Source organism: Chamaea fasciata, unplaced genomic scaffold (genome assembly GCF_029207755.1).
Source record: "Chamaea fasciata isolate MVZ Bird 193981 ecotype frontalis unplaced genomic scaffold, bChaFas1.0.hap1 SCAF_11, whole genome shotgun sequence".
NCBI lineage: Eukaryota > Metazoa > Chordata > Aves > Passeriformes > Sylviidae > Chamaea > Chamaea fasciata.
The window spans coordinates 1,961,531-2,031,919 of NW_027094096.1; the positions used below are offsets into that span (position 1 = coordinate 1,961,531).

At 52.2% G+C, this 70,389-nt stretch overlaps 1 protein-coding gene across 1 annotated transcript; it reads left to right on the plus strand.

The window, feature by feature from the left end:
• The first annotated feature begins 536 nt into the window (after window positions 1–536).
• Window positions 537–24,271, plus strand: ITM2C (integral membrane protein 2C). The gene is made up of 6 exons (XM_066193945.1): window positions 537–690; window positions 14,709–14,846; window positions 16,393–16,581; window positions 16,845–16,955; window positions 20,490–20,640; window positions 22,457–24,271. Exons 1-6 carry the CDS (start codon window positions 577–579, stop codon window positions 22,546–22,548), a joined length of 795 nt encoding a protein of 264 aa, XP_066050042.1. The 5' UTR covers window positions 537–576; the 3' UTR covers window positions 22,549–24,271.
• Window positions 24,272–70,389: the final 46,118 nt, after the last annotated feature.

Sequence of the window (70,389 nt, forward strand, 5' to 3'; positions counted from 1 at the left end):
AAAAGGCCACCCGAGTGCTCTCTGCTCCTGCACGGATTCTGCTCTGTGGCCTCCAAGCCAAGAGCGGCTGGGTTCTCCCAGCTTTCCCCGAAGTAACCCCTGCTCTCTGTGTACACCTGCCGCAGGCTGCTGCATCTTCAGGCTCGGGGGTTGTTCAGCTTTGGTCTGTTCTGTTGTTTCCCCTTTGCTGACCCGATGTCAGCAGTGCCACGGCCAGTACCGACCGTGCCGCGCCCCAACATCCCGGGAGTGCCGCCGCAGCCGCTCCGTGTCCCGCGGCGCAGCCGGCCAGAGCGGGGCCGGACGGTGCTGCGGGCAGCCAGGGCCCCGCGGGCAGCCAGGGCCCCGCGGGCAGCCAGGGCCCCGCGGGCAGCCAGGGCCCGGGCGGTGCCCGCGGGCGGCTCGGAGGGCCGGGGCTGCTCTGACGGCCGGTGCCCGCCCGGGGCCCGCCCGGGGCCCGCCCGGTGCCCGCCCGGTGCCCGCCCGGTGCCCGCGGCGGGCTCGGTGCGCTGAGGGCGGGCGCGGCGCGGCCCCTCCCCGGGGCGGTGCCGGGGCCGGCGGCGGCGGAGCGGGGCCATGGTGAAGATCGGCGTCCAGCAGCCGCCCGCGGCGCTCAAGCCGGACAAGGAGAAGGAGAAGGCGGCGGGGGGCGATGGGGTGGCGGACGCCGTGCTGCTGCCCCCGGGCGCCGTGAGTGGGGCGGGGGCGAGGGGCGGCGGGAGACGGGCGCTGCGGGCGCTGCGGGTTCGGACAGGCGCCGGCAGAAGTGTCCGGCTTCAGCGGCCGCTTCGGGGACTCGGTGGGGACCCGAAGTTTAGAGAAGCGGGGAGGGGATGGGGCAGGGCGGCGACGCCGTCCCTGGGCACGGGAGGGAATGTCCAGCGCGCACGGCGGCAGCGGGACTCATCCCTTCGGGTGGTTTAGCCTGCGGGAATGTAGTTTCGGATTGGTCGTACACGGGCGGATTTCAAATCCGAACGTCTCGGGAGGCGTCGGGTTGGCATGGGGAAGAGGCAAGAGGAGGAAAACAGATGGTGCTGGAGCAAGCAGGGGGCTAAGAGCACACAGCTCTAGACGCTTTGCAGATGGGAGTCGATGTGGAGTTGCTCCGCTGGCTTCGGTTGATGGGTAGGAGAGGGGAACAAGTGCTCAGTGCCTGCAGGGCTTGGGATCCCTCCAGGCACAAGGGGAACGAAGGCACTGGAACCCGCATAGCAGACACGGAGCCGGGGCTGGGGCTGGGCAGAGTTGCGTGGGTCGCCCCCGGACGGTGTGAGCCGTGGCCGGGCGCTGTCGGGCAGGGCTGGGCACGTACCAGGGGTGGCACGGCCAGTGCCCCTCTCCACTGTGGACAGTGAACCAGGCACTGCTGTGTTTGGCAGAAGCTGGGTGCTTCTGAAGTCTCTGGTGCAAGTGGAGAACCCCACTTGCCAGCCCTGCTGGGTGAATTCCACACTGTGTCGTGGGAGGGTGTTGTCCTGAGCTGGGCCTGGCCCACAACATCAACTCTGCATTATTACAGCACTTTCATTTCAGAGAAGTCCTAAATGGCATTTCTGTATTCCTCACAAATCCCTAGGCTGTGAATGTGGTCTGATCATTTACTGAACCCTAGTATCTCTCTGACTCAAAAAACAATATGGGAGCTGTGGTTTTGCTCTGTTCCTGGAGCATTGCAGAGTGTTCCTCCTCGTCTGCCTCACCAAACAAGTGGGAATTGCCCTGGAGAAGTGCTTTGCAGCAGGGGCTTCGGGAGGCTGCTCTGTTCTGCAGAGTTGAGGGAGTCACACCATGATGATCTCTCCCATCACACACGATGCGCTTGCAGCTCTTGGCTGTGCTGCCAGGGTCTGGCTGTGCTCAGTCTGTCATGGTTGCATCTGTTAATCTCACCCCAAGGAGCTCTGCAGAGACCTGGGGGAATGTGGCTGACTGTGACCTCTTGGTGATTTCCCAACTGTATTTCTTAATTACAAACTAAGGTGCTAGTTTTCTTCCTGCCTCTGATGTTCAACCCTGGAAGCTGACTATCACACTGGACTTCCAGCTCATCCTGCTATTAAACCAGCTTTTCACAGCCAGAAACTCAGCTCTTCTTTGATCGTGCATGAGTTCAGGCAGGATCCATCTATTTCTCATGAGCACTGAGAAAAGGAGTTTAAAAAGTAACAAAGTAACAGAAGCTTTTTTTTTTTATCATTACTGCTGCCAGATCCCAGCAATCAAAATTATTCTGATTCAGGTCCTGCCAGATGTATGAAATTGGCTTAGGTAGCAAATAATAAATTTTGTGTTTTTACGTTGCCTTGGGCCTTTCTCTGGCTCCTGGGAGGCATGGTAGTGTTCTTTTAAGACCACCTTTGTGAGCTACAAAGGAACTTAAAATCATGAATTTAGAACAAAGACTCTTCAACAGTCTCTTGATTCCAGCAGACAGACATGTAAGAACATCAGCGTGAGACCCATGAAGTAAGGGCAGGAGTGGGTTACAGTGAGTCTGTGTGGCACAAGGACATCTAGGGAGCAGCACATCCACTGACATCAGGTGGCCTTTTCCTGATGATGTTTTTCAGACTATGACAGTGGATTCTTTGGTGTGCCTGGGCTGAGCTGGACCTTTGCCTTTGTTAAACACCCAACTTGTGGCGTTGGTCTTTCTGTAGCCAGGCTTTCTTGCCATACTCCCGCTTCTGCTGCCAATAATTTCTGTCTGTGTGTGTCTTTCTCTAGCTGCCTCACAGCAAAATGGCATTGGTGACATGCAAACAAGATGCTCTGCATTCCTTTCCTCTTTGATCTCATAACTTCAATCCCAGTGATAGGAGCCAGAGCTGGGAGATGATTCAGCGGCAGCTTCCGCAGCCTGTGAATTTTGGCAGGTGCTCGGTGAATGCAAAGATACGGCAGGCAGGAAGATGTCTGTGATGCTAATGTGGCCTGAAAAGTGGTAGGTGAGGAGTCGTGACAGCAAGCTTGCATGTGCTGAGCCTTGTTTCTCCCCTGCCCAGCTTGGCTTGAATTGGGAAGAACATGCAATTTAAACTCCTGTCAGAAGAATCCACATAATTTTGAGACTGTTGCAAGACTTTAACAGCTCACAGAAGAAACAGTCTTGTCATTAGTAGGAACTGTGGGGATGTAGCAGCCTTGAGCAGGAGGCAGCTTGAGGTTGTGCAGCCAGTAAAATAATCCGTTGCGTTCATTGGAAAATATTTTTTCAGATGCAAAATAGTATTCAGTGAGTTTTAATTGAACTTTATGTTTGCAGTCTGAAATGGAAACAAATACACAGGCTGTGTCTTTAACTGCTCTGGGAAATACACTCCTTGTGATTGTGATGGATGTTGAAATCCACAGGAACCAAATAAAACTGATGGTTGGAGCTCTCTAGCCAAAACGTGGGTTGGGTTTTTGGTTTTTTGGGGTTTTTTAATCTCTTGTGCACCCCACTAATAATTGCTCATTGTTTGGCAGAGACAGCATGAAAGCCAGAGGAGAAGGGGTTTCATTAAAATCTTCTGCCTCACCTGGTGTAGATGAAAAGTCCTGGAGGGCAGAAGCACCTCTCATCCCTCTCTCTGTCCAGAGTGGACTTTGGCTGCCCCTGGCCGAGGGCTGTGCCCAGCACTTGGTGCTGCTGCCTGGGGAATTGTGCCTTACAGCCAACACTGCAGCACAGGCTGGTGTCTGGGGGTTTGCAGGCAGTGGGAACACATCTGTGTGATCCAGGGGCTGCTTTCACAGAAACCTGTTGTCCTGCCTCCGGGAAGGGAAACAGCTCCTGCAGTCCTGTTTGTCTCTGGAAGGAAGAGCAGGGCAGTGTTTGCCCAGGTCTGGCTGATGTGAGAGAAGAGCTTCATGGGCCAGGCAGGACTAGGAGAGCTCTCTCCATGTCCACAGGCCCGGTGAGCCTGCTGGAAACTGCTTGGCAATGGCTCACAGGCCCGGGGGCTGCGAGGGGCTTTCCAGGCTGCACACAATTGTGTCTGCAGGGTGTGACTGATGTTTTGCTCTTGGTTGGTTGCAGTAATACAGGGCTTTGATTTGGTGCCTTTCATCCCATCTGCATTCCCAAAGTCTTGACAAGACTCAGTGGTCTTTGGATCACACCCTTCCTGGTTGTGTGGAGAAGTTTCCCACGAGGAGCTGCTTGCTGCCTGGCACTGGATCCATCCAACCCTGCACTGTCTGTGTGATCTCTTTGTAGCTGCACCTCCGGACCTCTGTCGGGTGGGTGCCTCAGCTCCTGGCTGATGGCTGAGCTGCCCAAGCCTCCTCCCTGTTGCCACAGCTCCCACACCCACCGTGGTTGCCCTGTTTGACAGAAAGAGTGGGGCAAAGCCTGGAAACATGTGAGGAGCACGTTCCCTGAGGGCCCCTCTGCTGCCCAGGAAGCTCTGTTCCCTGTGAGGAGCACATCTCCCCAGTGAGGAGCAAGTCTGCTGTGGATGTGGAGCTCTTAAGTGGGCACATGGTGCCTCCCTGCTGGGGCTGGTGGTGTGGGCCTGCCCTCCTGCCTGTCCTGATGCTCAGCTGGGCATGGTGAGCTGGGAATGCTTTGCATTCGCCCGAGCAAGCCCAAGAGGATCAGCTCTGCATGGTGGCAGCAGGACAGCAGTGCCACTTCTGGCTCTCCCAGGGGTCTCTCCAGAGCTGGGTTCCAGCTGGGGCAGGTGGAGGAGCAGTGGCTCTTTGGGCACTTGGAGCAGAGTCACAGCAGCCTGTGGACTCCGCCGTGCCAGTGCAACGTTGGGTTTTGTGAGTGACTTCTTTGCAGAGTGTTGTGAGGTGGGAGACAGATGGCGAGGGAAGGGGATGTGAGGAAGAGTCTTTTAAAGAGGCTTTTTCACAGAGCAAGCTGTAAATTCAGAGAGAGAGGAAGGGAAAACTTGCTGGCAGCAGTGTGGATTGATTGTGCTCATTGACATGTTTGCAGGCTTGAGTCCAGGCTTGAGGCTCTCGAGCTGCGGGGGCTCTCACCATGTTCAGGCTTAGGGAGCTGAATGTGGTAGATCACAATTTTAAGAAGCAGCCTCCTGTAACACAAGGTTATTCCTGGTCTTTGCCCAACCCTCTTATAACTACGTGGGCTGAAGTGATGACTTCTTTTCGTGGCCTGTATGGAGTTGTCAGCTTAAAGAGAAGCACTGTCATTTGATTTTGGTTCTCTGTGGTTTGAGGACGCCTTGGAAGCAGGTCTGAATTGAAAAAAAAGGTCTCTGGACCCTTGCAGGATCTGCTCTAATGAAATACTAGACTTCAGTGTCTTATTGGACTCCAGACATGAATATTTGATATTCCAGCTGAGCATGACAAAGGATCTGGCTAAAACTGGCAGAGGGATTAGGACAGAGAGTGTCTATTCCATGCAGAAACATTATAAATGCAACCGAATTTTGAAACATGACGCTGTCTTTCACCAAAGAGATGGAAACTGAAGAGCTGGAGACAGAGGAACTGGAAATATCTCTCTAGAGGTGTGTGTTCTCCCAAAGCTGGGGGAGAGCTGGAGCCAGCCCAGCTTTACATGGAGAAGCTTTTCACCTGGGAAGAGCCTGTCGCATTTACCCCCGTTGGGCACAGCAGTTCTGGTGAGATGTTTTATTTTTTTTTGCAAAACACAGAAAACCAAGAAATACCTTTAAAATGGAGAGTTTCAAAGGGTGCAAATGAACCAAAGGTAAGTATGGGACAGAAGCCCAGAGGAAGGGAGCTGCATCCAGCAGAGCACTGCAGCCACGTCTGGAGAGATGGAGGATGTGTCCTTTTGTGCCACTCTGCAGTTCCTGATATTGTGCTACCAACTGTTTTTGCTCATTACAAAGTTTACAGGAGATGGAAAAGGCATTTTCACTTGTAGACATGTATTTTCTTCCCAAGTGATGTGTGAGAACCTAGGAATGTTTGGGGTTTTTTTTTAATGCCAGTGTTACCGTTTGAGGGAGGACAGTGTGAGGGTGCTGGGTTTTTTCACTCTTCTCTCTGCACTTGCTTTTCAGAGTTGTCTACCTTGGTGCCATGCCCTACCTTTGAAGTCAGTTTGAACAACAAAGAGAAGGGTAAATTTGCCTCCTCTCTCTTGCTGTTAAACTCGACACCTTTGCTTTGTGGTGAATTTTCAAGTGCAGGATTGACTGTTAGAGTTTTCCTATGCTGTTGCTGGGAGAAGAGATAATAGCTGTCAGCGTTCCAGAAGGGAGCAGTGACTTCATTTTATGGTGTGACACTGTGCAAGTCCTGATTTTCAGGGAAGAAGCAAATGCTGTTACCTGAAGTCTGGCTCCTTGAAGACGATTGAACTTGCCCTCCAGGAGATGCTGGACTCTCCCCCTCTGCTCGGAGTGATCGGTGCAAGTTTCTGGCTGTGACTGCCCCTCTTGTCTGCAGAACCGGCAGAAGGCAGCACCTTGAGTGATCTTGGGCATGGCTGTGTCCTTTCTTCTGGTTTTTTGGGAATCAGTCACATCTAGAGGAAGAGTGGGGAGGGACAGTGCTACCTTCATTGGCCATAGCCAGATCAGCAGTGTGTGGTGAGGGCAACTTGGTGAGGTCCAGAATGGCTGATTTGACCATCTCTGCCTGGCTTTACTGGCAAGCTCCGAGGTGGGTGATGTGATTTTAAACTGTACACAGCCAAAAGCTCTCCAGACATGGAGCTTTCTGGGGGAAGCAGTGTGAGAGCCCACTGGCAGTGTCCAGGTGAGTTCTGGGCCCAGCTCTGCTCTGCTCTGGTGCTTCATTAGCATCCAAAGGCATCACTAGAGGTGAAAAACTTCAGGTGAAATCACGTGAAACCTTTTGATGTGTCTTTTCCCTGTTACATTTTCTGCTTTCAGATGCGTTGCCACAGCACCCAATCCTTCACACCTCTTGCAAAATCAGCCTCTGTCTCTCTTGGCTTGTGCCCAGGGCCCTTGGCTGGGTTGGTGGGTGGGTTTGTTTTACATGGGAGCAGTTGTACAATTGCAGTCTGGGAAAAGGGGTGTGTGTCCTGAGGGACAGCTCAGCACTTTGGTGGGGACCCAGGCTCATGCCTTGCTTCTTCCAGGCCGTGCATGATGGTAGAAGCAAACAGACTGTTTTTGGTAGCAGCTCCTCTTCCCTTCACCCGGGAGAAGGAAGACTCAGCTACACCAAGAGCAAGCTGAGTGTTGTTGGCAGTTCCTTACCTCAGTTTCTCAGTGTCCTTGAATATTTTTGGCATTTGTGAGAGGTCTTTTAAGGAGTCAGGTGTCTGCCCACCTGCATATGTCTTTACCTTTGAGTCAAGGCTGTTTTTAAATTTGCCAACCTCTGAGTTTAAGAGCTTCCCCTATTCCCAGAGCAGCTGCTCTGCCTCGCTCTTGCTTGAGCTGCCTTTTGCCTTTCATTGCTCTAGAGAGGTTTTGAGACCCAGCGCCAAAGCTTAACCTCCCTTCTTCTCCTGGAGAAGATTCCCATTCTTTTAATGCCACCTCCCACTTCAGGGGGTCTTTTGTAAAAAGACCTTAAACAACCCATGGCCTTCGCATGGCTGTGCTGGCTCCTTCCCTCTCCCAGGTGAGGTCTGCCCAGGTGCTCCAGAGCCTTCTAGCTGTGGTGTTGGAGCTGCTCCGTGGCAGGGGCTGGTTTTCCCCATCATTGCAGTGAGTGGCCTGGAAATCAGGCCGTGTTCATCAGAATCAGTATTTTGGCAGTCAGGCTGTTAAATGCCCAGGCTGGGATATTTTTTTGCCACTTTGTCACAGCTGTTTATTTTCTCTCTGCCTGCCTCTCTGTACAACATGATGCTCGGGGCGTCAGCTGTGAGCGTGGTAAGAACAGCCTTGTTTTTTAGCAGGGGCTTTGTTGGCTCTGCTAATGCTCTGAATGGTTGTACTCCTGGGAAAAAAAAGGAGAGGGAGGCTGGAATCATTCCAGCTGGACGTTGTTGTCCCTCTGCCAAAAAAACAAAATTTAAAAAAATGGAAATTAATTCCTCACCCCTGTGCAAAGAGGGAGGAGAAACAGCCCCTCAGTTCCAGAAAGGGATGAAAAAAGGAGAAAAGAGGAGATTTTGTATCTCTCTTGCTGATGAGGGAGAAGGAAAATATGATGACTGAGTGCTTAGAAGCTCCCACATGCCAGGCTGCATTTTTAACATCCTGCTGTCTTTGTCATATAGCAACAAAGCTGGGGGTTTTAATTAGCCAGTGGTTGGTTTTGATATTCTAATTTCCAGCACTGTGAAGTGACTCCTGAGGCAGGTGGCTTTGTTGCTAGTCACGTGCTGTGGTGTCACTCAAAGGTGTGATTAGATTCATTTATTGCAACTTCTTTGCCTTCAGCTGTGATAGTCTCTTAATTAAAGGCTTGCTTTTGTTTGTTGGGGTTTTTTTTTTTGCTTCCAGGCATCTTTGTGTCCGCAAGTCATCAGTTGTGTTCTCTGTGGAAATGCTGTTGGGTGGCCAGTGCAAGCACTGCTCAAGGACTGTGAGCAGGGACTTTGGTTGCCTTGGAAACTGTGTGCCATATATATATATATATTTATATTTATATATTTATATTTATATATTTGTGCGTGTTTTCCCCTCTGTCTGCATGCACATGTTTCCTTTTCTGACCTAGGGCATCAGAAATGCCCTTCAGCCTGGAAGGACTCTCCTTCCATGTGTGGGCTCCTTGAGACACCTCTTTTTGCTAGTGCAGAGCTTTGACCCCTCTCAGCCAGGGCAGTTCCTCAGACAGTTTTCCCCCATGGGCTCACCTGGTATTCTCATTTTGCTTCCTCTCCTCTCTCCAGGCATAACTGCTCTTGAGGACAGGACTCATTTTTTGTTCATCTGGCACAGGAGCCTTCTTTGGAGTGTTGGGGGTGCTTTGATGGGTGCCAGGATGCCTTTGCTGTGATATTTTCTCTCTCTGTTCCTCTCCCTCTTCTTGTCTTCCTTTGTCTGCCTTTTTCCTGTGTGTGGTCTCTCACCTCCCTTCTGCAGAGCTTGGCAGGTGCTCCTGTCTGGAGCCTGCAGCCCACCCAGCTTGCCCTGGCCTTCCCTGAGGGCTCTCCACCACTGAGCTCCCCAGTGCTGGAACTCCTGAGTACAGACATGGTTGTCTTTGGGTGGCAGCTCTGGAATTCTTCACCTTACAGCTTATCCCACAAACTCTCCAGTGCTTTTCCTGGAGCAGGGGAGCAGCAGTGAGTGCCAGCAGTGCCCAGCCCCTGCAGGTGTTGTGGCTGCTGGCAGGGGGGTGGGCGGATGAGGGGGCTTTGCTTCCCGTGCAGAAAGAGCAGGCTCTTGGTACAGCCATGGGGGTCACTTTCGCAAGAGAGGACACTCAAAACTAAACTGTCCCATCAGAGGAGAGGTCAGTCCCTTTCCTTACACCTGTAAGAGGCAGCACTGCCATTTCCCAGCAATCAGCTGGGGGGGTTTTGCACTTGAAGTCAGTGGAGGTGCCACCATTGCAAGGCCTCACGTTTTGGAAAGCAGTAGCTGATTTTGCTGTGAATATGGGAATTTATGTGCTGGAGGTAGCAACCTTGAACTGATTTCTTTCTTTTCCCATACTCCATATTGGCCTTTGGCTACCAGAAATGAGTGAACAGCAGGGTAAGATAGATTGTTCTGATGAGGATTTCTTAAGTTTGGAGCCTGCATCCTTTGAGGAAGCCATGGCAGTGTCTGCAGTTATATCAGTGCATCAAACATTGAAAGCTCAGGCTGCTGCTCCCTTGAACAGCGTCCCAGAGAGCAATAACGTATTTTAGATGACATGCTCTCCAAACTGCATCCCTTTGCATTGCATTTCTCTTCTCACTTGTCAGTCATCAGAATCACATCTACTATTTTTAGTCACCCCACGCTTCTTTTCCTGTTGGGTGTGTATATTTAGACACTTGCCAATCTCTGTCCCCTGTTTGTCAGGCCTTGCCACACCAAAAATGAAAGATTTCAAACCCATGTGCTTCAGAAATGCAGGAAAAAGGGTTTGTGGAAGACTCAGAGCTGTTTCCAGAGTTGAAGAAGCAGAAAAGGGCCATTGAGCTGAGCCCATCTCTGCCGAGGCAATGTGCGACTCAGGAAGGGATCGAGGTGTGACACAGCACCTTTAATTTTCTCACTTCTGTCATCTTCAGCAAGACATGGGTGACGAAGGAGCAATAATGTCACATTTCTATTTTTATGACCTTCTCCTGCATTAATGAGAAATTCCAAAGGCAGCATCTCACCAGGTATGGTTCTTGTGAGCAGTTCCTCCAGTGCTGTGTCCAAAGGCTTGGTGCTGTGAAGTTGGGGAGATCGGCTCAGCCACAGGTGCCCAGGAGGTTTCCCTGCTCTGATCACTGTGGCCTTTGAACTTGCTTTCCAAACCTTGGACCAGACATCGTGCCCAGCCAGCCAGGCTTCTGTCCACCATTCCCTTGTAGGAGAACTGTTCCTTAACCATTCAGTACCAAACAGGGATAACCAGAAATCAACCATTTTCATCGTGTCCTCAGCAAGACCTGAAATTCCAAAGAAAATCCACAGTCTGAATTAGGACTTTTCCCTACCCCTCAGGCTACTTTCAAGCCTCCTCTACCCCATGGTCTGTTTCATGCCTCCATCCTTTCCCGTCTGGGTGTTTGCTGCCTTTGCTCTGTTCCTGTGCTGGCCCCATAAGCTGGCAGGGCACTGAGTCATAGTGAAGAGCCTGTTTTATCTGAGGAAAGAAATTCCTTTTTATATTCCAATATCCTGTCTGCTGCCGGCCGCTGGGTTGAGTGTCTGAAAGCAATCATGCCTGCGCAGTGGAGCAGAGTCAGCATGTCTGGGAGCTCAGGCTTGTGTGTGGAGATGCCTCTGACTCTTCCCAGTGGCATGAAGGATTAGCAGGACGATGCCAGGCAAAACCCCGAGATGTGCAGGTGCTCTTTGTGATGGGTGGGTGCTTTTTCCCCCACTGCCCATGCAGGGGAGGAGCGAGCTGTGGCTTCCCCTTGGGTTTTAGAGTGTAAGGAGCTCTACCCATTGCCTCTTCTGAGATGGTCCGCTGGAAAGGGGGCTGGCCCAGCCCTTTCTGTAGGGTCAGCAAAGTGGCACTGCCAAAGAAAAGGGAGCAAAGAAGAGATCATTGTGTGGGTGGCAGTGGGATGCTCTGCAGAGCTGTGGGTGTGTCTGTGCATCCTCCCCACGTGCACATCTGTAGTGCCTGGACCATGGACATGCTGCCCTTCTGCCACTGCTGTTGCTTTTCCTTCTGTCCTTTCATGGAGGAGCAAATGAATGTTTACCTTCTGCTCAGCCCATGGAGGGGAGGAAGGGCCTTATGTTCATTTTCGTGCAAAGTATGTCCAGCTCTTGGAATATTGTGTTTAAAGCAACGAAAAGAGGAAAGCCCATTTACTCAGCTGAAATACCTGTCCCTGCCTCTGCCCAGGGATGGTTTTGACCCCAACCTTTTCCATTCCTCTTGGCCAAAAAAAACCCAAGCTTGATCAAGGCAGAAAATTATTAGGATGACTTGTTTCAAGCAGTATGTCTGCTTAATGAATTTTCTGGAATATTGTTAAACATCTGGTGAATGTACAGCCTTTTTTTGTGTCAATATTTTCATTTTTTTCTTTTGGAAATGCACACCTTGAAGGCATGAATTGCTCTTCAGGAAAGCCCTGCTGCCAAGTCTGATTCTCCCCTTGCTGGGGAGCCAGGCATTCTTAGGCAAGAAGAGATGGAAATCAGCTGTGATGGATTTTCTGTTTTTTAGAGTACCCTGTTTGCAAACAATTTTACTGGAGGGACTGGGGGTCCTGTGGGAAAGGAGGTGTGTAGTAGCACGAGCAGGGCAGCAGCCTGTGGAACAAGCTTCTTGGATTTTTCCAGGCTGTGGCAGATTGGTTTTCCTGGGTGAAGAGCTGTTAGAGCAGGCTGTGCACTGCTCCATCCTTGGGCTCTCAGCACTGGGGACGCCTCTAGCCCCAAGCTGAGGTGCAGACTGACGTAGCTGCTTTTAAATTGTCATTTATTCACAGTGGTAAAGGCTGGTGGCCTTTCCATCTGCTGGGCTGGGAGATGGAGACACATTTTTAGTCAGTTTTTTCCAGGTGATTTTTATGCATTGTTTTGCAGGACTGTGCTAACTGTTCCCCTTGGCCTGTCTGGGGCATTTTTAACCTCACTGCCTAAATTGCTGCTTCATCAGAATGGTTGCTGTTGATTTTTTTCTTTCCTCCCTCAGAATTTGGGGGTTTGTTTAATAACTTCTTCCAGAGCAAAGCTCTGCTTTGCTTCTCCCACCTTCTCCCACAGCGCAAGGCTCAGGCACTTTTCCTGAAGCCAGAAATGTTTTGTAGGGAGCAGAACTCATCTGTGGCAGCGAGCAGTCTCACAGTGTCTTTGGTCATGCAGAGAAGACAGAGCTGCCCTAGCAAGCAGCAAACCATTGAGGGCTTATTTCCCCTCCCTACCATTCTTCAAACACAGCTTTTCTTCTGGTGGGAGTATTTTTTTTTGTCCTTTGAGTTGCTGTGTCCTCATGAAGCCTCTCCAAGCCCTCCCTGGAGTCAGCACTGGCAGGAGCAGCAGTGCATTAACCGCCACAGCAGCCTGGCACCTTTCTGATATGGTTCACTTGCAGAGCATTAAACATCTTCTCGGCCTTGCTTCAGTGTCAGGAGATCTCCTTCCTCTTCACCCCTACCATCTGCACTCTTTCTGTGATGACAAGTATCTAGGGAAAGCTGTTTTTGTGAAACACTTGACATCCAGCATGACTTTCTTGTCCTAGCAGTTCATGTCAGAGAGCCTTTAAACTTCCTCTGGTAATGTGATTTTTTTATTTCTTTTTTTTTCTGTTCTTTGTGGCTTGTCAGAGTTGCTGCGCATTGTGTGCAGAAGGCGAGGGAAAATGTGATATTTTTCAGCTTGCTCATCCCTTTATTTGCTGGAGGAGCAGCAGCAAACTGATTACAGTGATCCTTCAGTGCAGGGAGCTGGCGGTGAATCGAGGTGCTGTGGGTCTTTCAGCACCTGGGATGAAGGAGAAATAAATGTAGATTAATTTCTCCTGGAGGTGTGCTGGAATTGTAGCTCTCCCAAAGCAATTTGGTCTTGGCAGTTATCAGGCTGAATGTGGCTAGGAATAAAGAAGGCAGTGTCTGTAGGAGTCCTCGTTGGCTGGGGGTGGAGCAGGTAGGAGAGGGGCTGCAGGCTCCTGGCTCTGCCACTGTTCCTGCATCTCAGTGGAGCTCAGGTGAACCCCCACCTGGCTGTGTCCCCACGGGTGCCTCAGTGACACTGGGGTGTCCTAGGCTGGGACAGGAATGATGCCTCCAAGCCTGGCACTGAACTGCTGCTCTGGCAAGGGCTGCTCCAAGGTGGGGAAAGGGGAAAGAGGTGTTCACTGCCAGCTGGGCTGGGCAGAGCTGCTCTGATGCCACCAGAGGGTGGCAGGGGCCCAGGAGTCTCTCCCATTGGGGCTACAGCACTGGCACCACCCTGTGTGTCTTGGCCACATTATCCTGGAGAAGCATCTCTTCCTTTAAGAAGTGAGGAACCTTAGAAATGAGAGGCTGATGTTTGCTTTTCAGTCTGTTCCTCCCATTCGTAGCAGTCTCCAAGTAGCTGTGGGGACAGTGTCTGTGCAGTCAAATACATCAGATCACAAACTGCACTGAGGGAGTTAATCTGCAGGAGCCCTCCCTGGTGCCTCTCTCCCCTGCCTGCCTGCTCAGCTGAGGGCAGCTTTCAGCTCTTCTGTGTGGAAACTGGGGCATCTCTGAACCAGCTTCTTTCATCTGCTTCTGAAAGGCCTTACATCGTCCTGCTTAACATTTTGAAGGGTTATTTTGGTAGTAAAAACAAGAGCATCATAGGTTGGGATGAGCTGTCTCTAGGAGGTAACCCTGCCTTTGCACTGCCCTCTGTTTTCAGGGCTGTGACAAGGTGAGCTGGCTACTGTCTGTACAGATTGGGCAGCACTCTGAAAAGGACAGGTATGTTTTCTCTTGATGCTCTGTCCATTTTCCTGGGAGCTGTGCTGCAATGTGCTTGAAAATGAAGTTGAGATCAGCGCATCTATTTGTGTCAGCTCACCCCGGCAGGGCCAGGGGGTACCTTCTCTGGGACCAGTAATTCCCATCACAAAAATTTCCAGTGAGAAATTCTGCCATTAGTGGCAGCATTTCAACAACAAAAAAATTGACTATAAATACATAAATGCTGTTACATTCAGTAGCCAGAAACTCTTTAGTTCCTGATTCAATTTTTTTATTTTTGGTCAGTTTTTATCGCCCACTGAAAGAAAAGCTTCTCTTTGTTCTGAAGAATTGGTGGGAAGCTGATGATATGTATGTCTGTGTATGTTCACACACATACACGCACACACACACACTTTTTTTTAATACAAATAACTATGTATGTATATAATGTACGTAGTTTATGTGTCTGGGGTAAGGGAGGCAAAATGCACAAGAAGTGTTCTACTGTTGCCAGGTGTGAAATAGCTTTGCAGGGCAGTGCCTGCCCTGTTCATTGCACAGCACAACCTCTTTGGATGGAGGAGCAGGCTGCAGTGCCCCAGAGCACCCTTGGGATGAGGAGCAGGCTGCAGTGTCCCGGAGCAGCCTTGGGATGAGGAGCAGGCTGCAGTGTCCCGGAGCAGCCTTGGGATGAGGAGCAGGCTGCAGTGCCCCAGAGCAGCCTTGGGATGAGGAGCAGGCTGCAGTGCCCCGGGGAGCGCTGACAGTGCCGTGGTGTGTCCCGCAGGAGGAACCGGGCGCCGCGGTGCAGGGCCGCCGCTCGTCGCTCAGCGGGGTGTGCTACGTGACCATGGGCCTCCTCGTGCTGCTGCTGGGGCTGGTCTTTGCCTCGATGTACGTGTACAGATACTTCTTCATCACCCAGGTAGGAGTGACTTGGGAAGCACTTCTGGCTCCATCAGCCTGAGCAGCCAGACCACCTCTGAGAGAGGTGCTGCTGGTTTTTGTTGTCCTGCACTGTGGTAACTCAGGAGCCAGGCTGCTGGGTACTGCAGATGAGGCATTTCTTAAGTGGTATCCTCAGGCTGACCTCCATCTCCAATGCCAGGAAGAGCCTTCCAGAAACCCTCCCCTTCCCTTATGGCTTTGTTTTGCTTTCTTTTTAACTGCATAAAAATATCCTGTCAGTTGTACCTTTTAAACCCCACATCCCTGCTGTCCGGGGTACAGTAGTCTAAAAGCATGGCTTGTGAGGGGAGAACAAACCTGGAGAGAACAGGGGGGTAGAGGCAAGGGAACAGCTTTTTGCAGTAGGTTTTGTAGGCTCTAGAACAGAAAAACTCTGTAGGTGTGACAAAAATAGGTGCTGCTATTAATAAAGCAAGCAGAGATGTAAGAACTAAGTGGGAGATGATGCAGAAAGCGAGCCCTCAAACTCCATTAATTTCAGCACCTTTTCTTCCACATAGTCTTTGCAAAGCCTGGCCTGGCCAAGGCACTGGGCTGGCAGCACTGTGTAGGGTCAGAACACAGGGAATGAGACAGGGCAGAGCTGCTTCTTAAGGAGGAAACTGTGGAGCTCTGGCTTGCTGACTGTTTAGCCAAGAAATCCCCCAGCACTGATTGGCACTAGAGCCTTCATTGTGCTGTGGAGTGGCCATTAGTGAATGAGTTCTCCCAGGACTGCTGCTGCCTTCATCTCTGCAGCCAGCACTTACCCCCTCAGCAGAAGAGTCTTTTTATATACTCTTTTTGTCCATAAATTTCCTTGCTGTCAAATTCATTTGCAGTCTTTGTTTCAAGAATCATTAGTACTTTATTACCTGCTGTCATTTACACCTGACCTGGAAGTGCTGTGACAGCCCCAGGGTTGCTCCCCCCTCACACACAGCCCTGTCCCAGGTGAGGGTACCTGTCACAAGGCTTTTGGTGGAGGCAGTTCCCTAGGAGAAGCAGCCCTGGCCCTGAGGAAGGCCCTGGCAGGGACACCTCCCAGGTTGCTCAGAGGGCAGCAGCTCCTGTTTTGCTGTGAGGTGAATCCACTTTTGCTGCATTTGCCACTCCAAGCTCCAGGGGCATCTAGAAGTGATGCTCTGCTCAGCCCAAGCTTCTGTGCCTCCTGTAGAGAAATGCAATTACTGGAAGCCATAGCTATGGAGGGATGTGAACAGCCTGGTGAGGAAATAGAAGAGCTTGCAGGCAGTCAGTCTGCCTTTCTGAATTACTCCTCATGAGAGCCAGCAGGGAATTCTTTATTCCCTGTGGACCTGGCTAGCATGAAGTGAGATGTGATCATTTCATAAGGATAGTTTGCACTAGGTTCACCAAGAATGTTCTCTGGTAAAAAGATGGATCTTAAAATATCTTCAAGCATCTGATGAATGTTTTACCCAGCAGGGGTACATTCCTGCCCATGTTTGCTGTAGCTGTTGGGGGGTGTGTGTTGTCCCCTGCCTGATCTGTCCCCACAGCTTCCCCGTGAGAGCGTGTTCCACTGCGGCGTCCTGTACGAAGACTCGCTGTACTCGCCCTTCAAAGGGCAGCTGGAGCTGCATGAAGATGTCAAGATCTACATTGAAGAGAACTACGAGCAAATCAATGTCCCGGTGCCCCAGTTTGGAGGGAGCGACCCTGCAGACATCATCCACGATTTCCAGCGAGTAAGGAGCTCCTGGGGCCCCTGGGGGCACAGCATGGGGCTGAGCTGGGTGCACCAGCTCCGTGTTCATGGCCTTGCACTGTCACTGTTGTCACGTGGTCAATTCCTGAGCTGCCCTCCTGCCCCAGGCCCTCTCTGCTTGCTTGGTAGGGAGGTTTGTTTAACGCAGTTTCCTGTCTTCCCTGAATTCCCTCTTCTCACCCATTTCCCAGTCCCAGTTCTCTGAGAGGGTTCAGGTTTGTAATTCCTGTGCTTGGAACGCAGGGTCTGACGGCGTACCATGACATAACACTGGACAAGTGCTACGTCATCGAGCTCAACACCACCATCGTGATGCCTCCTCGCAACCTGTGGGAGCTGCTGGTCAACGTGAAGGTACAGCTGCAGCCCTGCTTGTTCTGCATGCTTTCCTTGAGTTGGCTCTGAGGTGCCAGCTGGCAGCTCCTGGGAAGTCAAAACTGCTGTCTGGGAAAGTAAGACTTGGCCCTGAGTCTTCATGTAGAGTAAAGGCTTCAGCGGGTTTAGCTGAAATATTGTTTGTGCAGACAACACAGTAAGGCTGACATCGTGATCACCCTGACCAGGGAGACACAGAGAAGCAGCAGATTCCTTCCCTATGGTGTTTGCTGATTGTAGGAATCAAGGGAAAAAAGAAAAAATTCCTTTCACCCTCCTGTGGTTTGCACTGTGGTTTGCCAGTTGCAGAGCTCTCAGTGTCCCTTGGGGAGGAAGGAACGGGCCTTCAGCATTCACCTTCTTGGGGGGGAATCTCTGCTGCTCTCCCTGCTGGGCTGCAGCACCAGGCTTGGGCTCATGCAGTTGTGCTCACAGCCAGCATTAATTTGGTTTAGTACCAGCGATTTGTTCAGTTCAGAAGCCTGGGCTGCTGAAAGCAGCCATCTTAAAATAGAATACTATTTAATCTTCTCAGCAGGAAAAAAGCACAGGATTTTTCAGACTGCAAAAAAGTACGCATCTGGCTCAGTCTTCTGCAGGTAAATCAAGGCACTGAGCCTGGGTCTTTTATCACTCCTGTGAGGGTCTGTTTAAAAGAAAGGGGGAAAAAAAGACAATCTACTTCTTACTCTTTCTTAAATTCCCTTTGCTCACTTCCTGCTGTATGCAGTGCGGTGAACTTTGCAGCAGTTAAGCTCAGAAGCAAACAGTTATGCCTGGAGAGATGCCTGATCTCCAGTCCCTGTCAAACTCCTGGTTTGTTTCCTAGCAGTCCTCACAATTCCATGCACTGTGACTGTTTGGCAAATGTGCTGGGAACCCCGCTGGGGTACAACACACATTTACCTACAACTCACTCCAGACCTGTCGCAGCTTCTGACCGTGGCAGGTGACCAGTTCCTGGGGCAGAGGGACATGGAAGGACAGGATTGCACAAGTTGAGAGAAAACAAGTGAGAGACTGGGAGTGCTGGTCACATCCTAAAATAACAGATATAAACTCACGGTCAATGAAAATTGTGCATTGTCATTGAATTTAAAAAAGGGATAACAGTACAATTAAAGTGGTCTTATGTGCTTGAAGAGCCCAAAGCAAGTGTGGGTTGAAATAACCTCCTGATTACTGAGATGGGTGTCCAGTAGTGTCCAGTCTGTCTGTGGAGGCTTTAACCTGTACCTTGGACATACTGTTTTAGAGTGGTTAGCTTGGTTTCGGGCTCAGGAAAAGTTTTTCACCACAAGGACAGTGAAGCAGTGGAACAGGGTGCCCAGGGAGGTTGTGCGGCCTCGAAATTCTTGAAGGTTTTCAAGACCTGATGGGATAAAGTCCTGAGGTCCCTCCCCAGCTGTGATCCTGTGGGCCTGTGATCTTCCTGGCCTCGTGTAGGGGGGGCCTCGCTGGTCAGACTGAAAGCTCAAGTTTCCTCCTGCTGTAGGGAAGATCTTTATGACCTTATGACTTTCCCCACTGCTCAAAAGTGCTGCTTTTTGGATTCTCAGCTTTGTTGGTCCTTGGACTTGGAGACTTTTCCCTTCTCTGCATCTCTGAATGCAGTCAAGTCCCTAATAAATGAGACTAATTCCCAGCAGAAAATTTAGTTTTGGACCTGTTCAGTGACTGCAGTCCTGTCTCTAGAATCAAATCACAGTCAGCAAACACCAGTGGTTTGCTCCAGCAGACTAGGGTAGCACAGGGAGTTGGGGAACCTCCTTTGCTCTTTTCCTCCCAGCCAGCCTGGTGCCAGGGTGCCCCTTTGCAGAGTGGCTGCCACATGCCCTGCGCCTGCTTCTTTCAGTACAGGTGTGACAGTTCAGTGACCAGGCCTGCATCACTGTCTGACATAAAAGGATGGAGGAATGTTCCCCCCATGCAGCAGCAGGAGATTGGAGGTGACCCAGTTAAATGGTGGATGATCCACATCTCTTGCAGAATGCAAGATGCTCAGAGCTTTAGCTTGCTGAAGTTCTTGGCAGAGACTTGAAGGTATTGTCCTTGTTGCACAGTCGAGCGATGGAGGAGTGGTGATTCCCCCTTCACCTGCCTCAGCTATTTCAGTCTGAGACTGAAGAAACTGGCTTGTGTCTCATGTCTGTCTCTCTGAGCCCTCTCCTCCAGGCCAAGGGTACAGCACATCCTGAGCCCCAGCCCTGGCTGTCACCATGACAGCCCCTGCCAGGAACTGCTCGTATCTCATGCCCCCCTGCCTTCTCCCCTGAGAATCAATAATGGAATTTCTTGCAGAACTGTTGTGTTAGTGCAGTACAAACTGGCACTAACTGTCTAATCCTGCAGTGTTAGAGGACAGCCTTATTGATCCACCTGGCTGTGCCAGCCCAGCAACACAGCACTGAGTTAAGGTAGTGTGTTTCCAGGTATGTCTCTGTGGAGATAAGCAGTCCTGGGAGACAGAAGAGGTGATATTTGAAATGGTGCTGCTATTGCTTGCTTTTCACCTTGAGTATGCTTACCTTGTCCCCAGCGTCTGACAGTTCTTTTATTTCTTTGACTCTTCTTAAGGAAAGGGGACCAGAGGTGATGCTTTGCTTCATGACCTAGTTAGCCTCTACTCACAAGCGCCCCCCGACTGAAGCTGCACTTGTTACACAGCTGTTTGTTGCTACAGCAATGTCCAAACATGAAAGATGCCCTGAGCACCTGGGAATGAACTTGCAGAGAGTCTCCTGTGCTGAGCTGAACTCTTTCCCACAGGGAAAGATGTGACCTCCATCTCTGGGGGGGCACACAGAAACCCCATTTTTTCCATCTCCTGGTAGCTTTCTGCCATGACACCTCACTCATCACCCTGGTCTTCATAGTGGCCTCTACCCTAACAGCAGGGATGTCACTGCCCCAGACGCTCCCGGGGCAAGGAAGGCGTGTGGAGAGCTCAGTTCTTCTCTGAATGTGATGCCCACGGCCCATCTCTAGGCCCCATTCCTGTGGGCAGTAAGGGCAGGACATCACTGTGGCTGTGCTGAACGGACCAGAGGGGAGAGGGGAATGTTGGAATCTGGGCTGGTGGTTTAGGGTTTAGCCTTTTGAAGTAAATGTAGAATGCATATTTCAGCGGAGTTCCTGGAATTTTGGGCAAGCTTTTATTTCGCTCCAGATGGGATTGTTGTACTCCCAGAGTTACAGTTTTGGGCATCCTGCTCTAAAATTTGGGTCGGTTTATAACAGGGTTGATCCTACACTGACTTCACCCCTTATGTGCACATTCCATTTTTGGATCTAATGTGGTTTGTGTGCAGTGTGCTAGGAGAAAGGGACAGTTTCCTGCAAGGACAAGGACACATGTTAACTGGCCTCAGTAAGTGGAGCTCGAGCCTTCCAACAGTGACTGAATTTTCTGCACTTTGGTCGTCTGTGGTGCTCTGTGCGAAACAGTTGCATTCAGGGAGGAGATCGTGGCAGTGTTTCTGCCTAATTTTGGTGGAAACTCTGTCGTTTCAGAAGGGGACATACCTGCCTCAGACGTACATAATCCAGGAGGAGATGATCGCCACGGAGCACGTCAGTGACATGGAGCAGCTGGGCTCCTTCATCTACCGCCTGTGCAGCGGCAAGGAGACGTACCGGCTGCGGCGGCGCGGCGCCCGCCGGCGTGAGAGCCCTGCCCCGTCCTCACCCCACATCACAGCCCTGCCCCATCTCTTCACCCCACATCACAGCCCTGCCCCATCTCCTCACCCCACATCACAGCCCTGCCCCATCTCCTCACCCCTCATCACAGCCCTGCCCCATCTCCTCACCCCTCATCACAGCCCTGCCCCATCTCTTCACCCCACATCACAGCCCTGCCCCATCTCCTCACCCCTCATCACAGCCCTGCCCCATCTCCTCACCCCTCATCACAGCCCTGCCCCATCTCCTCACCCCACATCACAGCCTGCCCCATCTCTTCACCCCTCATCACAGCCCTGCCCCATCTCCTCACCCCTCATCACAGCCCTGCCCCATCCTCCTCACCCCTCATCACAGCCCTGCCCCATCTCTTCACCCCTCATGACAGCCCTGCCCCATCTCCTCACCCCACATCACAGCCCTGCCCCATCTCCTCACCCCTCATCACAGCCCTGCCCCATCTCCTCACCCCTCATCACAGCCCTGCCCCATCTCCTCACCCCTCATCACAGCCCTGCCCCATCTCCTCACCCCACATCACAGCCCTGCCCCATCTCCTCACCCCTCATCACAGCCCTGCTGTGGCTGGTGCAGCCGTGCTGGCCTCTTCATGGCCAGAGTGGGGTTTCCCTCTGGGGTTTCCCTTGAGGTATTTCCCATCTAGTTGATGGAAACCCAGCTTCAGGATGCTGCTGCAAACGGGTGCTGGCTGCTGTGTTTGTGTTGTCCATCAGCCTGATAGAAACTTTGCAAAAATGGTTGCAGAAGCCAGCGATTCATTTACACGTTGGCTCCTGGGACTGAACTAACAGCAATGCTGTTGGGAACTGTTTGGAAAATTTCCCTAATGAAGGCACCTGATTCAGTGGCAGCTATTAAGAGCAGATTAGATCTGCAAATTGCCTTTAATTAATTAAGTTCCTAATAGTATGGAAATCGTTGTGAAGAGGGAACATGGGAGTGTGTAAAAATGATTTCATGGAAATCAGCAATGTGTACCTTATATTGAAATGGTAACATTGCTGCAAAATACTCTTTAATACCGGTATTTGTATTAATTTGCTTTTAAGGTATACTTAAAGGCTCACCTTGAACGTGGTCCTACAGTCAGCTGGGTTTGGATCTCTGGGGAAGCTTCAGGGTGCCGAGGTCCCCATGGCTGTAGCTGCTGGTTCTTTCCCAGTGGGAGCTGCACTGCCGTGCAGGAGCTGCTGGCATACTCTGTTTGTTGCTCCCATGGAGCCCTGGCACAGTCCTGCTTGTCATTGGGGCGCCATGGATTTGCTGTAAGGGGGGAGGATCTGCCAACAGAGCTGCCCAGAGCTGAGGACCTGCATTTGAAGGGCATGGGGAAGTGTTACCCAAAGGGAAGCATTACCCAAGGCTGGGGCCACAGCAGGATCAGGCACACAGGGATACAAACAGCCAGAGAGGAAGTGGCTATTTTAAACACTTCTTGGCTGCATCCAGGGCTGAGCTCTGTACCAGCCTGTGGCTTCTGCTGATTTCTTGAGGCTTTCTGGTCCCTGAGATAACACTGAGATGCTGTCAGTTGATACCAGCTCTTTCCAGGTGACACCTTCAGCCCATGGCAGCTCTTACTGCAGGACTATATCCTAGAGAAGATTGTTAATTCTTCCAAAGGCAGATAATGCTGCTTTCCATATGGGCTGTGTTATCCCCATATTTCGGTGTTCAGGAGTTGCATCTCATCTGCTTTACTTCCCCTCCTTGCTTTGGTTCTTACAGATTATCATTTGTTGATTCACCTCTCTCCTCTCTTTCAATCACTTTAGGTATCAGCCGACGTGAGGCTGGAAACTGTCATCGTATTCGTCACTTTGAAAACACTTTTGTGGTCGAAACTGTTATCTGCCAAAAGTCATGAAGCCACTCTCCAGATGTAACCTTCCTTGGCTTTGCTTGCACACACATGCACACACATGCTCTCAGCCCTCTCTTTAGACATGGTAATCTGGCTACTTTTTATACTCCCCCCAGCTTGTGCAGCTCTAACCTCTGGGGTCCTTTGTGGCCTTTTCTTCCCTGCTACCTACCCAAGACATTTGTTGGGCTTAAATTTACACAGTGCTCAAAGATATCTGGGAGTAGATGCAGCTTCTTCCACACCACAGGATGGAAATCTCTTTTGAGAGCAGCTTTGGGTAGAAGGGATGACTGAGAAATAAGAATGCTGGAAATAGATGCTCTTTTCCTGGCTGAGCAGTTTCAGGCTGGGATATTGCTCTGAGGCAGCCTTGGCACTGGGACAGAGGGTAAATGCACAAGAGGAGGATTTCCATTTTGGTGCTGATGTAATGACCTAAACCTGGTGCACTTAGGAAAGGAATAGTTGTGAGGCTACAGACAGGGCAGTTTGAGAGCTCAGTAGAGGGAAGGTTGTGTCAGCAGCACTGGTAGTTACTGATAAGTGAAGAAGCAGGTTTTTCAAATCTTTTAACAGAATGTATTCTTGTGTAGCTCCTCCAGTGAAAGCTGTTTTGATAGTAATCACTGTAATCCAGCTGTGTATCACATTATCTGCAGGCATCAGTGGAGTACAGATACTGATACAAAGCAAGATTCAGCTGATCAATATACTGCAGAGAAATTGTTTGAACAAAACTGCATTTCTATTGATCGTCAGACAGAAGAATTGCAGAGTAATTAAATATTCTTCCCTCTGTTCCATAAATATAGTTAAAACTAATTAGGTTCTTGAAATGCAGGCAGTTTTTTGGCTTGAAAGAATGGGGTGAGTTTCAGCTTGGCACATTCGTGTTAATTGGTTTCCAGCAGATCTGGACTTGTTCACCATCTGTTGAAATGAGCTTCTTGTTTTGGGAAGAGAAAGGATAAAGTAAATGCAAGTACAATCATTAGCAGAACCAAAAAGCAAAGTTAATGTATTTTAAACTTCTGACTGTTAATTCTATGAGTTAATTATGTGAAAACAAAACAGGATCTCAGGATGGTCATGTAATACAATAGGAATTAGTAGGTCCTTAGAGGCTGAGTATTTATTATTTTATATAAACATAGTCAGCTATAAACATTAATTTCTGTCAAGCAGAGGAGGACACTTTGGTTTAATTCTGCTTTAAGCTTGATGTAAAATGAAGAATTATGTGCACTTCCTGCAGGTTGGTGTGGAAAGTTTCCCACTGCCACATGGATATTTACTTTCTAGCATTGTGTTTTCCCAGCAATAACTTGCTGCTAGCCCCAGCCTTTAATTGCCAAGAGGATGACAAGAAGTGGGTCAGAGAATTGGTTCACTTAATGGAAGCAACTGGTAAATTTAAGCCCTGTGTCTCTCTTCATTTCCAGAAGCCTGCGCCTGCACTCAGGTGACCATACAGGCCTCTTGCCCTCCCCTCTGGTTCTGCATGATTTAACTGGTCATTGGATATGCTAACTGTGCAATCCCGCAGCTGTAAGGACAAACCTTGGTTCTTTGGGGTTAACTAATGTGGTCACTGTTCCATAGGATGAGAATGCAGTTGTCTAGAAAGAAAACATAAGATGCTTTGTATATTTTGTCTGGTGGGAATCTTACTTCTTAGGAAAAACCCATGGGATAATAAAGTCTTTTACCTCTGTTCTGTGAAGTGTGTGTTTGTTTGGAATGGGAAGCACATGCTCTCCACAAAGCTGCTGCTGCTGCTGAGAGGCAGCAGCTGGGGGCCCAGCCCAGTGGGATGGAGGAGCTGGGCAGTGGGAGTTTGCAGCAGTGGGGAGGCCTTTCCCAAGGTGATGGGAGAGCTGTGGGGATGTGGCTGACCCAGTGGGGAGCTGCCCATGCCTGCTGGCTCTGGAGGCCCTTCCCCTCCCCTGGCACATCCCTGAGACACCCAAGGGCAGCCTGTGTGGGGAAGTTGCCCAGCTGAGGTCTGTGAAGCAGGCAGGTACCTCTGCTGCTTGGCTGGCTCGTGGGCATTGGATCTCTGTGCTCAGCCTTGCTTCTCCAGCTGCTGGATTTCTACACAGAAATGTGTCCAGTGTGACCTAAGCCTGCAGCTGCCTTCTGGCTGGTCCTGCAGGGCCGCCCTTTGGGGTTTTTCCTTTCCTCACGACACACAGTAAAGGGGGTCCCTTGGCGCCCTCCCCAGCTTTCTCCCCCTGTCTCATCCTTCTGGAAGAGAAGTTTCAGAGTATTTTCCTGGAAGCTGACTGTCCCTCTTTCCACAGTTAGTCTCAGGTCAATCAGGGAGGAAGTTCATGTTTCACTTGTTACAGACATTTTTGCTGCATTTTGCATTTAACTCTTCAGTATATGGGTGCTCTTTCCATCACTCGGGTTCTGAAGGGAGCTGTCCCTTACAGTAACCGTGCTTGCCAAAGCCTCCTCTCCTAGGCTGGCCCAGCCAGCTCTGCCTGACTGCCCTCATCTTCCATCACCTCTGGGCTGAGGAGGCAACTCTGCACCACTCTGTGAGAAAGCTGAACCTTTCAGACATGCCTTTTGAAGGCTGAAATGCTGATATTAAGAATGTGATTGATGCATTTCAGTAAATCCAGTTAGCAGTGAGTCAGCCAACTGAGACTTGTCCACTGCAAAGAAAACCAGCTTGTGAAAATTTCCATTTTCAAAATTTCCCTCTTGGTTGTTTTTCATTTTCTGAGGTTGTATTTGTTGCCTCTTGTTCTCAGGAGAACCTGAAAGAAGTCAGTTCTACTTCCTAATCTTGCTCTCACTGTGGCAGAAGGCTGCTTTATTTGATTGAACAGTGGCACATACAAAAGCTTGGCAATAAAACCTGCTTTAGGAAGACTGGCAGAGATGCAGCTGAAACTCTAAAATATAGGTCACGGTGATAATGGCTAGCATCTAATATAATTTACTTTCTAATACTTGCATATTGCAGCATGGCTCAGGCAGTTGTTTAGCTCTGCCAGACGGTGCACAGTAACTCAAAGTTGGTCTAACTCGAGGAGCATCCACTTCCAAGTTCAAGGTTTGTTGTTTTTTGAGGGTTTTTTTTAAATAAAACTGCTGGAAACCTATTAACTTAGCAGTTAAGGGATGGTACCTCAGCGTCACCTGTAAAACATAAATGACTTTTTTATTTGTTACAAGCTCTCCGCAGTTGCATTTACCGTCCAGTCCCATCCCATGCTGTGCAGCCCTTTGGGATCTCTGCAGCCTTGGGACAAGGAGTATTCGGGCAATGATGGACCATGGAGGTGCTCCAGAAAGGAGCCCAACAGGAACAGCTCTCTGGTGTACTGTGGTTCCAAGCTACTGAAAGCCTGTTCTCTCTCCTACACGAGCTCAGGTATGTGCCTTAGGATGTGCAAGTTGTTCCCAAAGCATTTTGCTGCTCTCGTTCTGAATTCCACCCAGAATGTTACAACAACAAGTATTGTGGATGCTGTCACAGCTTCCCAGAGAGAAAAAGGCATGTTTAGACAGCTATGTGATCAACAAAAATAGCTTCCCAGGTTGCAGGTAAATGCCTGTTTCTTGCTCTTTTGGCAAATGCAATTCCTGATGTCCCAGTGAAATCAGAGGTGCTGCAGCTCCATCGCAGGGAATGTTTTCTGGATTAAATGAACAAAAAGCAGATTGTGAGGGAACAGAGTCTCTAACACATATGGGTTGAGCTTTAGTGAATATTTCCAGCTAGGAAATAAAAAAGTCATAGCATGAAAAGGGGTAGAAGCAGCTAAATTTCCTGATATTAAGATGAAGTCATTGTTTTAACATTTTGGTAATTAAATTATTATTTCTTTTTTCAAAACAATTTTTATCCAAAAATGCTGAATTAAAATTGTGAATAAATGAAACACTCTTCATTTTGTGTTAAAAGAAACATTTAGGTTGACCAAAATGTCTACAAAACGGTGTCCAGCCTTACTTGCCAGCAGGGCCCTATGAGACTGGGAAGTGAACTGGAGCTTGAAGCAACATTTGGACCATCCAACTTGTCATACTTAATTTAGGAGCCTTTGTTTCTGGAGAGTAAGGACATCTCTAGAGGATGCCTTTCACTGCTTAGTTGAGGAATTCCTGCATACCTGAGTCTCTTAAGACAATGTGTTCACTCTTGTGTGTCAGATACTTTTAATGAGTGGCATTTTTAACGCAAGACTGACTTTAGGACAGGGTGAAACTGGCTGTTGCTTTTCCTGGCTGCTGCGTACACGACCCCTTGTTGTGTTTCTCGGCTTCCTCAGGAGCACAACTGGCTCTGACTTGCTGTGTCTGCAGGTAAGAAGGTGAGTGCTGAGCAGAAACGGGCATCCCTGTGTGGCTGCTGCTTTTGGTCTCTATTAAATGAAAGGAAAATCTCTAGATTTAGGTTGGAGTTACCTCCACAGCAGTTTCAGCTGATCACTGTGACCTTCCCCATCATCGCTTTTGGTAGAATGTTCCCTTTTCCAAGGGGTGCTCACAGCTCACAGGTGGGTCTCACACGGCAGAGCTCTCCCCCCAGGCCCCAGTTCAGGGGAAGAACTGGAGCAGACCCGAGTGGTGCAGCTGATGATCACCCTCTATCTCAGCTTCATACTGCTGACCAACACCCTCTACTTTAAAATCACTCTCAGCAGTTTAAAACCACTTCCTCATAGGGCAGAGCTTATTTGCAAAGTTCTGCCTCCCCCAAGCCTCCTGCTTTCTCCAAGCTCATGAGAAATGTCTGGGCCATCATTTATCAGCCCCAGTGAGCATTTCCCCTTCAAATACAGCAGCTCTGGAACACAACACAGGATCTGTTGAATTGTTTGCCTCTTCCACCACTTTTCCTGAAAATACCATTGCAGCACTACACACTGAAGCCACCTCTTTGGAATCATTCTGTGCCCTCCACAAAGAGACTGAGGCTGCTTGGCAGAGACTCTCCAGCACCGGGCACCTCCAGGGCCCTGCTGCTGCTGCCACCACAGCCCTGCTGTGAATGGAATGGAAGAGGCTGTGATAACAGCAGGCCAGGCCAGCACAGTTATCCACCCGCAGCTGGGGAGCCAGTGCTCACAGCTCGGTCTGTCCTCGGGATTTCACCTCTCAGAGTGCTGGCTGTTTGTCCCACCTTTCCTATCACATGGTTGGCATGGACCTAGTGCCAGCTTTTTGTGGCCGTTATGTGCAGGGCTGTTAAACTCTCCTTGGGCTCAAAGCCAAGCTCCCTGCTACATCTCGTTAGCCCCTTCTTTCCAAATTCCCTTGTGCATCCTCCCACTAGCACCCACTGCAGGTGGTGGGGCACTGTCCCATTCCTCAGCTGTGGTGTCCCCATCACTATCTGCTTCCCCATCCCAGTCAGGGCAGCTTTCCATCGCGGCAGCCCTGCAAAGGACCATGTTAATCCTCATGAAATGTCTTCTTAGCTGCCGGGCTCCACTCTCAGCGACACTGCAGGCGCTTCTTCCCACACCTGAGCGGGCACCTTGGCTCGGTGTCGCAGCGGGAGGGTTCGGGGCAGGAGCCCCTTCCCGCAGCCTCCCCAAAGCCGGCCGTGCCCCGTAGCCGGCCGCTGCCCCTCACGCCGCCCCGGGGAGCTCTGCAGGGCCTCGGCGGGGAGAGCGCGTCAAACAGCGGCCGCCGGGGCGCGGGGAGCCCAGAGGGAGGCCCGCGGCCTGGCCTGCCCCGCCCGGCCCGCGGGCCCGGCCGGCCTCCGGGAGCGATCCCGCCGGGAAGGCAGCGCCAGGGGCCCGGGGAGCGCCACTCACGCTTGGACTCGGCCATGAGCCCCTCAGCGCCGTCCCCGCCGTGGCGCGGCCAGAGCGGCCCCGGCTGGGCGGGGCGGAGGGCGGCGCTCTGTCCCGCCGCCGTCTCCCTCTACGGTAGCGCCCGGTCCTCCCGCCGGCACCGCGCCGGGCAGGAACGCGCCGGGAATTCCCCGTGCCGAACGACGGGAAGGCGGCGGCTGCTCCGACGCGGTGCGAGGACACGGGAGAACACGCCAAACGCCCCGCGGAGCGCGGGCGGTGCGGGTTTGTAGCCGGGCACACCGTTGGCATTCCCTGGAGCGGCCCCCACGCGGCCTTTCCTGCCGGGACGGGCCACGGAGAGCGGGAGGCCCAAAGAGTTCCCAGCTGGATCCGCTCTAGGCAACAGCAAAGGGCGGCACGTCAGCCTGGAAATCCGGGAACACACCACGGGATCCGCGGGATAGCCCAGCCCAGCCCACCGCCAGCATGGAAAAGGGAGTCGGGGCCTTTCCAGCCGGATTTTTGCCAGCAGAAGCATAGCTAATGTGAAGAGAAAAGGCTGATGACGATTCCATGGAGCAGCACGACAGCCTGAGTTAAAATTCCCCTGGAACAGGCTTCTCGGAGCCCAAACCACCTCACAAATAACTAAGCCTCAGCAAGGCTGGAGAGTCGGGAAAGCAGTTTACTATTGTTTTGAAGACATCTGAATGTTTCTCCTCACTTACTAGCTCTTCTGCACAGTTCGGTGACATTAAAAGGCATTTTTCCCCAGCCCCCATTTACCAGGATTATCTTTCAAAAAGAAGTATTAAAAAACCTGAGGCCACAGACTTGCAGTACCCACAGAGAAAGAGTCAAAGTTAAGGGAGCAGGGCAAAGGGACAGATGCTGCTCAGCCCTCAGCAAACAGCTGGAATTTCAGTGATGGGATTTTTATAAGTTACACAACAGAAAAACACCGCTAACTCTATCACAGGCATGAAGTTTTTGGACCAGCTGCTCTGCTACCTCCAGTTCTGCAATAGTCCAGGAAGAAAAAAACCCAAATCCCATTGCTGCATTAAAAAGTATCTTTTGGTCCACTTTATCATAATATGAAAAAACACAATGTAAACCTGAGGTATTTCAACCCTCTCCTAAGTGTTGCATTGTGTTCCAGCCCCAGTCAAGGGCGTGATGCTGCGCAAGGGACTGACTGAATTTGTAACACAAGCTAAAAACGTAAAACCTGCATCTCTGTTCCTTCGCTGGGGTGCAGCTTAAAATGAAACTTTTACACTCACACTTGGCATGAAAATTCACTGAACTGTTTAAATAATTAAAACAGAGGGACAAGACCAAGCAGAGCCAGGAGTGAACACTCAGCGTCCCAACACATGGATGAATGCTTAGGCCAGAAGTTTAAAAAAAAAAAAGAAAGAAAAAAGATAATACAAACAATAAAAGGAAAAAAAGGGTAACAACAGACAGACAACACACATAACTTATGCTGAACTTAAAATGGTTAAATTCAGACACAGTTCAATCCCTGCAGATACTCTTTTGACTTGTGCACTCAGAATGTTAAAGACAACAAGCAACTTTGGTAAATATCCTCGGAAGTTTCAAAGAACCCTGTGTGATTGGCATGTGCATTTGTTCCCTAATAAAACAGCAAATCCAAGGACAGACTAGAGAGTGAGGTGTGATGAGGATCCTCAAACTGTTCTCCAGAAGATGCTGTGTCTTAGCAGCCTCCACCTGTCTGCTGCTTGTACACTTCTATCGTGTCTTCGTGTTCCATCTCCAGCAGTGGGAGTAACGCAGTTATTATTTTAACATTTTAAAAATACGGAAATTATAAGTAATACAGAAAACTTGAAAAACACGTGGTGACAGAAGCACTTGGCACTGTGCTCCTAATCAGCAATAGAGCACTGCAGGAATAACTTGAATTAACTAAGACATAAAACACTTTCCATCAGTCACTCCGAACAAATTTTTGGAACACGCTAAACTCACAGCAACTATTCCAGGATCATTTTGATTTCAAGCCCCTTTGATCATCACTCAGACATCCAAATATCTGTGTAGCAGTTTACGGTAAGAGTGTTTTTCATACCTGTCCAGGTGTGTCGTTTTCTTTAATTGGCTGTTGTAGTGGTTTGAAAGCAAAACAAATGAGAGGCTCCAAGTCAGAAATACAATTTAATAGTAAAAAAAAAAAGGAAAGAAAGTAAAATGAAATTGATGCAATAATACAAGAGACCACTGACAGAGTCAGAATACAACCTGAGCGGAGTGATGGAAGCAGTCCAGATGAGGTGGTCTTCCTGAAGCAGTGATCCTGTAGAAAGGTCTGGTAGCTCGGGTCCTCTGGGAATCCAGTGGGTAAGTGCCCCTCTGGTGTTGAGAGTCTCAGCTTATATCCAGGCTGGAATGCTTGGTTCCTCCCTCTGGGCGGAGCATCTCACAGTGGGATGGTGAGGCATGTGATAAGGCCCGATGGGCCCATTAACAGGAGGTAGTCCAGGCGGGGGTTATCTGTGAGCTGTGTAGCAAAGGTGCTGACGGGCCCGTTAACAGAAGATAAGCCAGAGTGGAGGAGGCAGGGAGCACTGCCTCACCTGGTTTCAACAGTTCATGAAGATGGTGATAGAATATACTTCAACCCAGGACAGCTGTCCATCAAACAGGAATGTAGCGTGCCTCATTAACAAGCCCTGCAAGTTGAAAGTTAAATATGAGAAACCGTACTTGTGTTTCTGAATCCAAACTAAGTATTCATGGATTTACTGTCAGAACACATGTTAACAAAATTACAAAAGACAAGGGGGGATTAGAGAAGATAGCTTTAGATTAGGTATTGGGAAGAAATTCTTCCCTGTGAGGGTGGTGAGGCCCTGGCACAGGTGCCCACAGAAGCTGTGGCTGCCCCATCCCTGGATGTGTCCAAGGCCAGGTTGGACAGGGCTTGGAGCAACCTGGGATAGTGGAAGGTGTCCCTACCCATGACAAGGGGTTGGAAGGAGATGGGCTTTAAATTCCCTTCTACCCCCAAACCACCCTGCTGAATCCTGTTCTGACAATGTTTAATCATATGAGGAAGTCTTTAATCCCTGCATCAGGGACTGAGGACCTTGCTCTGCCCTCTAAAGTCCTTCAAACTCCACGTGACTGACACTTCTGTCACACACGGGAATGCTAAAACTCCCTGTAACTCTCCAAAAACCCAGAGAGGTGTCAGGGTGGAGCAGGCACAGAGCAGGGCAGAGTGGAAAGTTTGAATAAGCAAAGAAAGGATCCTGCAAGTAACAGACAAAGGCAAACAAAATCTGACTCAGATTCCAAAGCCATTCGCATGCCCATCCTCTGGTCTGTGTAAAGCAGAGGCATTGGGAGCTCCAGGCTCAGGAACTGAGCTCTGGGGATACATCCTTCTGTCCAGTTCAGGATGGCGTTGAGGAACAGCCTGTGACACAGAGCAGCCAGTGAGCACCTGTGGAACACAGCGGTCACAACTGTGCAATAGGCAGCAGGAGACACAAGAAGGGAGGAGGAAACAACCCATGAGGAAGCTGTGGCATAAATCAACTTATTTTGTGCCGTTTTCCAAGCAGAAAATGCACTCAAAGTTGATTGAGTTTCTGGAGATGACAGGATTGAGCGTTAGTGAATTGTCTCAGAGTCAGGATCGGAACTGGAGGAATTTTTGTAACTCTCTCACGGGACATTAGGGAGCACCTGAGGAGGAAGAGGCATCTTCCATTCACCAGTAAGAAGAAGTCCGCACCGAGGAGTTGCCAACATCCCAGATCCTCATTCTCACACACACCTGGACACCCTCACCCTGCCCACAGGCGTGTCCCACGATCCGGGCGGAGATCCGGGCGGAGAAGCCGCGAGGGTTCCAGCAGCACGGGGATGCTTCCCCGGGGAGCGTGGGGGTGGCCGGGGCGGCTCGTGCTGGGGGCGTGGCCAACGACCAAGGGGCGTGGCGGGGCCATGTGCAGGCGCGTTCCCGCTGAGCCGCACTGGGGCCGCTGTGCTCCAGCACAGAAACCGACCTGAGGGGCGCGCCCGGGACACCCGAAAGAGCCCCTGGACACCCAAGGACAGCCCGAAACAGCCCCTGCTGGGATCTCGGAGTTGGTTTTGGGTTTTTTCTCTCAAGGAGTTTTCCCCAGTACGTGGTGCCAGGAGACAGTAAGGCCTGGATACTCCAGCGAGACCAAAGTTGTCAGCTCAGGGGAGGGGTGCAGCTGGCGACTCTCCCTTTCCCTGAGGTTTCCTGTGCAGGGCAGAGATCCCTGGAGATCTGGGCTGGGAGCACGGCGTTGGGTCCGGCCTTTCTCTTGCGCTCTCGACATTCGGAGCGGAGAGAGGCTGTGGTCGCTGCGGGGAGAATTCGTCCCCACTGCGGGGTCCCGCCTTCTGCCGCTTTTCCTCTGCCTTTAGCGAAGCTCTGCTCGTAAGAGCGGCCGCTGCATTGGGACCTTGTTAACACTTAAAAAGGGACTGTTCACCACGCATTTTATGCATTCGTAGCGGTCACCGTAATCATTTTGTGTACTTGCTTGTATTAACTGTTACAGCTGTTGTAGCACTTTGTGCGGGAAAATGAATTTGAGACTTGTCTAAAAGAGGCAGTCTCAAGAAAAGGGAGGACTTGATAAATACCACATAGAATAGAAATTTTTAGTTCCCCTGAAGTTGCTGAATAGAGCTTTAGGACTAAAAGAAGGACGTAAAGGCATGCACTAAGGAGGATAAACGTAGCTGGAACCAGTGGAGAAACAGATCAAGAGGACTACAAGAGGGGGTCTTTGTAAGTTATGTAACAAATAACAACAGTGCATGCCCAAAGAAAAAGTTCCAGGAAAGGTCACCTGTAGTATCGAAGCATTCAGTGAATATGACCACCAGACACCCCTTTAGATGACCTCCAGGCCCAAGAAAGGACTTCCAGTAGACGGTGAATTCATGCAAATTACTTCTAGGAAAGCGGTGTTGGTGTATTAGCTAGGAGCCTCATTATAATGAATACGTATGATCAAGATGGAATAAATACCCCGTTGTGAAGTTTCACCACACACATCAGATTAAAGGAGATATACTTCCATGTGTCCAGTGCTGATAAAGAATGACTACTTTCTAACGCTTCAAATTGAATTTTAAAAAAAGTTTATTTTCTACCTAACATCAATATCCCACCCTCTCCCCAAGTTTTACAACTCCATGCTTTTCCTCCCACAGCTCCCACTCCTCCAGTCTCACACCAATGTGCGAAGAGGCGGAAAAAACCAGACGAGGCTCTTCTCGGCATCCTGGTTTCGAGTTCACTCGGGCCATGGAATCCACCTGTCCAATCCGATCACAACGGGACGGTGCCGGTTGTCCCCTGCGGCCATCGCTTCGTGTTCCCTCGGCGGCAGCTGCCCCAGCCCGTTCCTCTGCAGGTCGTCCATTTCTCTCCGGGGACGCTGGCGGGGCACGGGGCTCGGTGCCCGATCCCCATCGGCCAGTCTTCGGCGCCGGCCACCTCCAGGAGCTGCATCCTCCCGCGCCTCCCGCTGCTGCCGCTGCCGCCACCGCACCACGAAGGGGTGGAGGCGGCGGCGCCGTGGGGACGGCCCGGCCCCGGTGTCCTGCCCCGGCAGCGGGCGGACGGCCCCGATGGGCCCTTGGCAGAGCGGGCAGGTGGCGGCGGCCTCGGGGGCAGCCTGGGGCTGGATGCAGGCCTGGCAGAAAACGTGTCCGCAGGGCTCCACGGCAGCGGGGCTTCGCAGGAGAGCCACGCAGATGCGGCACACCCTGACGGCCCGCGGCGCTGAAGGCTCTGGCCTGACCTCTGCCATTGCTGCTCCCGGACTCGATTTCTCCCAGCTGCTGGCAGGACTTGAAGGCTGGGCTTCCACTTGGGGCACTCAGAGGCTCCTCGACCTCTCGTGGGACCCAGAGGCTCCTCAGTCCCTGCCGGCACTCAGAAGACGCTCGTGTACACCGCTAGCACACAGCCTCCTCGGACACTGGCAGCGCTCGGAGGCTCCTCGGCTGCTACTGGGTCACAGCCTGAGCGCTGTGGCACTGCCCAGGGCTAGTGTTGATAGTTCCACAAGCGATGTCATAGTGACCGTGAGTGGTGATGTCACAGAGCTCTGAGGGGCACACCCAGGAGCTCCGCCATCCCCAAAGACAGATTCTGTGGCACGAAGCCCACCTGGCAGTGGGCTGCACACCTCAGTGTCGGCCCAGCTCCCTTCCAGAAAGTCCCTGCTGGGGTGGGGCTGTGCCACTGACACTCACCAGGACCTGCTCTGCAGAGCTGCTTCCCTTGGTGTGTGCTGGTGCCTGGGGCTGCACCTCCCCAGGGACGGGACCCTGCATAGCCCTTGGTCTAACGTCAGGACGTTCTGCACTTTCTGTCGGCCCATTTCTCCAGCTTGTTGTGGGTGCAGAGTCACTCTCTGGTGTCTCAGCAGCTCCTCCCACCGTAGGAAATTCAGCAAACTTGCTGAGGGTGCCCTGGGCCCCATTATTCAGGCCCACTATCAAAAAGGAAGAGGACCGGTCCCAGTACTGGTGCCTGGGCTACACTGCTGATGATCACCCTCTATCTCAGCTTCATACTGCTGACCAACACCCTCTACTTTAAAATCACTCTCAGCAGTTTAAAACCACTTCCTCATAGGGCAGAGCTTATTTGCAAAGTTCTGCCTCCCCCAAGCCTCCTGCTTTCTCCAAGCTCATGAGAAATGTCTGGGCCATCATTTATCAGCCCCAGTGAGCATTTCCCCTTCAAATACAGCAGCTCTGGAACACAACACAGGATCTGTTGAATTGTTTGCCTCTTCCACCACTTTTCCTGAAAATACCATTGCAGCACTACACACTGAAGCCACCTCTTTGGAATCATTCTGTGCCCTCCACAAAGAGACTGAGGCTGCTTGGCAGAGACTCTCCAGCACCGGGCACCTCCAGGGCCCTGCTGCTGCTGCCACCACAGCCCTGCTGTGAATGGAATGGAAGAGGCTGTGATAACAGCAGGCCAGGCCAGCACAGTTATCCACCCGCAGCTGGGGAGCCAGTGCTCACAGCTCGGTCTGTCCTCGGGATTTCACCTCTCAGAGTGCTGGCTGTTTGTCCCACCTTTCCTATCACATGGTTGGCATGGACCTAGTGCCAGCTTTTTGTGGCCGTTATGTGCAGGGCTGTTAAACTCTCCTTGGGCTCAAAGCCAAGCTCCCTGCTACATCTCGTTAGCCCCTTCTTTCCAAATTCCCTTGTGCATCCTCCCACTAGCACCCACTGCAGGTGGTGGGGCACTGTCCCATTCCTCAGCTGTGGTGTCCCCATCACTATCTGCTTCCCCATCCCAGTCAGGGCAGCTTTCCATCGCGGCAGCCCTGCAAAGGACCATGTTAATCCTCATGAAATGTCTTCTTAGCTGCCGGGCTCCACTCTCAGCGACACTGCAGGCGCTTCTTCCCACACCTGAGCGGGCACCTTGGCTCGGTGTCGCAGCGGGAGGGTTCGGGGCAGGAGCCCCTTCCCGCAGCCTCCCCAAAGCCGGCCGTGCCCCGTAGCCGGCCGCTGCCCCTCACGCCGCCCCGGGGAGCTCTGCAGGGCCTCGGCGGGGAGAGCGCGTCAAACAGCGGCCGCCGGGGCGCGGGGAGCCCAGAGGGAGGCCCGCGGCCTGGCCTGCCCCGCCCGGCCCGCGGGCCCGGCCGGCCTCCGGGAGCGATCCCGCCGGGAAGGCAGCGCCAGGGGCCCGGGGAGCGCCACTCACGCTTGGACTCGGCCATGAGCCCCTCAGCGCCGTCCCCGCCGTGGCGCGGCCAGAGCGGCCCCGGCTGGGCGGGGCGGAGGGCGGCGCTCTGTCCCGCCGCCGTCTCCCTCTATGGTAGCGCCCGGTCCTCCCGCCGGCACCGCGCCGGGCAGGAACGCGCCGGGAATTCCCCGTGCCGAACGACGGGAAGGCGGCGGCTGCTCCGACGCGGTGCGAGGACACGGGAGAACACGCCAAACGCCCCGCGGAGCGCGGGCGGTGCGGGTTTGTAGCCGGGCACACCGTTGGCATTCCCTGGAGCGGCCCCCACGCGGCCTTTCCTGCCGGGACGGGCCACGGAGAGCGGGAGGCCCAAAGAGTTCCCAGCTGGATCCGCTCTAGGCAACAGCAAAGGGCGGCACGTCAGCCTGGAAATCCGGGAACACACCACGGGATCCGCGGGATAGCCCAGCCCAGCCCACCGCCAGCATGGAAAAGGGAGTCGGGGCCTTTCCAGCCGGATTTTTGCCAGCAGAAGCATAGCTAATGTGAAGAGAAAAGGCTGATGACGATTCCATGGAGCAGCACGACAGCCTGAGTTAAAATTCCCCTGGAACAGGCTTCTCGGAGCCCAAACCACCTCACAAATAACTAAGCCTCAGCAAGGCTGGAGAGTCGGGAAAGCAGTTTACTATTGTTTTGAAGACATCTGAATGTTTCTCCTCACTTACTAGCTCTTCTGCACAGTTCGGTGACATTAAAAGGCATTTTTCCCCAGCCCCCATTTACCAGGATTATCTTTCAAAAAGAAGTATTAAAAAACCTGAGGCCACAGACTTGCAGTACCCACAGAGAAAGAGTCAAAGTTAAGGGAGCAGGGCAAAGGGACAGATGCTGCTCAGCCCTCAGCAAACAGCTGGAATTTCAGTGATGGGATTTTTATAAGTTACACAACAGAAAAACACCGCTAACTCTATCACAGGCATGAAGTTTTTGGACCAGCTGCTCTGCTACCTCCAGTTCTGCAATAGTCCAGGAAGAAAAAAACCCAAATCCCATTGCTGCATTAAAAAGTATCTTTTGGTCCACTTTATCATAATATGAAAAAACACAATGTAAACCTGAGGTATTTCAACCCTCTCCTAAGTGTTGCATTGTGTTCCAGCCCCAGTCAAGGGCGTGATGCTGCGCAAGGGACTGACTGAATTTGTAACACAAGCTAAAAACGTAAAACCTGCATCTCTGTTCCTTCACTGGGGTGCAGCTTAAAATGAAACTTTTACACTCACACTTGGCATGAAAATTCACTGAACTGTTTAAATAATTAAAACAGAGGGACAAGACCAAGCAGAGCCAGGAGTGAACACTCAGCGTCCCAACACATGGATGAATGCTTAGGCCAGAAGTTTTAAAAAAAAAAAAGAAAGAAAAAAGATAATACAAACAATAAAAGGAAAAAAAGGGTAACAACAGACAGACAACACACATAATTTATGCTGAACTTAAAATGGTTAAATTCAGACACAGTTCAATCCCTGCAGATACTCTTTTGACTTGTGCACTCAGAATGTTAAAGACAACAAGCAACTTTGGTAAATATCCTCGGAAGTTTCAAAGAACCCTGTGTGATTGGCATGTGCATTTGTTCCCTAATAAAACAGCAAATCCAAGGACAGACTAGAGAGTGAGGTGTGATGAGGATCCTCAAACTGTTCTGCAGAAGATGTTGTGTCTTAGCAGCCTCCACCTGTCTGCTGCTTGTACACTTCTATCGTGTCTTCGTGTTCCATCTCCAGCAGTGGGAGTAACGCAGTTATTATTTTAACATTTTAAAAATACGGAAATTATAAGTAATACAGAAAACTTGAAAAACACGTGGTGACAGAAGCACTTGGCACTGTGCTCCTAATCAGCAATAGAGCACTGCAGGAATAACTTGAATTAACTAAGACATAAAACACTTTCCATCAGTCACTCCGAACAAATTTTTGGAACACGCTAAACTCACAGCAACTATTCCAGGATCATTTTGATTTCAAGCCCCTTTGATCATCACTCAGACATCCAAATATCTGTGTAGCAATTTACGGTAAGAGTGTTTTTCATACCTGTCCAGGTGTGTCGTTTTCTTTAATTGGCTGTTGTAGTGGTTTGAAAGCAAAACAAATGAGAGGCTCCAAGTCAGAAATACAATTTAATAGTAAAAAAAAAAAGGAAAGAAAGTAAAATGAAATTGATGCAATAATACAAAAGACCACTGACAGAGTCAGAATACAACCTGAGCGGAGTGATGGAAGCAGTCCAGATGAGGTGGTCTTCCTGAAGCAGTGATCCTGTAGAAAGGTCTGGTAGCTCGGGTCCTCTGGGAATCCAGTGGGTAAGTGCCCCTCTGGTGTTGAGAGTCTCAGCTTGTATCCAGGCTGGAATGCTTGGTTCCTCCCTCTGGGCGGAGCATCTCACAGTGGGATGGTGAGGCATGTGATAAGGCCCGATGGGCCCATTAACAGGAGGTAGTCCAGGCGGGGGTTATCTGTGAGCTGTGTAGCAAAGGTGCTGACGGGCCCGTTAACAGAAGATAAGCCAGAGTGGAGGAGGCAGGGAGCACTGCCTCACCTGGTTTCAACAGTTCATGAAGATGGTGATAGAATATACTTCAACCCAGGACAGCTGTCCATCAAACAGGAATGTAGCGTGCCTCATTAACAAGCCCTGCAAGTTGAAAGTTAAATATGAGAAACCGTACTTGTGTTTCTGAATCCAAACTAAGTATTCATGGATTTACTGTCAGAACACATGTTAACAAAATTAACAAAAGACAAGGGGGGATTAGAGAAGATAGCTTTAGATTAGGTATTGGGAAGAAATTCTTCCCTGTGAGGGTGGTGAGGCCCTGGCACAGGTGCCCACAGAAGCTGTGGCTGCCCCATCCCTGGATGTGTCCAAGGCCAGGTTGGACAGGGCTTGGAGCAACCTGGGATAGTGGAAGGTGTCCCTACCCATGACAAGGGCTGGAAGGAGATGGGCTTTAAATTCCCTTCTACCCCCAAACCACCCTGCTGAATCCTGTTCTGACAATGTTTAATCATATGAGGAAGTCTTTAATCCCTGCATCAGGGACTGAGGACCTTGCTCTGCCCTCTAAAGTCCTTCAAACTCCACGTGATTGACACTTCTGTCACACACGGGAATGCTAAAACTCCCTGTAACTCTGCAAAAACCCAGAGAGGTGTCAGGGTGGAGCAGGCACAGAGCAGGGCAGAGTGGAAAGTTTGAATAAGCAAAGAAAGGATCCTGCAAGTAACAGACAAAGGCAAACAAAATCTGACTCAGTTTCCAAAGCCATTCGCATGCCCATCCTCTGGTCTGTGTAAAGCAGAGGCACTGGGAGCTCCAGGCTCAGGAACTGAGCTCTGGGGATACATCCTTCTGTCCAGTTCAGGATGGCGTTGAGGAACAGCCTGTGACACAGAGCAGCCAGTGAGCACCTGTGGAACACAGCGGTCACAACTGTGCAATAGGCAGCAGGAGACACAAGAAGGGAGGAGGAAACAACCCATGAGGAAGCTGTGGCATAAATCAACTTATTTTGTGCCGTTTTCCAAGCAGAAAATGCACTCAAAGTTGATTGAGTTTCTGGAGATGACAGGATTGAGCGTTAGTGAATTGTCTCAGAGTCAGGATCGGAACTGGAGGAATTTTTGTAACTCTCTCACGGGACATTAGGGAGCACCTGAGGAGGAAGAGGCATCTTCCATTCACCAATAAGAAGAAGTCCGCACCGAGGAGTTGCCAACATCCCAGATCCTCATTCTCACACACACCTGGACACCCTCACCCTGCCCACAGGCGTGTCCCACGATCCGGGCGGAGATCCGGGCGGAGAAGCCGCGAGGGTTCCAGCAGCACGGGGATGCTTCCCCGGGGAGCGTGGGGGTGGCCGGGGCGGCTCGTGCTGGGGGCGTGGCCAACGACCAAGGGGCGTGGCGGGGCCATGTGCAGGCGCGTTCCCACTGAGCCGCACTGGGGCCGCTGTGCTCCAGCACAGAAACCGACCTGAGGGGCGTGCCCGGGACACCCGAAAGAGCCCCTGGACACCCAAGGACAGCCCGAAACAGCCCCTGCTGGGATCTCGGAGTTGGTTTTGGGTTTTTTCTCTCAAGGAGTTTTCCCCAGTACGTGGTGCCAGGAGACAGTAAGGCCTGGATACTCCAGCGAGACCAAAGTTGTCAGCTCAGGGGAGGGGTGCAGCTGGCGACTCTCCCTTTCCCTGAGGTTTCCTGTGCAGGGCAGAGATCCCTGGAGATCTGGGCTGGGAGCACGGCGTTGGGTCCGGCCTTTCTCTTGCGCTCTCGACATTCGGAGCGGAGAGAGGCTGTGGTCGCTGCGGGGAGAATTCGTCCCCACTGCGGGGTCCCGCCTTCTGCCGCTTTTCCTCTGCCTTGAGCGGAGCTCTGCTCGTAAGAGCGGCCGCTGCATTGGGACCTTGTTAACACTTAAAAAGGGACTGTTCACCACGCATTTTATGCATTCGTGGCGGTCACCGTAATCATTTTGTGTACTTGCTTGTATTAACTGTTACAGCTGTTGTAGCACTTTGTGCGGGAAAATGAATTTGAGACTTGTCTAAAAGAGGCAGTCTCAAGAAAAGGGAGGACTTGATAAATACCACATAGAATAGAAATTTTTAGTTCCCCTGAAGTTGCTGAATAGAGCTTTAGGACTAAAAGAAGGACGTAAAGGCATGCACTAAGGAGGATAAACGTAGCTGGAACCAGTGGAGAAACAGATCAAGAGGACTACAAGAGGGGGTCTTTGTAAGTTATGTAACAAATAACAACAGTGCATGCCCAAAGAAAAAGTTCCAGGAAAGGTCACCTGTAGTATCGAAGCATTCAGTGAATATGACCACCAGACACCCCTTTAGATGACCTCCAGGCCCAAGAAAGGACTTCCAGTAGACGGTGAATTCATGCAAATTACTTCTAGGAAAGCGGTGTTGGTGTATTAGCTAGGAGCCTCATTATAATGAATACGTATGATCAGGATGGAATAAATACCCCGTTGTGAAGTTTCACCACACACATCAGATTAAAGGAGATATGCTTCCATGTGTCCAGTGCTGATAAAGAATGACTACTTTCTAACGCTTCAAATTGAATTTTAAAAAAAGTTTATTTTCTACCTAACATCAATATCCCACCCTCTCCCCAAGTTTTACAACTCCATGCTTTTCCTCCCACAGCTCCCACTCCTCCAGTCTCGCACCAATGTGCGAAGAGGCCGAAAAAACCAGACGAGGCTCTTCTCGGCATCCTGGTTTCGAGTTCACTCGGGCCATGGAATCCACCTGTCCAATCCGATCACGACGGGACGGTGCCGGTTGTCCCCTGCGGCCATCGCTTCGTGTTCCCTCGGCGGCAGCTGCCCCAGCCCGTTCCTCTGCAGGTCGTCCATTTCTCTCCGGGGACGCTGGCGGGGCACGGGGCTCGGTGCCCGATCCCCATCGGCCAGTCTTCGGCGCCGGCCACCTCCAGGAGCTGCATCCTCCCGCGCCTCCCGCTGCTGCCGCTGCCGCCACCGCACCACGAAGGGGTGGAGGCGGCGGCGCCGCGGGGACGGCCCGGCCCCGGTGTCCTGCCCCGGCAGCGGGCGGACGGCCCCGATGGGCCCTTGGCAGAGCGGGCAGGTGGCGGCGGCCTCGGGGGCAGCCTGGGGCTGGATGCAGGCCTGGCAGAAAACGTGTCCGCAGGGCTCCACGGCAGCGGGGCTTCGCAGGAGAGCCACGCAGATGCGGCACACCCTGACGGCCCGCGGCGCTGAAGGCTCTGGCCTGACCTCTGCCATTGCTGCTCCCGGACTCGATTTCTCCCAGCTGCTGGCAGGACTTGAAGGCTGGGCTTCCACTTGGGGCACTCAGAGGCTCCTCGACCTCTCGTGGGACCCAGAGGCTCCTCAGTCCCTGCCGGCACTCAGAAGACGCTCGCGTACACCGCTAGCACACAGCCTCCTCGGACACTGGCAGCGCTCGGAGGCTCCTCGGCTGCTACTGGGTCACAGCCTGAGCGCTGTGGCACTGCCCAGGGCTAGTGTTGATAGTTCCACAAGCGATGTCATAGTGACCGTGAGTGGTGATGTCACAGAGCTCTGAGGGGCACACCCAGGAGCTCCGCCATCCCCAAAGACAGATTCTGTGGCACGAAGCCCACCTGGCAGTGGGCTGCACACCTCAGTGTCGGCCCAGCTCCCTTCCAGAAAGTCCCTGCTGGGGTGGGGCTGTGCCACTGACACTCACCAGGACCTGCTCTGCAGAGCTGCTTCCCTTGGTGTGTGCTGGTGCCTGGGGCTGCACCTCCCCAGGGACGGGACCCTGCATAGCCCTTGGTCTAACGTCAGGACGTTCTGCACTTTCTGTCGGCCCATTTCTCCAGCTTGTTGTGGGTGCAGAGTCACTCTCTGGTGTCTCAGCAGCTCCTCCCACCGTAGGAAATTCAGCAAACTTGCTGAGGGTGCCCTGGGCCCCATTATTCAGGCCCACTATCAAAAAGGAAGAGGACCGGTCCCAGTACTGGTGCCTGGGCTACACTGCTGATGATCACCCTCTATCTCAGCTTCATACTGCTGACCAACACCCTCTACTTTAAAATCACTCTCAGCAGTTTAAAACCACTTCCTCATAGGGCAGAGCTTATTTGCAAAGTTCTGCCTCCCCCAAGCCTCCTGCTTTCTCCAAGCTCATGAGAAATGTCTGGGCCATCATTTATCAGCCCCAGTGAGCATTTCCCCTTCAAATACAGCAGCTCTGGAACACAACACAGGATCTGTTGAATTGTTTGCCTCTTCCACCACTTTTCCTGAAAATACCATTGCAGCACTACACACTGAAGCCACCTCTTTGGAATCATTCTGTGCCCTCCACAAAGAGACTGAGGCTGCTTGGCAGAGACTCTCCAGCACCGGGCACCTCCAGGGCCCTGCTGCTGCTGCCACCACAGCCCTGCTGTGAATGGAATGGAAGAGGCTGTGATAACAGCAGGCCAGGCCAGCACAGTTATCCACCCGCAGCTGGGGAGCCAGTGCTCACAGCTCGGTCTGTCCTCGGGATTTCACCTCTCAGAGTGCTGGCTGTTTGTCCCACCTTTCCTATCACATGGTTGGCATGGACCTAGTGCCAGCTTTTTGTGGCCGTTATGTGCAGGGCTGTTAAACTCTCCTTGGGCTCAAAGCCAAGCTCCCTGCTACATCTCGTTAGCCCCTTCTTTCCAAATTCCCTTGTGCATCCTCCCACTAGCACCCACTGCAGGTGGTGGGGCACTGTCCCATTCCTCAGCTGTGGTGTCCCCATCACTATCTGCTTCCCCATCCCAGTCAGGGCAGCTTTCCATCGCGGCAGCCCTGCAAAGGACCATGTTAATCCTCATGAAATGTCTTCTTAGCTGCCGGGCTCCACTCTCAGCGACACTGCAGGCGCTTCTTCCCACACCTGAGCGGGCACCTTGGCTCGGTGTCGCAGCGGGAGGGTTCGGGGCAGGAGCCCCTTCCCGCAGCCTCCCCAAAGCCGGCCGTGCCCCGTAGCCGGCCGCTGCCCCTCACGCCGCCCCGGGGAGCTCTGCAGGGCCTCGGCGGGGAGAGCGCGTCAAACAGCGGCCGCCGGGGCGCGGGGAGCCCAGAGGGAGGCCCGCGGCCTGGCCTGCCCCGCCCGGCCCGCGGGCCCGGCCGGCCTCCGGGAGCGATCCCGCCGGGAAGGCAGCGCCAGGGGCCCGGGGAGCGCCACTCACGCTTGGACTCGGCCATGAGCCCCTCAGCGCCGTCCCCGCCGTGGCGCGGCCAGAGCGGCCCCGGCTGGGCGGGGCGGAGGGCGGCGCTCTGTCCCGCCGCCGTCTCCCTCTACGGTAGCGCCCGGTCCTCCCGCCGGCACCGCGCCGGGCAGGAACGCGCCGGGAATTCCCCGTGCCGAACGACGGGAAGGCGGCGGCTGCTCCGACGCGGTGCGAGGACACGGGAGAACACGCCAAACGCCCCGCGGAGCGCGGGCGGTGCGGGTTTGTAGCCGGGCACACCGTTGGCATTCCCTGGAGCGGCCCCCACGCGGCCTTTCCTGCCGGGACGGGCCACGGAGAGCGGGAGGCCCAAAGAGTTCCCAGCTGGATCCGCTCTAGGCAACAGCAAAGGGCGGCACGTCAGCCTGGAAATCCGGGAACACACCACGGGATCCGCGGGATAGCCCAGCCCAGCCCACCGCCAGCATGGAAAAGGGAGTCGGGGCCTTTCCAGCCGGATTTTTGCCAGCAGAAGCATAGCTAATGTGAAGAGAAAAGGCTGATGACGATTCCATGGAGCAGCACGACAGCCTGAGTTAAAATTCCCCTGGAACAGGCTTCTCGGAGCCCAAACCACCTCACAAATAACTAAGCCTCAGCAAGGCTGGAGAGTCGGGAAAGCAGTTTACTATTGTTTTGAAGACATCTGAATGTTTCTCCTCACTTACTAGCTCTTCTGCACAGTTCGGTGACATTAAAAGGCATTTTTCCCCAGCCCCCATTTACCAGGATTATCTTTCAAAAAGAAGTATTAAAAAACCTGAGGCCACAGACTTGCAGTACCCACAGAGAAAGAGTCAAAGTTAAGGGAGCAGGGCAAAGGGACAGATGCTGCTCAGCCCTCAGCAAACAGCTGGAATTTCAGTGATGGGATTTTTATAAGTTACACAACAGAAAAACACCGCTAACTCTATCACAGGCATGAAGTTTTTGGACCAGCTGCTCTGCTACCTCCAGTTCTGCAATAGTCCAGGAAGAAAAAAACCCAAATCCCATTGCTGCATTAAAAAGTATCTTTTGGTCCACTTTATCATAATATGAAAAAACACAATGTAAACCTGAGGTATTTCAACCCTCTCCTAAGTGTTGCATTGTGTTCCAGCCCCAGTCAAGGGCGTGATGCTGCGCAAGGGACTGACTGAATTTGTAACACAAGCTAAAAACGTAAAACCTGCATCTCTGTTCCTTCGCTGGGGTGCAGCTTAAAATGAAACTTTTACACTCACACTTGGCATGAAAATTCACTGAACTGTTTAAATAATTAAAACAGAGGGACAAGACCAAGCAGAGCCAGGAGTGAACACTCAGCGTCCCAACACATGGATGAATGCTTAGGCCAGAAGTTTTAAAAAAAAAAAAGAAAGAAAAAAGATAATACAAACAATAAAAGGAAAAAAAGGGTAACAACAGACAGACAACACACATAATTTATGCTGAACTTAAAATGGTTAAATTCAGACACAGTTCAATCCCTGCAGATACTCTTTTGACTTGTGCACTCAGAATGTTAAAGACAACAAGCAACTTTGGTAAATATCCTCGGAAGTTTCAAAGAACCCTGTGTGATTGGCATGTGCATTTGTTCCCTAATAAAACAGCAAATCCAAGGACAGACTAGAGAGTGAGGTGTGATGAGGATCCTCAAACTGTTCTGCAGAAGATGTTGTGTCTTAGCAGCCTCCACCTGTCTGCTGCTTGTACACTTCTATCGTGTCTTCGTGTTCCATCTCCAGCAGTGGGAGTAACGCAGTTATTATTTTAACATTTTAAAAATACGGAAATTATAAGTAATACAGAAAACTTGAAAAACACGTGGTGACAGAAGCACTTGGCACTGTGCTCCTAATCAGCAATAGAGCACTGCAGGAATAACTTGAATTAACTAAGACATAAAACACTTTCCATCAGTCACTCCGAACAAATTTTTGGAACACGCTAAACTCACAGCAACTATTCCAGGATCATTTTGATTTCAAGCCCCTTTGATCATCACTCAGACATCCAAATATCTGTGTAGCAGTTTACGGTAAGAGTGTTTTTCATACCTGTCCAGGTGTGTCGTTTTCTTTAATTGGCTGTTGTAGTGGTTTGAAAGCAAAACAAATGAGAGGCTCCAAGTCAGAAATACAATTTAATAGTAAAAAAAAAAAGGAAAGAAAGTAAAATGAAATTGATGCAATAATACAAGAGACCACTGACAGAGTCAGAATACAACCTGAGCGGAGTGATGGAAGCAGTCCAGATGAGGTGGTCTTCCTGAAGCAGTGATCCTGTAGAAAGGTCTGGTAGCTCGGGTCCTCTGGGAATCCAGTGGGTAAGTGCCCCTCTGGTGTTGAGAGTCTCAGCTTGTATCCAGGCTGGAATGCTTGGTTCCTCCCTCTGGGCGGAGCATCTCACAGTGGGATGGTGAGGCATGTGATAAGGCCCGATGGGCCCATTAACAGGAGGTAGTCCAGGCGGGGGTTATCTGTGAGCTGTGTAGCAAAGGTGCTGACGGGCCCGTTAACAGAAGATAAGCCAGAGTGGAGGAGGCAGGGAGCACTGCCTCACCTGGTTTCAACAGTTCATGAAGATGGTGATAGAATATACTTCAACCCAGGACAGCTGTCCATCAAACAGGAATGTAGCGTGCCTCATTAACAAGCCCTGCAAGTTGAAAGTTAAATATGAGAAACCGTACTTGTGTTTCTGAATCCAAACTAAGTATTCATGGATTTACTGTCAGAACACATGTTAACAAAATTAACAAAAGACAAGGGGGGATTAGAGAAGATAGCTTTAGATTAGGTATTGGGAAGAAATTCTTCCCTGTGAGGGTGGTGAGGCCCTGGCACAGGTGCCCACAGAAGCTGTGGCTGCCCCATCCCTGGATGTGTCCAAGGCCAGGTTGGACAGGGCTTGGAGCAACCTGGGATAGTGGAAGGTGTCCCTACCCATGACAAGGGCTGGAAGGAGATGGGCTTTAAATTCCCTTCTACCCCCAAACCACCCTGCTGAATCCTGTTCTGACAATGTTTAATCATATGAGGAAGTCTTTAATCCCTGCATCAGGGACTGAGGACCTTGCTCTGCCCTCTAAAGTCCTTCAAACTCCACGTGATTGACACTTCTGTCACACACGGGAATGCTAAAACTCCCTGTAACTCTGCAAAAACCCAGAGAGGTGTCAGGGTGGAGCAGGCACAGAGCAGGGCAGAGTGGAAAGTTTGAATAAGCAAAGAAAGGATCCTGCAAGTAACAGACAAAGGCAAACAAAATCTGACTCAGTTTCCAAAGCCATTCGCATGCCCATCCTCTGGTCTGTGTAAAGCAGAGGCACTGGGAGCTCCAGGCTCAGGAACTGAGCTCTGGGGATACATCCTTCTGTCCAGTTCAGGATGGCGTTGAGGAACAGCCTGTGACACAGAGCAGCCAGTGAGCACCTGTGGAACACAGCGGTCACAACTGTGCAATAGGCAGCAGGAGACACAAGAAGGGAGGAGGAAACAACCCATGAGGAAGCTGTGGCATAAATCAACTTATTTTGTGCCGTTTTCCAAGCAGAAAATGCACTCAAAGTTGATTGAGTTTCTGGAGATGACAGGATTGAGCGTTAGTGAATTGTCTCAGAGTCAGGATCGGAACTGGAGGAATTTTTGTAACTCTCTCACGGGACATTAGGGAGCACCTGAGGAGGAAGAGGCATCTTCCATTCACCAATAAGAAGAAGTCCGCACCGAGGAGTTGCCAACATCCCAGATCCTCATTCTCACACACACCTGGACACCCTCACCCTGCCCACAGGCGTGTCCCACGATCCGGGCGGAGATCCGGGCGGAGAAGCCGCGAGGGTTCCAGCAGCACGGGGATGCTTCCCCGGGGAGCGTGGGGGTGGCCGGGGCGGCTCGTGCTGGGGGCGTGGCCAACGACCAAGGGGCGTGGCGGGGCCATGTGCAGGCGCGTTCCCGCTGAGCCGCACTGGGGCCGCTGTGCTCCAGCACAGAAACCGACCTGAGGGGCGCGCCCGGGACACCCGAAAGAGCCCCTGGACACCCAAGGACAGCCCGAAACAGCCCCTGCTGGGATCTCGGAGTTGGTTTTGGGTTTTTTCTCTCAAGGAGTTTTCCCCAGTACGTGGTGCCAGGAGACAGTAAGGCCTGGATACTCCAGCGAGACCAAAGTTGTCAGCTCAGGGGAGGGGTGCAGCTGGCGACTCTCCCTTTCCCTGAGGTTTCCTGTGCAGGGCAGAGATCCCTGGAGATCTGGGCTGGGAGCACGGCGTTGGGTCCGGCCTTTCTCTTGCGCTCTCGACATTCGGAGCGGAGAGAGGCTGTGGTCGCTGCGGGGAGAATTCGTCCCCACTGCGGGGTCCCGCCTTCTGCCGCTTTTCCTCTGCCTTGAGCGGAGCTCTGCTCGTAAGAGCGGCCGCTGCATTGGGACCTTGTTAACACTTAAAAAGGGACTGTTCACCACGCATTTTATGCATTCGTAGCGGTCACCGTAATCATTTTGTGTACTTGCTTGTATTAACTGTTACAGCTGTTGTAGCACTTTGTGCGGGAAAATGAATTTGAGACTTGTCTAAAAGAGGCAGTCTCAAGAAAAGGGAGGACTTGATAAATACCACATAGAATAGAAATTTTAAGTTCCCCTGAAGTTGCTGAATAGAGCTTTAGGACTAAAAGAAGGACGTAAAGGCATGCACTAAGGAGGATAAACGTAGCTGGAACCAGTGGAGAAACAGATCAAGAGGACTACAAGAGGGGGTCTTTGTAAGTTATGTAACAAATAACAACAGTGCATGCCCAAAGAAAAAGTTCCAGGAAAGGTCACCTGTAGTATCGAAGCATTCAGTGAATATGACCACCAGACACCCCTTTAGATGACCTCCAGGCCCAAGAAAGGACTTCCAGTAGACGGTGAATTCATGCAAATTACTTCTAGGAAAGCGGTGTTGGTGTATTAGCTAGGAGCCTCATTATAATGAATACGTATGATCAAGATGGAATAAATACCCCGTTGTGAAGTTTCACCACACACATCAGATTAAAGGAGATATGCTTCCATGTGTCCAGTGCTGATAAAGAATGACTACTTTCTAACGCTTCAAATTGAATTTTAAAAAAAGTTTATTTTCTACCTAACATCAATATCCCACCCTCTCCCCAAGTTTTACAACTCCATGCTTTTCCTCCCACAGCTCCCACTCCTCCAGTCTCGCACCAATGTGCGAAGAGGCGGAAAAAACCAGACGAGGCTCTTCTCGGCATCCTGGTTTCGAGTTCACTCGGGCCATGGAATCCACCTGTCCAATCCGATCACGACGGGACGGTGCCGGTTGTCCCCTGCGGCCATCGCTTCGTGTTCCCTCGGCGGCAGCTGCCCCAGCCCGTTCCTCTGCAGGTCGTCCATTTCTCTCCGGGGACGCTGGCGGGGCACGGGGCTCGGTGCCCGATCCCCATCGGCCAGTCTTCGGCGCCGGCCACCTCCAGGAGCTGCATCCTCCCGCGCCTCCCGCTGCTGCCGCTGCCGCCACCGCACCACGAAGGGGTGGAGGCGGCGGCGCCGCGGGGACGGCCCGGCCCCGGTGTCCTGCCCCGGCAGCGGGCGGACGGCCCCGATGGGCCCTTGGCAGAGCGGGCAGGTGGCGGCGGCCTCGGGGGCAGCCTGGGGCTGGATGCAGGCCTGGCAGAAAACGTGTCCGCAGGGCTCCACGGCAGCGGGGCTTCGCAGGAGAGCCACGCAGATGCGGCACACCCTGACGGCCCGCGGCGCTGAAGGCTCTGGCCTGACCTCTGCCATTGCTGCTCCCGGACTCGATTTCTCCCAGCTGCTGGCAGGACTTGAAGGCTGGGCTTCCACGTGGGGCACTCAGAGGCTCCTCGACCTCTCGTGGGACCCAGAGGCTCCTCAGTCCCTGCCGGCACTCAGAAGACGCTCGCGTGCACCGCTAGCACACAGCCTCCTCGGACACTGGCAGCGCTCGGAGGCTCCTCGGCTGCTACTGGGTCACAGCCTGAGCGCTGTGGCACTGCCCAGGGCTAGTGTTGATAGTTCCACAAGCGATGTCATAGTGATCGTGAGTGGTGATGTCACAGAGCTCTGAGGGGCACACCCAGGAGCTCCGCCATCCCCAAAGACAGATTCTGTGGCACGAAGCCCACCTGGCAGTGGGCTGCACACCTCAGTGTCGGCCCAGCTCCCTTCCAGAAAGTCCCTGCTGGGGTGGGGCTGTGCCACTGACACTCACCAGGACCTGCTCTGCAGAGCTGCTTCCCTTGGTGTGTGCTGGTGCCTGGGGCTGCACCTCCCCAGGGACGGGACCCTGCATAGCCCTTGGTCTAACGTCAGGACGTTCTGCACTTTCTGTCGGCCCATTTCTCCAGCTTGTTGTGGGTGCAGAGTCACTCTCTGGTGTCTCAGCAGCTCCTCCCACCGTAGGAAATTCAGCAAACTTGCTGAGGGTGCCCTGGGCCCCATTATTCAGGCCCACTATCAAAAAGGAAGAGGACCGGTCCCAGTACTGGTGCCTGGGCTACACTGCTGATGATCACCCTCTATCTCAGCTTCATACTGCTGACCAACACCCTCTACTTTAAAATCACTCTCAGCAGTTTAAAACCACTTCCTCATAGGGCAGAGCTTATTTGCAAAGTTCTGCCTCCCCCAAGCCTCCTGCTTTCTCCAAGCTCATGAGAAATGTCTGGGCCATCATTTATCAGCCCCAGTGAGCATTTCCCCTTCAAATACAGCAGCTCTGGAACACAACACAGGATCTGTTGAATTGTTTGCCTCTTCCACCACTTTTCCTGAAAATACCATTGCAGCACTACACACTGAAGCCACCTCTTTGGAATCATTCTGTGCCCTCCACAAAGAGACTGAGGCTGCTTGGCAGAGACTCTCCAGCACCGGGCACCTCCAGGGCCCTGCTGCTGCTGCCACCACAGCCCTGCTGTGAATGGAATGGAAGAGGCTGTGATAACAGCAGGCCAGGCCAGCACAGTTATCCACCCGCAGCTGGGGAGCCTGTGCTCACAGCTCGGTCTGTCCTCGGGATTTCACCTCTCAGAGTGCTGGCTGTTTGTCCCACCTTTCCTATCACATGGTTGGCATGGACCTAGTGCCAGCTTTTTGTGGCCGTTATGTGCAGGGCTGTTAAACTCTCCTTGGGCTCAAAGCCAAGCTCCCTGCTACATCTCGTTAACCCCTTATTTCCAAATTCCCTTGTGCATCCTCCCACTAGCACCCACTGCAGGTGGTGGGGCACTGTCCCATTCCTCAGCTGTGGTGTCCCCATCACTATCTGCTTCCCCATCCCAGTCAGGGCAGCTTTCCATCGCGGCAGCCCTGCAAAGGACCATGTTAATCCTCATGAAATGTCTTCTTAGCTGCCGGGCTCCACTCTCAGCGACACTGCAGGCGCTTCTTCCCACACCTGAGCGGGCACCTTGGCTCGGTGTCGCAGCGGGAGGGTTCGGGGCAGGAGCCCCTTCCCGCAGCCTCCCCAAAGCCGGCCGTGCCCCGTAGCCGGCCGCTGCCCCTCACGCCGCCCCGGGGAGCTCTGCAGGGCCTCGGCGGGGAGAGCGCGTCAAACAGCGGCCGCCGGGGCGCGGGGAGCCCAGAGGGAGGCCCGCGGCCTGGCCTGCCCCGCCCGGCCCGCGGGCCCGGCCGGCCTCCGGGAGCGATCCCGCCGGGAAGGCAGCGCCAGGGGCCCGGGGAGCGCCACTCACGCTTGGACTCGGCCATGAGCCCCTCAGCGCCGTCCCCGCCGTGGCGCGGCCAGAGCGGCCCCGGCTGGGCGGGGCGGAGGGCGGCGCTCTGTCCCGCCGCCGTCTCCCTCTACGGTAGCGCCCGGTCCTCCCGCCGGCACCGCGCCGGGCAGGAACGCGCCGGGAATTCCCCGTGCCGAACGACGGGAAGGCGGCGGCTGCTCCGACGCGGTGCGAGGACACGGGAGAACACGCCAAACGCCCCGCGGAGCGCGGGCGGTGCGGGTTTGTAGCCGGGCACACCGTTGGCATTCCCTGGAGCGGCCCCCACGCGGCCTTTCCTGCCGGGACGGGCCACGGAGAGCGGGAGGCCCAAAGAGTTCCCAGCTGGATCCGCTCTAGGCAACAGCAAAGGGCGGCACGTCAGCCTGGAAATCCGGGAACACACCACGGGATCCGCGGGATAGCCCAGCCCAGCCCACCGCCAGCATGGAAAAGGGAGTCGGGGCCTTTCCAGCCGGATTTTTGCCAGCAGAAGCATAGCTAATGTGAAGAGAAAAGGCTGATGACGATTCCATGGAGCAGCACGACAGCCTGAGTTAAAATTCCCCTGGAACAGGCTTCTCGGAGCCCAAACCACCTCACAAATAACTAAACCTCAGCAAGGCTGGAGAGTCGGGAAAGCAGTTTACTATTGTTTTGAAGACATCTGAATGTTTCTCCTCACTTACTAGCTCTTCTGCACAGTTCGGTGACATTAAAAGGCATTTTTCCCCAGCCCCCATTTACCAGGATTATCTTCCAAAAAGAAGTATTAAAAAACCTGAGGCCACAGACTTGCAGTACCCACAGAGAAAGAGTCAAAGTTAAGGGAGCAGGGCAAAGGGACAGATGCTGCTCAGCCCTCAGCAAACAGCTGGAATTTCAGTGATGGGATTTTTATAAGTTACACAACAGAAAAACACCGCTAACTCTATCACAGGCATGAAGTTTTTGGACCAGCTGCTCTGCTACCTCCAGTTCTGCAATAGTCCAGGAAGAAAAAAACCCAAATCCCATTGCTGCATTAAAAAGTATCTTTTGGTCCACTTTATCATAATATGAAAAAACACAATGTAAATCTGAGGTATTTCAACCCTCTCCTAAGTGTTGCATTGTGTTCCAGCCCCAGTCAAGGGCGTGATGCTGCGCAAGGGACTGACTGAATTTGTAACACAAGCTAAAAACGTAAAACCTGCATCTCTGTTCCTTCGCTGGGGTGCAGCTTAAAATGAAACTTTTACACTCACACTTGGCATGAAAATTCACTGAACTGTTTAAATAATTAAAACAGAGGGACAAGACCAAGCAGAGCCAGGAGTGAACACTCAGCGTCCCAACACATGGATGAATGCTTAGGCCAGAAGTTTTAAAAAAAAAAAAAGAAAGAAAAAAGATAATACAAACAATAAAAGGAAAAAAAAGGGTAACAACAGACAGACAACACACATAATTTATGCTGAACTTAAAATGGTTAAATTCAGACACAGTTCAATCCCTGCAGATACTCTTTTGACTTGTGCACTCAGAATGTTAAAGACAACAAGCAACTTTGGTAAATATCCTCGGAAGTTTCAAAGAACCCTGTGTGATTGGCATGTGCATTTGTTCCCTAATAAAACAGCAAATCCAAGGACAGACTAGAGAGTGAGGTGTGATGAGGATCCTCAAACTGTTCTCCAGAAGATGCTGTGTCTTAGCAGCCTCCACCTGTCTGCTGCTTGTACACTTCTATCGTGTCTTCGTGTTCCATCTCCAGCAGTGGGAGTAACGCAGTTATTATTTTAACATTTTAAAAATACGGAAATTATAAGTAATACAGAAAACTTGAAAAACACGTGGTGACAGAAGCACTTGGCACTGTGCTCCTAATCAGCAATAGAGCACTGCAGGAATAACTTGAATTAACTGAGACATAAAACACTTTCCATCAGTCACTCCGAACAAATTTTTGGAACACGCTAAACTCACAGCAACTATTCCAGGATCATTTTGATTTCAAGCCCCTTTGATCATCACTCAGACATCCAAATATCTGTGTAGCAGTTTACGGTAAGAGTGTTTTTCATACCTGTCCAGGTGTGTCATTTTCTTTAATTGGCTGTTGTAGTGGTTTGAAAGCAAAACAAATGAGAGGCTCCAAGTCAGACATACAATTTAATAGGAAAAAAAAAGGAAAGAAAGTAAAATAAAATTGATGCAATAATACAAGAGACCACTGACAGAGTCAGAATACAACCTGAGCGGAGTGATGGAAGCAGTCCAGATGAGGTGGTCTTCCTGAAGCAGTGATCCTGTAGAAAGGTCTGGTAGCTCGGGTCCTCTGGGAATCCAGTGGGTAAGTGCCCCTCTGGTGTTGAGAGTCTCAGCTTGTATCCAGGCTGGAATGCTTGGTTCCTCCCTCTGGGCGGAGCATCTCACAGTGGGATGGTGAGGCATGTGATAAGGCCCGATGGGCCCATTAACAGGAGGTAGTCCAGGCGGGGGTTATCTGTGAGCTGTGTAGCAAAGGTGCTGACGGGCCCGTTAACAGAAGATAAGCCAGAGTGGAGGAGGCAGGGAGCACTGCCTCACCTGGTTTCAACAGTTCATGAAGATGGTGATAGAATATACTTCAACCCAGGACAGCTGTCCATCAAACAGGAATGTAGCGTGCCTCATTAACAAGCCCTGCAAGTTGAAAGTTAAATATGAGAAACTGTACTTGTGTTTCTGAATCCAAACTAAGTATTCATGGATTTACTGTCAGAACACATGTTAACAAAATTAACAAAAGACAAGGGGGGATTAGAGAAGATAGCTTTAGATTAGGTATTGGGAAGAAATTCTTCCCTGTGAGGGTGGTGAGGCCCTGGCACAGGTGCCCACAGAAGCTGTGGCTGCCCCATCCCTGGATGTGTCCAAGGCCAGGTTGGACAGGGCTTGGAGCAACCTGGGATAGTGGAAGGTGTCCCTACCCATGACAAGGGCTGGAAGGAGATGGGCTTTAAATTCCCTTCTACCCCCAAACCACCCTGCTGAATCCTGTTCTGACAATGTTTAATCATATGAGGAAGTCTTTAATCCCTGCATCAGGGACTGAGGACCTTGCTCTGCCCTCTAAAGTCCTTCAAACTCCACGTGATTGACACTTCTGTCACACACGGGAATGCTAAAACTCCCTGTAACTCTCCAAAAACCCAGAGAGGTGTCAGGGTGGAGCAGGCACAGAGCAGGGCAGAGTGGAAAGTTTGAATAAGCAAAGAAAGGATCCTGCAAGTAACAGACAAAGGCAAACAAAATCTGACTCAGTTTCCAAAGCCATTCTCATGCCCATCCTCTGGTCTGTGTAAAGCAGAGGCATTGGGAGCTCCAGGCTCAGGAACTGAGCTCTGGGGATACATCCTTCTGTCCAGTTCAGGATGGCGTTGAGGAACAGCCTGTGACACAGAGCAGCCAGTGAGCACCTGTGGAACACAGCGGTCACAACTGTGCAATAGGCAGCAGGAGACACAAGAAGGGAGGAGGAAACAACCCATGAGGAAGCTGTGGCATAAATCAACTTATTTTGTGCCGTTTTCCAAGCAGAAAATGCACTCAAAGTTGATTGAGTTTCTGGAGATGACAGGATTGAGCGTTAGTGAATTGTCTCAGAGTCAGGATCGGAACTGGAGGAATTTTTGTAACTCTCTCACGGGACATTAGGGAGCACCTGAGGAGGAAGAGGCATCTTCCATTCACCAGTAAGAAGAAGTCCGCACCGAGGAGTTGCCAACATCCCAGATCCTCATTCTCACACACACCTGGACACCCTCACCCTGCCCACAGGCGTGTCCCACGATCCGGGCGGAGATCCGGGCGGAGAAGCCGCGAGGGTTCCAGCAGCACGGGGATGCTTCCCCGGGGAGCGTGGGGGTGGCCGGGGCGGCTCGTGCTGGGGGCGTGGCCAACGACCAAGGGGCGTGGCGGGGCCATGTGCAGGCGCGTTCCCGCTGAGCCGCACTGGGGCCGCTGTGCTCCAGCACAGAAACCGACCTGAGGGGCGCGCCCGGGACACCCGAAAGAGCCCCTGGACACCCAAGGACAGCCCGAAACAGCCCCTGCTGGGATCTCGGAGTTGGTTTTGGGTTTTTTCTCTCAAGGAGTTTTCCCCAGTACGTGGTGCCAGGAGACAGTAAGGCCTGGATACTCCAGCGAGACCAAAGTTGTCAGCTCAGGGGAGGGGTGCAGCTGGCGACTCTCCCTTTCCCTGAGGTTTCCTGTGCAGGGCAGAGATCCCTGGAGATCTGGGCTGGGAGCACGGCGTTGGGTCCGGCCTTTCTCTTGCGCTCTCGACATTCGGAGCGGAGAGAGGCTGTGGTCGCTGCGGGGAGAATTCGTCCCCACTGCGGGGTCCCGCCTTCTGCCGCTTTTCCTCTGCCTTGAGCGGAGCTCTGCTCGTAAGAGCGGCCGCTGCATTGGGACCTTGTTAACACTTAAAAAGGGACTGTTCACCACGCATTTTATGCATTCGTGGCGGTCACCGTAATCATTTTGTGTACTTGCTTGTATTAACTGTTACAGCTGTTGTAGCACTTTGTGCGGGAAAATGAATTTGAGACTTGTCTAAAAGAGGCAGTCTCAAGAAAAGGGAGGACTTGATAAATACCACATAGAATAGAAATTTTTAGTTCCCCTGAAGTTGCTGAATAGAGCTTTAGGACTAAAAGAAGGACGTAAAGGCATGCACTAAGGAGGATAAACGTAGCTGGAACCAGTGGAGAAACAGATCAAGAGGACTACAAGAGGGGGTCTTTGTAAGTTATGTAACAAATAACAACAGTGCATGCCCAAAGAAAAAGTTCCAGGAAAGGTCACCTGTAGTATCGAAGCATTCAGTGAATATGACCACCAGACACCCCTTTAGATGACCTCCAGGCCCAAGAAAGGACTTCCAGTAGACGGTGAATTCATGCAAATTACTTCTAGGAAAGCGGTGTTGGTGTATTAGCTAGGAGCCTCATTATAATGAATACGTATGATCAAGATGGAATAAATACCCCGTTGTGAAGTTTCACCACACACATCAGATTAAAGGAGATATGCTTCCATGTGTCCAGTGCTGATAAAGAATGACTACTTTCTAACGCTTCAAATTGAATTTTAAAAAAAGTTTATTTTCTACCTAACATCAATATCCCACCCTCTCCCCAAGTTTTACAACTCCATGCTTTTCCTCCCACAGCTCCCACTCCTCCAGTCTCGCACCAATGTGCGAAGAGGCCGAAAAAACCAGACGAGGCTCTTCTCGGCATCCTGGTTTCGAGTTCACTCGGGCCATGGAATCCACCTGTCCAATCCGATCACGACGGGACGGTGCCGGTTGTCCCCTGCGGCCATCGCTTCGTGTTCCCTCGGCGGCAGCTGCCCCAGCCCGTTCCTCTGCAGGTCGTCCATTTCTCTCCGGGGACGCTGGCGGGGCACGGGGCTCGGTGCCCGATCCCCATCGGCCAGTCTTCGGCGCCGGCCACCTCCAGGAGCTGCATCCTCCCGCGCCTCCCGCTGCTGCCGCTGCCGCCACCGCACCACGAAGGGGTGGAGGCGGCGGCGCCGCGGGGACGGCCCGGCCCCGGTGTCCTGCCCCGGCAGCGGGCGGACGGCCCCGATGGGCCCTTGGCAGAGCGGGCAGGTGGCGGCGGCCTCGGGGGCAGCCTGGGGCTGGATGCAGGCCTGGCAGAAAACGTGTCCGCAGGGCTCCACGGCAGCGGGGCTTCGCAGGAGAGCCACGCAGATGCGGCACACCCTGACGGCCCGCGGCGCTGAAGGCTCTGGCCTGACCTCTGCCATTGCTGCTCCCGGACTCGATTTCTCCCAGCTGCTGGCAGGACTTGAAGGCTGGGCTTCCACTTGGGGCACTCAGAGGCTCCTCGACCTCTCGTGGGACCCAGAGGCTCCTCAGTCCCTGCCGGCACTCAGAAGACGCTCGCGTGCACCGCTAGCACACAGCCTCCTCGGACACTGGCAGCGCTCGGAGGCTCCTCGGCTGCTACTGGGTCACAGCCTGAGCGCTGTGGCACTGCCCAGGGCTAGTGTTGATAGTTCCACAAGCGATGTCATAGTGACCGTGAGTGGTGATGTCACAGAGCTCTGAGGGGCACACCCAGGAGCTCCGCCATCCCCAAAGACAGATTCTGTGGCACGAAGCCCACCTGGCAGTGGGCTGCACACCTCAGTGTCGGCCCAGCTCCCTTCCAGAAAGTCCCTGCTGGGGTGGGGCTGTGCCACTGACACTCACCAGGACCTGCTCTGCAGAGCTGCTTCCCTTGGTGTGTGCTGGTGCCTGGGGCTGCACCTCCCCAGGGACGGGACCCTGCATAGCCCTTGGTCTAACGTCAGGACGTTCTGCACTTTCTGTCGGCCCATTTCTCCAGCTTGTTGTGGGTGCAGAGTCACTCTCTGGTGTCTCAGCAGCTCCTCCCACCGTAGGAAATTCAGCAAACTTGCTGAGGGTGCCCTGGGCCCCATTATTCAGGCCCACTATCAAAAAGGAAGAGGACCGGTCCCAGTACTGGTGCCTGGGCTACACTGCTGATGATCACCCTCTATCTCAGCTTCATACTGCTGACCAACACCCTCTACTTTAAAATCACTCTCAGCAGTTTAAAACCACTTCCTCATAGGGCAGAGCTTATTTGCAAAGTTCTGCCTCCCCCAAGCCTCCTGCTTTCTCCAAGCTCATGAGAAATGTCTGGGCCATCATTTATCAGCCCCAGTGAGCATTTCCCCTTCAAATACAGCAGCTCTGGAACACAACACAGGATCTGTTGAATTGTTTGCCTCTTCCACCACTTTTCCTGAAAATACCATTGCAGCACTACACACTGAAGCCACCTCTTTGGAATCATTCTGTGCCCTCCACAAAGAGACTGAGGCTGCTTGGCAGAGACTCTCCAGCACCGGGCACCTCCAGGGCCCTGCTGCTGCTGCCACCACAGCCCTGCTGTGAATGGAATGGAAGAGGCTGTGATAACAGCAGGCCAGGCCAGCACAGTTATCCACCCGCAGCTGGGGAGCCAGTGCTCACAGCTCGGTCTGTCCTCGGGATTTCACCTCTCAGAGTGCTGGCTGTTTGTCCCACCTTTCCTATCACATGGTTGGCATGGACCTAGTGCCAGCTTTTTGTGGCCGTTATGTGCAGGGCTGTTAAACTCTCCTTGGGCTCAAAGCCAAGCTCCCTGCTACATCTCGTTAGCCCCTTCTTTCCAAATTCCCTTGTGCATCCTCCCACTAGCACCCACTGCAGGTGGTGGGGCACTGTCCCATTCCTCAGCTGTGGTGTCCCCATCACTATCTGCTTCCCCATCCCAGTCAGGGCAGCTTTCCATCGCGGCAGCCCTGCAAAGGACCATGTTAATCCTCATGAAATGTCTTCTTAGCTGCCGGGCTCCACTCTCAGCGACACTGCAGGCGCTTCTTCCCACACCTGAGCGGGCACCTTGGCTCGGTGTCGCAGCGGGAGGGTTCGGGGCAGGAGCCCCTTCCCGCAGCCTCCCCAAAGCCGGCCGTGCCCCGTAGCCGGCCGCTGCCCCTCACGCCGCCCCGGGGAGCTCTGCAGGGCCTCGGCGGGGAGAGCGCGTCAAACAGCGGCCGCCGGGGCGCGGGGAGCCCAGAGGGAGGCCCGCGGCCTGGCCTGCCCCGCCCGGCCCGCGGGCCCGGCCGGCCTCCGGGAGCGATCCCGCCGGGAAGGCAGCGCCAGGGGCCCGGGGAGCGCCACTCACGCTTGGACTCGGCCATGAGCCCCTCAGCGCCGTCCCCGCCGTGGCGCGGCCAGAGCGGCCCCGGCTGGGCGGGGCGGAGGGCGGCGCTCTGTCCCGCCGCCGTCTCCCTCTACGGTAGCGCCCGGTCCTCCCGCCGGCACCGCGCCGGGCAGGAACGCGCCGGGAATTCCCCGTGCCGAACGACGGGAAGGCGGCGGCTGCTCCGACGCGGTGCGAGGACACGGGAGAACACGCCAAACGCCCCGCGGAGCGCGGGCGGTGCGGGTTTGTAGCCGGGCACACCGTTGGCATTCCCTGGAGCGGCCCCCACGCGGCCTTTCCTGCCGGGACGGGCCACGGAGAGCGGGAGGCCCAAAGAGTTCCCAGCTGGATCCGCTCTAGGCAACAGCAAAGGGCGGCACGTCAGCCTGGAAATCCGGGAACACACCACGGGATCCGCGGGATAGCCCAGCCCAGCCCACCGCCAGCATGGAAAAGGGAGTCGGGGCCTTTCCAGCCGGATTTTTGCCAGCAGAAGCATAGCTAATGTGAAGAGAAAAGGCTGATGACGATTCCATGGAGCAGCACGACAGCCTGAGTTAAAATTCCCCTGGAACAGGCTTCTCGGAGCCCAAACCACCTCACAAATAACTAAGCCTCAGCAAGGCTGGAGAGTCGGGAAAGCAGTTTACTATTGTTTTGAAGACATCTGAATGTTTCTCCTCACTTACTAGCTCTTCTGCACAGTTCGGTGACATTAAAAGGCATTTTTCCCCAGCCCCCATTTACCAGGATTATCTTTCAAAAAGAAGTATTAAAAAACCTGAGGCCACAGACTTGCAGTACCCACAGAGAAAGAGTCAAAGTTAAGGGAGCAGGGCAAAGGGACAGATGCTGCTCAGCCCTCAGCAAACAGCTGGAATTTCAGTGATGGGATTTTTATAAGTTACACAACAGAAAAACACCGCTAACTCTATCACAGGCATGAAGTTTTTGGACCAGCTGCTCTGCTACCTCCAGTTCTGCAATAGTCCAGGAAGAAAAAAACCCAAATCCCATTGCTGCATTAAAAAGTATCTTTTGGTCCACTTTATCATAATATGAAAAAACACAATGTAAACCTGAGGTATTTCAACCCTCTCCTAAGTGTTGCATTGTGTTCCAGCCCCAGTCAAGGGCGTGATGCTGCGCAAGGGACTGACTGAATTTGTAACACAAGCTAAAAACGTAAAACCTGCATCTCTGTTCCTTCGCTGGGGTGCAGCTTAAAATGAAACTTTTACACTCACACTTGGCATGAAAATTCACTGAACTGTTTAAATAATTAAAACAGAGGGACAAGACCAAGCAGAGCCAGGAGTGAACACTCAGCGTCCCAACACATGGATGAATGCTTAGGCCAGAAGTTTTAAAAAAAAAAAAGAAAGAAAAAAGATAATACAAACAATAAAAGGAAAAAAAGGGTAACAACAGACAGACAACACACATAATTTATGCTGAACTTAAAATGGTTAAATTCAGACACAGTTCAATCCCTGCAGATACTCTTTTGACTTGTGCACTCAGAATGTTAAAGACAACAAGCAACTTTGGTAAATATCCTCGGAAGTTTCAAAGAACCCTGTGTGATTGGCATGTGCATTTGTTCCCTAATAAAACAGCAAATCCAAGGACAGACTAGAGAGTGAGGTGTGATGAGGATCCTCAAACTGTTCTGCAGAAGATGTTGTGTCTTAGCAGCCTCCACCTGTCTGCTGCTTGTACACTTCTATCGTGTCTTCGTGTTCCATCTCCAGCAGTGGGAGTAACGCAGTTATTATTTTAACATTTTAAAAATACGGAAATTATAAGTAATACAGAAAACTTGAAAAACACGTGGTGACAGAAGCACTTGGCACTGTGCTCCTAATCAGCAATAGAGCACTGCAGGAATAACTTGAATTAACTAAGACATAAAACACTTTCCATCAGTCACTCCGAACAAATTTTTGGAACACGCTAAACTCACAGCAACTATTCCAGGATCATTTTGATTTCAAGCCCCTTTGATCATCACTCAGACATCCAAATATCTGTGTAGCAGTTTACGGTAAGAGTGTTTTTCATACCTGTCCAGGTGTGTCGTTTTCTTTAATTGGCTGTTGTAGTGGTTTGAAAGCAAAACAAATGAGAGGCTCCAAGTCAGAAATACAATTTAATAGTAAAAAAAAAAAGGAAAGAAAGTAAAATGAAATTGATGCAATAATACAAGAGACCACTGACAGAGTCAGAATACAACCTGAGCGGAGTGATGGAAGCAGTCCAGATGAGGTGGTCTTCCTGAAGCAGTGATCCTGTAGAAAGGTCTGGTAGCTCGGGTCCTCTGGGAATCCAGTGGGTAAGTGCCCCTCTGGTGTTGAGAGTCTCAGCTTGTATCCAGGCTGGAATGCTTGGTTCCTCCCTCTGGGCGGAGCATCTCACAGTGGGATGGTGAGGCATGTGATAAGGCCCGATGGGCCCATTAACAGGAGGTAGTCCAGGCGGGGGTTATCTGTGAGCTGTGTAGCAAAGGTGCTGACGGGCCCGTTAACAGAAGATAAGCCAGAGTGGAGGAGGCAGGGAGCACTGCCTCACCTGGTTTCAACAGTTCATGAAGATGGTGATAGAATATACTTCAACCCAGGACAGCTGTCCATCAAACAGGAATGTAGCGTGCCTCATTAACAAGCCCTGCAAGTTGAAAGTTAAATATGAGAAACCGTACTTGTGTTTCTGAATCCAAACTAAGTATTCATGGATTTACTGTCAGAACACATGTTAACAAAATTAACAAAAGACAAGGGGGGATTAGAGAAGATAGCTTTAGATTAGGTATTGGGAAGAAATTCTTCCCTGTGAGGGTGGTGAGGCCCTGGCACAGGTGCCCACAGAAGCTGTGGCTGCCCCATCCCTGGATGTGTCCAAGGCCAGGTTGGACAGGGCTTGGAGCAACCTGGGATAGTGGAAGGTGTCCCTACCCATGACAAGGGCTGGAAGGAGATGGGCTTTAAATTCCCTTCTACCCCCAAACCACCCTGCTGAATCCTGTTCTGACAATGTTTAATCATATGAGGAAGTCTTTAATCCCTGCATCAGGGACTGAGGACCTTGCTCTGCCCTCTAAAGTCCTTCAAACTCCACGTGATTGACACTTCTGTCACACACGGGAATGCTAAAACTCCCTGTAACTCTGCAAAAACCCAGAGAGGTGTCAGGGTGGAGCAGGCACAGAGCAGGGCAGAGTGGAAAGTTTGAATAAGCAAAGAAAGGATCCTGCAAGTAACAGACAAAGGCAAACAAAATCTGACTCAGTTTCCAAAGCCATTCGCATGCCCATCCTCTGGTCTGTGTAAAGCAGAGGCACTGGGAGCTCCAGGCTCAGGAACTGAGCTCTGGGGATACATCCTTCTGTCCAGTTCAGGATGGCGTTGAGGAACAGCCTGTGACACAGAGCAGCCAGTGAGCACCTGTGGAACACAGCGGTCACAACTGTGCAATAGGCAGCAGGAGACACAAGAAGGGAGGAGGAAACAACCCATGAGGAAGCTGTGGCATAAATCAACTTATTTTGTGCCGTTTTCCAAGCAGAAAATGCACTCAAAGTTGATTGAGTTTCTGGAGATGACAGGATTGAGCGTTAGTGAATTGTCTCAGAGTCAGGATCGGAACTGGAGGAATTTTTGTAACTCTCTCACGGGACATTAGGGAGCACCTGAGGAGGAAGAGGCATCTTCCATTCACCAATAAGAAGAAGTCCGCACCGAGGAGTTGCCAACATCCCAGATCCTCATTCTCACACACACCTGGACACCCTCACCCTGCCCACAGGCGTGTCCCACGATCCGGGCGGAGATCCGGGCGGAGAAGCCGCGAGGGTTCCAGCAGCACGGGGATGCTTCCCCGGGGAGCGTGGGGGTGGCCGGGGCGGCTCGTGCTGGGGGCGTGGCCAACGACCAAGGGGCGTGGCGGGGCCATGTGCAGGCGCGTTCCCACTGAGCCGCACTGGGGCCGCTGTGCTCCAGCACAGAAACCGACCTGAGGGGCGTGCCCGGGACACCCGAAAGAGCCCCTGGACACCCAAGGACAGCCCGAAACAGCCCCTGCTGGGATCTCGGAGTTGGTTTTGGGTTTTTTCTCTCAAGGAGTTTTCCCCAGTACGTGGTGCCAGGAGACAGTAAGGCCTGGATACTCCAGCGAGACCAAAGTTGTCAGCTCAGGGGAGGGGTGCAGCTGGCGACTCTCCCTTTCCCTGAGGTTTCCTGTGCAGGGCAGAGATCCCTGGAGATCTGGGCTGGGAGCACGGCGTTGGGTCCGGCCTTTCTCTTGCGCTCTCGACATTCGGAGCGGAGAGAGGCTGTGGTCGCTGCGGGGAGAATTCGTCCCCACTGCGGGGTCCCGCCTTCTGCCGCTTTTCCTCTGCCTTGAGCGGAGCTCTGCTCGTAAGAGCGGCCGCTGCATTGGGACCTTGTTAACACTTAAAAAGGGACTGTTCACCACGCATTTTATGCATTCGTGGCGGTCACCGTAATCATTTTGTGTACTTGCTTGTATTAACTGTTACAGCTGTTGTAGCACTTTGTGCGGGAAAATGAATTTGAGACTTGTCTAAAAGAGGCAGTCTCAAGAAAAGGGAGGACTTGATAAATACCACATAGAATAGAAATTTTTAGTTCCCCTGAAGTTGCTGAATAGAGCTTTAGGACTAAAAGAAGGACGTAAAGGCATGCACTAAGGAGGATAAACGTAGCTGGAACCAGTGGAGAAACAGATCAAGAGGACTACAAGAGGGGGTCTTTGTAAGTTATGTAACAAATAACAACAGTGCATGCCCAAAGAAAAAGTTCCAGGAAAGGTCACCTGTAGTATCGAAGCATTCAGTGAATATGACCACCAGACACCCCTTTAGATGACCTCCAGGCCCAAGAAAGGACTTCCAGTAGACGGTGAATTCATGCAAATTACTTCTAGGAAAGCGGTGTTGGTGTATTAGCTAGGAGCCTCATTATAATGAATACGTATGATCAGGATGGAATAAATACCCCGTTGTGAAGTTTCACCACACACATCAGATTAAAGGAGATATGCTTCCATGTGTCCAGTGCTGATAAAGAATGACTACTTTCTAACGCTTCAAATTGAATTTTAAAAAAAGTTTATTTTCTACCTAACATCAATATCCCACCCTCTCCCCAAGTTTTACAACTCCATGCTTTTCCTCCCACAGCTCCCACTCCTCCAGTCTCGCACCAATGTGCGAAGAGGCCGAAAAAACCAGACGAGGCTCTTCTCGGCATCCTGGTTTCGAGTTCACTCGGGCCATGGAATCCACCTGTCCAATCCGATCACGACGGGACGGTGCCGGTTGTCCCCTGCGGCCATCGCTTCGTGTTCCCTCGGCGGCAGCTGCCCCAGCCCGTTCCTCTGCAGGTCGTCCATTTCTCTCCGGGGACGCTGGCGGGGCACGGGGCTCGGTGCCCGATCCCCATCGGCCAGTCTTCGGCGCCGGCCACCTCCAGGAGCTGCATCCTCCCGCGCCTCCCGCTGCTGCCGCTGCCGCCACCGCACCACGAAGGGGTGGAGGCGGCGGCGCCGCGGGGACGGCCCGGCCCCGGTGTCCTGCCCCGGCAGCGGGCGGACGGCCCCGATGGGCCCTTGGCAGAGCGGGCAGGTGGCGGCGGCCTCGGGGGCAGCCTGGGGCTGGATGCAGGCCTGGCAGAAAACGTGTCCGCAGGGCTCCACGGCAGCGGGGCTTCGCAGGAGAGCCACGCAGATGCGGCACACCCTGACGGCCCGCGGCGCTGAAGGCTCTGGCCTGACCTCTGCCATTGCTGCTCCCGGACTCGATTTCTCCCAGCTGCTGGCAGGACTTGAAGGCTGGGCTTCCACTTGGGGCACTCAGAGGCTCCTCGACCTCTCGTGGGACCCAGAGGCTCCTCAGTCCCTGCCGGCACTCAGAAGACGCTCGCGTACACCGCTAGCACACAGCCTCCTCGGACACTGGCAGCGCTCGGAGGCTCCTCGGCTGCTACTGGGTCACAGCCTGAGCGCTGTGGCACTGCCCAGGGCTAGTGTTGATAGTTCCACAAGCGATGTCATAGTGACCGTGAGTGGTGATGTCACAGAGCTCTGAGGGGCACACCCAGGAGCTCCGCCATCCCCAAAGACAGATTCTGTGGCACGAAGCCCACCTGGCAGTGGGCTGCACACCTCAGTGTCGGCCCAGCTCCCTTCCAGAAAGTCCCTGCTGGGGTGGGGCTGTGCCACTGACACTCACCAGGACCTGCTCTGCAGAGCTGCTTCCCTTGGTGTGTGCTGGTGCCTGGGGCTGCACCTCCCCAGGGACGGGACCCTGCATAGCCCTTGGTCTAACGTCAGGACGTTCTGCACTTTCTGTCGGCCCATTTCTCCAGCTTGTTGTGGGTGCAGAGTCACTCTCTGGTGTCTCAGCAGCTCCTCCCACCGTAGGAAATTCAGCAAACTTGCTGAGGGTGCCCTGGGCCCCATTATTCAGGCCCACTATCAAAAAGGAAGAGGACCGGTCCCAGTACTGGTGCCTGGGCTACACTGCTGATGATCACCCTCTATCTCAGCTTCATACTGCTGACCAACACCCTCTACTTTAAAATCACTCTCAGCAGTTTAAAACCACTTCCTCATAGGGCAGAGCTTATTTGCAAAGTTCTGCCTCCCCCAAGCCTCCTGCTTTCTCCAAGCTCATGAGAAATGTCTGGGCCATCATTTATCAGCCCCAGTGAGCATTTCCCCTTCAAATACAGCAGCTCTGGAACACAACACAGGATCTGTTGAATTGTTTGCCTCTTCCACCACTTTTCCTGAAAATACCATTGCAGCACTACACACTGAAGCCACCTCTTTGGAATCATTCTGTGCCCTCCACAAAGAGACTGAGGCTGCTTGGCAGAGACTCTCCAGCACCGGGCACCTCCAGGGCCCTGCTGCTGCTGCCACCACAGCCCTGCTGTGAATGGAATGGAAGAGGCTGTGATAACAGCAGGCCAGGCCAGCACAGTTATCCACCCGCAGCTGGGGAGCCTGTGCTCACAGCTCGGTCTGTCCTCGGGATTTCACCTCTCAGAGTGCTGGCTGTTTGTCCCACCTTTCCTATCACATGGTTGGCATGGACCTAGTGCCAGCTTTTTGTGGCCGTTATGTGCAGGGCTGTTAAACTCTCCTTGGGCTCAAAGCCAAGCTCCCTGCTACATCTCGTTAGCCCCTTCTTTCCAAATTCCCTTGTGCATCCTCCCACTAGCACCCACTGCAGGTGGTGGGGCACTGTCCCATTCCTCAGCTGTGGTGTCCCCATCACTATCTGCTTCCCCATCCCAGTCAGGGCAGCTTTCCATCGCGGCAGCCCTGCAAAGGACCATGTTAATCCTCATGAAATGTCTTCTTAGCTGCCGGGCTCCACTCTCAGCGACACTGCAGGCGCTTCTTCCCACACCTGAGCGGGCACCTTGGCTCGGTGTCGCAGCGGGAGGGTTCGGGGCAGGAGCCCCTTCCCGCAGCCTCCCCAAAGCCGGCCGTGCCCCGTAGCCGGCCGCTGCCCCTCACGCCGCCCCGGGGAGCTCTGCAGGGCCTCGGCGGGGAGAGCGCGTCAAACAGCGGCCGCCGGGGCGCGGGGAGCCCAGAGGGAGGCCCGCGGCCTGGCCTGCCCCGCCCGGCCCGCGGGCCCGGCCGGCCTCCGGGAGCGATCCCGCCGGGAAGGCAGCGCCAGGGGCCCGGGGAGCGCCACTCACGCTTGGACTCGGCCATGAGCCCCTCAGCGCCGTCCCCGCCGTGGCGCGGCCAGAGCGGCCCCGGCTGGGCGGGGCGGAGGGCGGCGCTCTGTCCCGCCGCCGTCTCCTCTATGGTAGCGCCCGGTCCTCCCGCCGGCACCGCGCCGGGCAGGAACGCGCCGGGAATTCCCCGTGCCGAACGACGGGAAGGCGGCGGCTGCTCCGACGCGGTGCGAGGACACGGGAGAACACGCCAAACGCCCCGCGGAGCGCGGGCGGTGCGGGTTTGTAGCCGGGCACACCGTTGGCATTCCCTGGAGCGGCCCCCACGCGGCCTTTCCTGCCGGGACGGGCCACGGAGAGCGGGAGGCCCAAAGAGTTCCCAGCTGGATCCGCTCTAGGCAACAGCAAAGGGCGGCACGTCAGCCTGGAAATCCGGGAACACACCACGGGATCCGCGGGATAGCCCAGCCCAGCCCACCGCCAGCATGGAAAAGGGAGTCGGGGCCTTTCCAGCCGGATTTTTGCCAGCAGAAGCATAGCTAATGTGAAGAGAAAAGGCTGATGACGATTCCATGGAGCAGCACGACAGCCTGAGTTAAAATTCCCCTGGAACAGGCTTCTCGGAGCCCAAACCACCTCACAAATAACTAAGCCTCAGCAAGGCTGGAGAGTCGGGAAAGCAGTTTACTATTGTTTTGAAGACATCTGAATGTTTCTCCTCACTTACTAGCTCTTCTGCACAGTTCGGTGACATTAAAAGGCATTTTTCCCCAGCCCCCATTTACCAGGATTATCTTTCAAAAAGAAGTATTAAAAAACCTGAGGCCACAGACTTGCAGTACCCACAGAGAAAGAGTCAAAGTTAAGGGAGCAGGGCAAAGGGACAGATGCTGCTCAGCCCTCAGCAAACAGCTGGAATTTCAGTGATGGGATTTTTATAAGTTACACAACAGAAAAACACCGCTAACTCTATCACAGGCATGAAGTTTTTGGACCAGCTGCTCTGCTACCTCCAGTTCTGCAATAGTCCAGGAAGAAAAAAACCCAAATCCCATTGCTGCATTAAAAAGTATCTTTTGGTCCACTTTATCATAATATGAAAAAACACAATGTAAACCTGAGGTATTTCAACCCTCTCCTAAGTGTTGCATTGTGTTCCAGCCCCAGTCAAGGGCGTGATGCTGCGCAAGGGACTGACTGAATTTGTAACACAAGCTAAAAACGTAAAACCTGCATCTCTGTTCCTTCGCTGGGGTGCAGCTTAAAATGAAACTTTTACACTCACACTTGGCATGAAAATTCACTGAACTGTTTAAATAATTAAAACAGAGGGACAAGACCAAGCAGAGCCAGGAGTGAACACTCAGCGTCCCAACACATGGATGAATGCTTAGGCCAGAAGTTTTAAAAAAAAAAAAGAAAGAAAAAAGATAATACAAACAATAAAAGGAAAAAAAGGGTAACAACAGACAGACAACACACATAATTTATGCTGAACTTAAAATGGTTAAATTCAGACACAGTTCAATCCCTGCAGATACTCTTTTGACTTGTGCACTCAGAATGTTAAAGACAACAAGCAACTTTGGTAAATATCCTCGGAAGTTTCAAAGAACCCTGTGTGATTGGCATGTGCATTTGTTCCCTAATAAAACAGCAAATCCAAGGACAGACTAGAGAGTGAGGTGTGATGAGGATCCTCAAACTGTTCTGCAGAAGATGTTGTGTCTTAGCAGCCTCCACCTGTCTGCTGCTTGTACACTTCTATCGTGTCTTCGTGTTCCATCTCCAGCAGTGGGAGTAACGCAGTTATTATTTTAACATTTTAAAAATACGGAAATTATAAGTAATACAGAAAACTTGAAAAACACGTGGTGACAGAAGCACTTGGCACTGTGCTCCTAATCAGCAATAGAGCACTGCAGGAATAACTTGAATTAACTAAGACATAAAACACTTTCCATCAGTCACTCCGAACAAATTTTTGGAACACGCTAAACTCACAGCAACTATTCCAGGATCATTTTGATTTCAAGCCCCTTTGATCATCACTCAGACATCCAAATATCTGTGTAGCAATTTACGGTAAGAGTGTTTTTCATACCTGTCCAGGTGTGTCGTTTTCTTTAATTGGCTGTTGTAGTGGTTTGAAAGCAAAACAAATGAGAGGCTCCAAGTCAGAAATACAATTTAATAGTAAAAAAAAAAAGGAAAGAAAGTAAAATGAAATTGATGCAATAATACAAAAGACCACTGACAGAGTCAGAATACAACCTGAGCGGAGTGATGGAAGCAGTCCAGATGAGGTGGTCTTCCTGAAGCAGTGATCCTGTAGAAAGGTCTGGTAGCTCGGGTCCTCTGGGAATCCAGTGGGTAAGTGCCCCTCTGGTGTTGAGAGTCTCAGCTTGTATCCAGGCTGGAATGCTTGGTTCCTCCCTCTGGGCGGAGCATCTCACAGTGGGATGGTGAGGCATGTGATAAGGCCCGATGGGCCCATTAACAGGAGGTAGTCCAGGCGGGGGTTATCTGTGAGCTGTGTAGCAAAGGTGCTGACGGGCCCGTTAACAGAAGATAAGCCAGAGTGGAGGAGGCAGGGAGCACTGCCTCACCTGGTTTCAACAGTTCATGAAGATGGTGATAGAATATACTTCAACCCAGGACAGCTGTCCATCAAACAGGAATGTAGCGTGCCTCATTAACAAGCCCTGCAAGTTGAAAGTTAAATATGAGAAACCGTACTTGTGTTTCTGAATCCAAACTAAGTATTCATGGATTTACTGTCAGAACACATGTTAACAAAATTAACAAAAGACAAGGGGGGATTAGAGAAGATAGCTTTAGATTAGGTATTGGGAAGAAATTCTTCCCTGTGAGGGTGGTGAGGCCCTGGCACAGGTGCCCACAGAAGCTGTGGCTGCCCCATCCCTGGATGTGTCCAAGGCCAGGTTGGACAGGGCTTGGAGCAACCTGGGATAGTGGAAGGTGTCCCTACCCATGACAAGGGCTGGAAGGAGATGGGCTTTAAATTCCCTTCTACCCCCAAACCACCCTGCTGAATCCTGTTCTGACAATGTTTAATCATATGAGGAAGTCTTTAATCCCTGCATCAGGGACTGAGGACCTTGCTCTGCCCTCTAAAGTCCTTCAAACTCCACGTGATTGACACTTCTGTCACACACGGGAATGCTAAAACTCCCTGTAACTCTGCAAAAACCCAGAGAGGTGTCAGGGTGGAGCAGGCACAGAGCAGGGCAGAGTGGAAAGTTTGAATAAGCAAAGAAAGGATCCTGCAAGTAACAGACAA

Excerpts from the sequence above, each read along its gene's own strand:
- ITM2C (XM_066193945.1), top strand. The coding sequence starts at position 577 with ATGGTGAAGATCGGCGTCCAGCAGCCGCCCGCGGCGCTCAAGCCGGAC. Across the intron at positions 691-14,708 it reads TGCTGCTGCCCCCGGGCGCC|GAGGAACCGGGCGCCGCGGT; the intron begins GTGAGTGGGGCG and ends TGTGTCCCGCAG. Across the intron at positions 16,956-20,489 it reads AGCTGCTGGTCAACGTGAAG|AAGGGGACATACCTGCCTCA; the intron begins GTACAGCTGCAG and ends CTGTCGTTTCAG.